The 72,089-nt window shown below is 37.3% G+C and overlaps 1 protein-coding gene across 3 annotated transcripts; it reads left to right on the top strand.

Moving 5' to 3' along the window:
• Positions 1-35,140: 35,140 nt before the first annotated feature.
• Positions 35,141-39,655, top strand: LOC110690133. 3 transcript variants are annotated; one of them, XM_021866961.1, is made up of 9 exons: positions 35,141-35,931; positions 36,092-36,356; positions 36,434-36,539; positions 36,631-37,776; positions 38,004-38,230; positions 38,334-38,539; positions 38,885-38,977; positions 39,065-39,173; positions 39,257-39,655. In XM_021866961.1, the coding sequence occupies exons 2-4, from the start codon at positions 36,148-36,150 to the stop codon at positions 37,321-37,323; spliced, it is 1,008 nt and encodes a 335-aa protein (XP_021722653.1). In that variant the 5' UTR covers positions 35,141-35,931; positions 36,092-36,147; the 3' UTR covers positions 37,324-37,776; positions 38,004-38,230; positions 38,334-38,539; positions 38,885-38,977; positions 39,065-39,173; positions 39,257-39,655. The 3 variants fall into 3 exon arrangements, with proteins under 3 accessions (XP_021722653.1, XP_021722652.1, XP_021722650.1); XM_021866960.1 differs by having other exon boundaries at positions 36,060-36,356; XM_021866958.1 differs by having other exon boundaries at positions 36,042-36,356.
• Positions 39,656-72,089: the final 32,434 nt, after the last annotated feature.

Below are 72,089 nucleotides of genomic sequence, written 5' to 3'. Positions count from 1 at the left end.
TAAGATATTTTAATAAAGCAAAAATTATATTTTCTTATTATTTTAAAGGGCTGAAAATCCAATTTAATTAGCTAGTAATTTCGGATTTTCTAAATGTAGAAAATCTGATTTTTTTTTTTGGGTAATTAAGTTATTTTAATTTGGTATTTTGTAATTAATTAATTTCTACAAAATATATTATTTACACAAACATTTTTATTCCTTAAAAACTTGCAAAATATTTTCCTTAATATCTAAAGGGAGGTCCGAAAATATGAGCTTAGGAAAGCTCAAATTTTCGGCCACCATATTATATATTGAGCAAAATTATTTTGGTAATTTTAGTATTTTAACTATCTTCCTTAAATCTATGATTTTCCTTAATTTTATTTCTCCATCCCCTAAATATTTTATCATGTTATTTACCTACCTTATATCTTACTTCCTTGATTACTTCCCAAGTAATCTCTTTTGTCATATTATTTTTCATGACAACAAACTTTCCTTAATTTTATTATTCTTAATCACCTTAATATCAAAACTTTCCATATTTCTTTATTCTCTTCTCCAAGTAATTCCTTAATTCTTCTTGCCATAATTCTTCTTACATTCTCCTACCATAATTTTTTCATTCATGAGCCTATAAATACCCCCTCATACCTCTCATATTCTTCACACCAAAACCCAATTCTCTTCTTCTCTACCTTTTCATACTTTTCTTTCTACTATTTTCATACATAATCAGCCCGTACACATTGGAAGCCAATTTTCGGGAGCTTCTGATCGGTTTGGGGGGTTTTTATGTTTCACAAAAAATTGTTCCTCTTAAAACATCCTTGAGGTTAGGATCAAAAATCACCCAATTTGGAGTTATATTGAAGGAGTTATGGCCTCATCATCAAGTTCTGCCTATTCTTTCCAACGAAAATTCAATTCTCTTTAATCCTACTCCTCTATTTTCTTCATGGTTAGTTTTCTAAAATATAAATTCCTATTCCAAAATTATAATTGTATATTAAAATTATTTTTAAAAAAGTTTTACAATTCATGGACATTAGATTTGAGTTTATGTCTAAAGATGTTATAACCTTATGGTTATGTTAATTGCAAGGTGTATTCGTGATTGAAATTTAAAAGTGCGAAGTGTTGATTGAGATTCAGAATCAAGGTACTTTTAGGTGGCTAGAACCCTTTGAAAATGATTGGTTTGAATAACATGTTTTGTATGATATTATTGGTGATTGAATAATATTGGTTTGAATTATGATTTATGAAATAAGTTATGTTTGGAGGTATTGATTTTAATACTTGGTTTGATAAATATATTTGAAGGATTGATTTTCATATCATGTTTTGAATTATGGTTTGAATTACTTATCATTTTTAAATAAAGAAATTGATTTGAAAAGTTTGATGAATTAAATAAAAGGATTTTCAAAGGAAGAGTTATTGATTTTGAAAAGTTATTTATATGAAATTTAATTCTCAAGTATTTATTAAAAGGTAGATTTTGTAAGCATATTGAATTGAATACAAAGGAGGTTTGAGTTAACTTATTATAAAGGTTGATTTATTCAAAGAAAAATTTTATTATATTAATCCCACTATGCGGATTCATTGAAAACTATGGACTTTGTACAGAATTTTCAAAGAGAAATTTTATTTAAAAAGCTTTACAAGCATGTTTATTATATTAATCCCACTATGCGGATTCATTGAAAACTATGGAGTTTGTATGACCTAGTCATTCTCCAAGAATAGCCTTGAAATAGTAGGAGACTAGCTTGGGGTGTGCACACTTAGAGAGGAGATTGAGTTTTTGAAAATAATTGATTTTATTAATCATTATTTTTGATTTATTGGAATTGTTTTGAAATTATTTGAGAATTAGTTTTGAGTCATGAGTTTGGAATTTATAAGATTAATTATTGGAATTCGTTTTAAAAGCATGTTCGCCCTATTTACTGTAATGGTAAGTGTTCAGGGTAAAAATACCCCAAATATGTGGTCTAATCATGTGATGACACATGGCCCAATCAAAGGGCGACACGTGTCACCATAGGAAGATGACACGTACAAAAGAGCAAGAGAGCACCTGAAATGAAGAGAATGAAACAAGGCCTTCTTACATCCAGAGGCCCAAACTCCTAGAAAGCCGCAAAACGGCGCCCCTATTCCTGATTGCACAACCAATCAGGATCCTAAATCTTAGGTCACTTACCCTAAGGAGCACAAATCCCCACCCCTATAAATACCCCAATCATTGATGATGGAAGGGGTGAATTGTGACATAACATTCAATAGATTAATAAATAGCTCCAACTTTTATCTACTTTCTCTCTCTAATTTACTCCATTTTCTGGTCACTAACTTGATCATTGGAGGCGGATCTCCGACCACTAGAGTTTTCATGTTTTTGCAGGTGTCCGAGTCTCACTGCTAGTAGTACGCGACCAATATCATTTCGAAGGAGATTTGAAACCCTTTCTTTTGAGGGAGAAAAATTCCTCATAAAAGGAGAAGCATTATTATAAACCTAAAATAAAACTTTAAAGAAACAAGAATTGGAGCTTCCATCGATTTTTTCCACAGATTAAAACCGATGGAATCCCCTTTAAAATTCAACAATGGAGGCTAGGATTTTGGAGAGAGGAAGGACGAGAGAGGAGAGAGAATTTTTTATAGCCTATTTATCACTATCCAAGGCTCCTCCACTAATATATGATTATAATATGTATCAATTAACCATATAACTAATATATAAAGCTAAACTTTTAGACAGGTCACGAAATAGTGACACTTAACATTCCGACTTTTCACCAAGTGTCGCACCACCTTGGATAGATTTAAATAGATTCATAAGATAAAAAAAATTAGTTAAAAATTATTTTTTCAATCAAATTAGATAGAATTTTAGAATAAGAGGATTAGTTTAGAGTTTTATTTTCAATAAAACGCCAAATAATAAACTTATAATTAGGCCACAAAACAACATCGTATATCATTTTCACTTTTCGCCATGTGTCGTACCACGTTGGATAAATATAGATACACTTTGTAGAAAAAAAAAGTTAATTTAACATTCTATTTTAAATCAATTAAATTGAATTATAATATAATTTTATCTTAAAATTCCATAAACAACCCGGGCATCGCATGGGGCACAAAACTAGTACTCCCTCCGTTTTTAAATACTTGCTCCATTTTCATTTTTTGCACTATTTATTTGTCATATTTTGACTAATGTTTGTGATTTATACATAAGAAAAAATATAGTCTTGTAGGTACTTGTTAAAATTATCTCAATGAATAGATTATTAATTTTTAATTGTTAGAATTTATACTTATTAATAATTAAAGATATTAGTGATCAAAGATTAGCATCGACATGCGTGTCCAATAAAAATGAAGCAAGTACTTAAAAACAAAGGGAGTAATATATAACTTTGCCCGAAAGAAGATGCTCTGTTGTGCAATATTGGGGCTGGTCGAAGGATGGTATTTATACTGTTGGATCGGGCTATTGGTTGGCGAAAATGGGGAATAACAATGCAGCAAATGACATGGTGGATGAGGGTATCTAGCAGTCGGTTTGGAAAATGAAGGAGCCCCCAAAATTGCAACATTTTATATGGAATGCAATTAAGGGAAATATGGCTGTGAAGACAAGGCTCATGCAGCGGCATATAGTGAGTGATAGCAACTTCCAGATATGTGGTATGGAGGAGGAGACTATTTTACATGCTTTACTACATTGTGAGGCTGCTCTGGTTATTTGGGAGCATAGTGATCTGAAATTGAACCACATTGATGCTCCTTTGGCTTCTTTTAGGGTGCTTTGGGAGTTAATGGTGCGTAAATTTGATGTTGCACTATGATTGCTCTCATGTGGGCTTATTGGAGGTGTCGAAATGTGTTAATGTATGATAACGAAAGGCCAAACTTCGTGATGGTTGATGCTGATTTCTGTAAGCTCGCAGAGGATTATAATGCTTATGCACGTATTGTCTTTCAGCAGGCCATTGTTAGTGGCGTGGTGAGTAGATGCTCGAACTGGCAACCCCCGAGTAATGGGTGCTTAAAGATTAACACAGATGCGTATGTTCCCTCGACTGGAATGGTTGGGGTGGGTGTGGTAATCCGTGACCATGAGGGTAACATCCTTTTGACAGCGACGAAGAAGGTAGTCTGTCGAAAGCCGGAGATTGCAGAAGCAATGGCAGTGAGATATGAGAAAATACAAGTTGATATCTGATATCATCTTGTATTGTTAATATCGTGGGTAATTCGATCTTTTCGTCAGTTTAATGAGGGGTACGGTGGTCCATGTGAATAATCCAACTCATTTCCCGTTATGTTAGCCCCGTTCTAAGGATTCAAAGGAAAAGTCATAGTTAACGGAGAAAAATTGGTTAACTCAAACTCGCCACCCACCATCTTCAAGCTTAACAGTCAACCACCACCTGCCGCTTCACCAACCGACCACTAACAATCTTTGGATTCACTAGTCGACCCTTGCCGACCACCGCCCGACCTCCGTTTACCTTCACTAGTCGACCACCACACATTCTCTAGCACCACCAGCGACCGAGCACCATTGTTCGACCCTCGCAACACCACAAGTACGAGCTAATCCCTTCCCTAAGGGGTTTGTATGGGCCCAATTTTCATAATTTACTACTAGGGTGTATATTGTTTGGCCGGCCGGCTACTTTTGATCCGCGAAGGTGGTCGATCTTGGGCATAACCATGAGAATGGCAGAGAGAGAAGGAAGTAGTAGCCATGTGAGGGGAAGAGAGAGAAGGAAAAATTGGCCATACTAATTATATAGTCGACCAAACTTTCCAGATCCACTAGACTCCTCTTCGCTTTCCCTCACTAAGTTTTGTTTTCTCTCTCCTCTTACCCTCTTACCCAGAATTGCAGACACATAGGAAGCAACGACATTAATTTTGCCGTTAACGTAGCCTCAAAATGGAATTGGTACAACAAACTCAAAAAACGGAATCCACATCCTCAATTGAAATATAAAATGAATACTTTTCATAAAGTAATGCTTTTATTTTCAACTTTGCCACGATATCAACAAAAAAAACGTTGATATCTGATATCAATGGGGACCGGCTCGTGAGATATGGCTTGAATATGGCAATGCGAATAGGGTATAGGAAGGTTTGGTTCGGGTCGAGTCGGATGCGGTCAATGTCATCAAAGCAAGTGAATTCGAAGGATAAAGGTCTCTCCCCGATCTTTTTTATTTTTGATGACATTAGCATAGATAGAGCATGGTTTGATTTTTGTACGTTTTCTCATGTTAAGCGATCTTGTAATACCGTAGCCCACTTAGTTGCTAGCTGGTGGGATACTAATGAACACATGGAATATGTACGGTTGGACTCCTTCCCTCAAAGTATAACTACTTTGGCCGGAATGGATGTTACTTGATTTGAATAAAATTTTCTCTATCGTTCCCCTAAAAAAAAAAATTATAACTCTATATAATTATAGATCATCGTATATGACACGGGATCTAACCTAATAATAACAATATACGAGACATCCTTATTATTAACACCGTTAACTTTTCTAGTGACAAAAGACAATAAAGCCCTAAGTTATTATATTTGATGTCATTGAAAACACAACACTAACACATAAGTAATTACGTACAGCAAAACATCACTAAAACCTATTTTGAAGGAGAAGGAAGTTGAAGCAATTTTCGAACGCAATTCAAGTGGAGTTATCGTGCAATTGCTTGATTAAAAGGTTAGTGTACTTCAATTTCTTTTGCCTGGAGTGAATTCATTGTTGCAAATCATGAAATTTGGGGAATAGGGTTCATGCTTGTTGAATTTGGGGTATTTTTATGTCGAAATTCTGGAATTTTTGGCCTTTTAATTAATGAAATTTTGTAGTTTTTTGGGGTTTAGCGGTCGAAATCTTGCAATTTATACTAGTTGTCGAAATTTAGCAGTGCAAAGTAAATGACTTTTGTAGACTATACGTAAAAATTATAGCTCAAGAAAAAATAAGTGTGAAAATTAGCTCTAATAAGGGTATTTCCTACATTTTATGAAATCTAAGGGTATCCAGTCTATATTGAAATTAGGGGTGACAATTCGGGTCAGCAGGTCGGGTTCGGGTCAGATTTCGGGTCGATTTCGGATTATGCTTAGAAACTATTAAAAAATAGTGTAAAACTTAATATTATTACAAAATATGAAATTTGGGTCAAATCGGGTCGAATTCGGGTTGTTCGGGTTCGGGTCTCTCTCAGTAACTTTGGGTCGGGTTCGGGTCGGTTTTCATGTCGGGTCAGGGTTTGCCAGCCCTAATTGAAATATAAAACTAATGGAAAGTTAACGTTGTTAGTAATAAGGGTGTTTAGTACATAATTATTTTTTGTCAAGGGTATCCAGTTCATTCAAAACTTTGCAAGGGTACACGGAACATGATGCATGTTTTTAAACCTTGGGGTTCACAGAACAATTTTTCAATTTTTTGTTTGGGAATGAAAAAAATAGTTTATACAAATCTATCTTATCTAATCTAATGTCATATCATATCATATAACTAATATATAAAGCTAAACTTTTAGCTGGACGATGAGGCAACGACACTTGGGGTTCTAACTTTTCGCCAAGTGTTGTGCCATGTAGGATAAAGTTATATAGAATTCAATTTGTATGATAAAAAAGTTGGTTTAGAATTTTATTTTCAATCAAATTTGGATAGAATTTTAGGATAAAATTGTTAATTTAGAGTTTTATTTTTGATAAAGTACCAATATTTCATATGTACAAATTGAATTATAATTTTATTCAAAAAATAATTAGATTATAACTCTCATAAATTATCATATAAATTTATTTTTTGTATCATAATATTTTTTTTTGGAGCGAAGGAATGAGTTCAAAATGTACCACATCCATTGTTTTTATAATATATTCTAATAAATTAAAATTATACTTCACAATCTAATATAATTTTATTACTGTGTGTAGACCTGTCAATCAGGCCGGGTCACGAGTCATTTCAGACAAGGTCATTATTTCAAGTTACGGGTCAAGAAATGTTTTTCACCAATATTATTATTATTATTAGTCATTACATGTGTACAAGTTTAAATCGTCACAAAAACACATCAATTCCTAAGTAATTTTGTATCAATGATATGTTTTAAAATTTGGCATATAGATTAAAAATATATCTTAAAATCTATTAAACAACTCGGGCATCGCTCGGGCACAAAACTAGTAACTAATATATAAAGTTAAACTTTTAGCCAGGTCACAAGACATCGACACTTGGCATTTCAACTTTTTGCCAAGTGTCGCGCCACGTTGGATGTACTTAAATAGACTTCATAAGATAAATTAATTAGTTTTAAGCAAATTTGGATAGAATTATAGAATAAAATTGTTAGTTGAGAGTTTTATTTTCGATAAAATACCAATATTTCATAGGTATAAATTGAATTATAATTTTACTCAAAAAAAATATTAGATTATAACTCTAAAATATTTCATATGCATAAATTGAAGGTTTTTTTAGATTTTAACACCTCCAAAAAAAAAATGGGTATTAACACCATACAAATGTCCAAAAAATTAGTATTACCACCACTTAACGGTTTCCGTTAAAAAATTCCGTTAAATGTGGTCCACAGTGACACGTGTCACTATTTTAATTGTTTTAAAAAAAATAAAAATAAATAAAAATTAAAAAATTAAAAACCTAAAACTACCCCAGCCACCCCAGCCCCATCCACCGCGCCACCACCGTCGTCCCCAAACCCATCCCCTTCCGGCGTCCGGCATCCCAGAGAATCGCCCGGCGCCGGCGACCCCACCCCCACCACCCTTTCCTCCACCTACGCACCCTACCCCTTCCCTTTCCCCATTTTCGTTTCCGACCCACAACCCCGAAACCACCCTAAACGGGTTTTAGGGTTTCGTTTGGGGGTGGTAGGGATTCGATTAAGGGAGGGGGGAAGGAGAGGGAGGGCGTTTCCGGGGGAGGAGGAAGGGGAGGAGGGGCGTTTTCCGGGGGAGGGGGCGTTTAGGGTGGTTTCGGGGTGGTGGTTCGGGAAACGAAAATGGGGAAAGGGAAGGGGTGGGGTGCGTAGGTGGAGGAAAGGGTGGGGGGTGGGGTCGCCGGCGTCGAGCGATTCTCTGGGACGCCGGACGGTGGAAGTGGGTGGGGCTGGGGTGGCTGGGGTAGTTTTAGGTTTTTTTTTAATTTTTTTAATTTTTTGGCCAATTACAAAGCAACACGTGTCTATATGGCCCTACGGGAGGAAAGCACTAACCACTTGAGCTATCCCTCACTCTCATAAAATACCAATATTATTATTAGTCATTTACATGCCTACTACATATTTAAATTGTTGCAAAAGCACATCAATTCCTAACTAATTGCGTATTAAACATATATTTTGAAATTTGATTAAAAATTTATTTCAAAATCTAAAAAACAACCTGGGCATCGTACGGGGCACAAAACTAGTAACTAATATATAAAACTAAACTTTTAGCCAGGTCATGAGACAGCGACACTTGACGTTTCAACTTTTTTCAAGTGTCGTACCATGTTGGATAGATTTAAATAGACTTCGCAAGATTTAAAAAAAAAAAAAATTAGTTTAGAAATCTATTTGGATAGAATTATAGAATAAAATTGTTAGTTGAGAGTTTTATTTTCGATAAAATACTAATATTTCATAGGTATAAATTGAATTATAATTTTATTCAAAAAAAATATTAGATTATAACTCTAAAATATTTCATATGCATAAATTGAATTATAATTTTATTTAAAAAAATATTAGATAATAACTCTACAAAAAATACCAATATTTTTTTGTTGTTGTTTAGAGAGCCAATAAGGACAGGGGTGAGAACTGATCCCAAGACTTGCTAGAATCGGGAGGAAAGCTCTATCCACTTGAGCTATCCCTCACTCTCATATAATACCAATATTATTATTAGTCATTTACATGCCTACTACATATTTAAATCGTTGCAAAAGCACATCAATTCCTAACTAATTGCGTATTAAACATATATTTTGAAATTTGATAAAAAATTTATTTCAAAATCTAAAAAACAACCCGGGCATCGTACGGGGCACAAAACTAGTAACTAATATATAAAACTAAACTTTTAGCTAGGTCACGAGACAGCGACACTTGGCGTTTCAAATTTTTTCAAGTGTTGTACCATGTTGGATAGATTTAAATAGACTGCACAAGATCTAAAAAAAAATTAGTTTAGAAATCTATTTGGATAGAATTTTAGGATAAAATTGTTGATGTAGAATTTTATTTTCGATAAAATACCAATATTTCAAATGTAAAAATTGAATTATAATTCTATTTAAAATAAAATATTAGATTATAATTCTAAAAAATTATCATACAATTTTTTTTTTATATCATAATATATTTTGGAGCTAAGGGAGTTGTTCAAAGTGTAAAAATCCATAATATAATAGAATTTTATTACTATGTAGACCTGTCAACTAGGGTCAGACTCATTTCGGATTGGGTCACTTCAAGTTACGAGTCAAGAAATATTCAACCCTTGCCCAAAATTTTAGGTTTGGTTCAATCCAACGGGTTTTGAATATTTATTTAATTTAATTTATTTTTGCTATTTTTTATTTTTTATTTTTTGATGTAATTAAATCGAATATTTTCACCAACATTATTATTAGTCATTATATGCCTACTAGATAACAAATTGTCACAAAAGCACGTCAATTACTAACTAATTCTATATCAATGATTTTTTTAAAAAAAAATTAGACATATAGATTAAAAAATTTATCTTAAAATTCAATAAAAAAACCCGGGCATCGCACGGGTACAAAACTAGTATATATATAAAGGCGAGTTTTTTCCTGAGCTTTTAGAGATCCACGTAAGATTTAATTTTCTTAACGCGCCACGTAGGATTATAAATTTTAATTGTAGCCAATAAAATAAATGATTATTAATTTCTTTTAGAATTAAATAATTAAATGATATGTAAGCAAAATTGACGAATGAGATTTTTAAGCTTAAATTAATTAAATGCAAAATAATATCTTTTGATATTATGAATTTTATCTAAATATATAACAAATTTTAGCACATCATATAATCATATAACTAATACATAAAGCTAAACTTTAGCCAGACCACGTGACAGCGACACTTGGTATTACTTTTCGCCAAGTATTGCGCCACGTTGGATATACTAAGATAGACTTCATAAGATAAATTAATTAGTTTAGATTTCTACTTTCAATCAAATTTAGATAAATTTTAGAATAAAATTATTAGTTGAGAGTTTTATTTTCGATAAAATACCAATATTTCATAGGTATAAATTAAATTATAATTTTATTAAAAAAAATTAGATTATAACTTTTAAAAAAATACCAATATTATTATTAGTCATTTACATGTCTACTACATAGTTTAAATCGTTACAAAAGCACATCAATTTATAACTAATTTTGTATTAGAGATATATTTTGAAATTTGACGTATAGATTAAAAATTTATCTCAAAATTTAATAAACAACTCGGGCATCGCACGGGGCACAAAACTAGTATATATATATATATATATATATATATATATATAATATTTTTAAAAATTCTCATCGCACGGGCTTCATCTAGTTATATATATAAAGGAGAGTTTTATTTTTATTTTTTTTTCCTCCTGAGATTTTAGAGCGTCACGTAGGATTATAATTTTATAAAATTATTAGAGCGTCACATAGGATTAGTATTTTTAAAACGCTTTATTAGGATTATGATTAATTTTTTTTAAAGCACTACGTAGGATTATTATTAAAAATAAGTGTCGCGTAGGATAGATATTTTTAAAACACTACAATAGCATTATTCCACATAAGATTAGTTTCTTTTGAGCGCTACATAGGATTATAATGAAAAATAAAAAATTATTAGAGCGACACATTATTATTTTTAAAAAATTATCATGAATAAAATTAAATAATTTATTTGCGTAATTAATGGAACTAACATTATGACAAGCTTTGACAAAAAATACATAAAGGAGAGTATTTTCAAGATATTTTATAGCGTCATATAGGAAAGTGTTATATTTTAGCCATTGAAAAAAAGAATTGCAATTTTTTTACATCCAAAATTTATATTAATTATAAAAATAAAATCAGCGCGTTTTCTGTATGGGCGAATGTGACTTACCAAAACACTAATCGGGTAACCACAATCAAGTAATCCCAACCACACTGCCACACATGAAATTTTGTAAAATAAAACATTATCTTTTTATATTAATAATTCATTTTATAATAATAAAAAGGTAAAATGGAAATAAATTATCTCACCTTTGCGTGGACGGACAATAACAATCCCACCTTTTGATCATTATGAGGAAATCCAACCTTTTGATTATTATGAAGCAATCCCACCATTGTATGTCATCTTCTTTTAACATACCTTTTTTACCTAAAATGTTTTTTTAAGGCCATATGTCGCTCAATAATTGGTCAAAATAATAAAATAAAAAAAAAACAGGTAAAAAAAAAAAGAAAGAAAAGAACCCACCCGCCACCGTAAAATCTTAACCCATACCTTAGTCCACCAAAAACTGGTTGGCCGTAAACCCCCTAATACCAAAAATCACCCCGCCGACCAAAATCCACCCTCGAAATCACCCCTGACCCAAACCCCACCCCCGGAAACCACCATAACCACCAAAGGCCAAACCGCCTAAGTCACCACCTTGAAAACCCCACCTAGCCACTGTAAAATCGCCGAAAACCCCACCTAGCCGCTTTTAACCTACCGAAAACCCCTCCCATTTGCGACAAACCTATCGTCCGCCGAAATCCCCACCCAGCCGCCGAAAACCGCCATCCATCCCAGCCCCGAAAATCCCACCTAACCTCCATAACCGCTCCGAAAAGTCCTCTTAAACATTCTAAAAACACATCCTTGGTGCCAGCTGGTCATCTTTGGAGGTTAAGGAGGGCGGCCGACCGGTTTGGTTTTTGGTGGTGGCTGGTTTTATTTTTTCTCTGTATTTTTTTTTTGTTGCACTTTCAATGAAAAAAAATTGAAATAAACCTATTAAAATTTGACACGTGATAACCTACAATAATCCGTCACTGACAATGACATGCGAAAGTGGGATTGTCTTGTAATAATCAAAAGGTGGGATTGTTATTGTCATTTCACGCAAAAATGGGATTATTTATTTCCATTTTTCGTAATAATTTTTTTTTCATATAATTAAAAGGTGGGCTTTATTTAGTATTATTTCTAAAATAGACAAAATAAAAGTATGATAAGATGACTAAAATATTCGGTTGTTATATTTGATAATTTCCGCATTGTGTAAAATTCTAGTCACTATCTTATAAAGTTTTATATTTTTTAAATCTTATTTACCACCTGGTACTTTTGAAAATTTCATAATACACCAGGTGTACCATGTGGTCAAAATACTAGAGTTATAAAACGCGGAAAGAACATTAAAGCCCCATTCTCTTCACCTTATTTTTTTCTGAACTGAAATTATTTTAATGAAACGAAATTACATTTGCTGAACTTAATTATTTTTTACTGAACTTAAATTAATTTTATTGAACTGAAATTATTTTTGCCGAACTGAAATTATTTTTACTGATTTTCTATTATAATTCTTCTTTGATAAAACAAAATTTTACTGAACTTAACTTATTTTTACTGAATAAAATTATTTTTACTGGACTGAACTTAATTTTACTGAAATGAACTTATTTTTACTAACTAAAATTATTTTTACTTAATATTATTTTTTGAAGGTGAAGAGTTAAGGGCTTAAGTACAAATACAAAGTACATGAGGAAAAAAAAAGTGAAACGCTAAACATCGCCCGCAATTTACCATATAAAGCCCACAAATATGATATGGTTTGACCATTATGCCCTTTTTCTAAAATTGAAATAATCTCGGTGTAAAAAATGTGGAGCCGTACTGGCTCGCCAGGGGAGACCGGAGGGCAGGCCGGAGATGCGGGGGACGCCGGAGGTACGTCGTCGTCGACGGAAAACGAGGTAAGTCACCGTTAAAATTCACGGTTTACCGTCGGAGTGGCTCCGGCGCCTAGGGTTGACGCCCAAACCGTAGCCTGGACGTCCAAGCCAGACGCCAGAACCACCAGAGTGGCGTCCAGCCCAGACGCCCAGACCACCAGACTGGCGTCCTAGGCAGGCGCCACTCCACTGGGTGAGGCGGCCCTGCCTGGCGCCAGTCTAGTGGCTGTGGCAGTCCAGTGATATAATGTTGTTACGGATTTGATTGTTATCGTTCAAATTAATCTTTTAATTGAAAGATGTAATTGACGAATTTGTTTAGAGAAAAAGTATCTTTGATTTTTTTTAATCTATTTTTTCAGTTTTGTTAAAAAAAAAATTACCTTTTATGAAAAATACCTTTTATAAATTTATTTAATTTTAAAATGTTAAGTGAGAGTTATGCCCTATTGAGTTCACCTTACAAAAATAATATTCATTAAAAATAAGTTCAATTAGTAAAAAAAATTTCTTGGGTAAAAAAAAATTTAGTCAGTAAAAATCAGTAACTTGTAAGAAGAAATATGATAGAAAATTAGTAAAAATAATTTATGTTTAGCAACATTAATTTCAGTTCAATAAAAAAAATTTTAATTCAGTAAAAATAATTTAAGTTCTGTAAAAATAATTTCAGTTCAGCAAAAATAAGGTGAAGTGGACGGGCCTTAGAGAGTAATTAGAAAAAATAAGGGAAATTAGAGGTTAATTAAGTGAACTAAAGGTCCTTAGTTATCGTCAACAAAAAAAATATCAACTGGTTTCATTTGCCCAAATTTTTAAAAAAGGTTTATTTGTACAAAAAGGTTACTTTAAAGGGTTTTTCTAACAAAATTTTCCACTAGTGTATTCTGTATTGAGTGTGGGCTGGGGGCCTACTAAATATGTGTTCTATTCACCTGATTAGTTTGAACGCACTAAAAATAATCTTTTCTTCAAAAAAAAAAAAAAAAAAAAACCGGCAAATAGTTTGAACGCACACCTTCGAAAAGTAAAAGATGAAATAACCATTTGCCTTCCCATATTCACGATTTCTCCCTTGAAAACTCTAATTTAGATTTCCAAGTAGAAATAAGGATTTTGAAGATGAGGAAATGAGGTCAAATTCTTTACTTCTTCCCTTGCAAATTAGTCCGAGGAGAATTTAAAGTTGTAACTGGTAACCATCCTTACAAAACTCTCGTTATTTGCTTCCAATTCATTTTTACTTCTTATTTGAATATCTCACAATTTCATTCTCATTGCTTTTCACCTGTTTTTCTATGAATTTTACATGCTAATTTGTAAGCTTTTGAACCCATTTTGGTGTATTTTTATTATCAGCTTTTCGTTAATGTTTATGGCTTTTAATTCCTTGAATTTATAGTTGTTCTTTTTTATATTTATTGTCTGAAAATCAGTGCTACCGAGTCAATATCCCAATGCCATGACAAAATTGAGTCTTTGATTGATTCCCATTTCATAAATAAATATGTTGCAACATTTGATGTATGGTGTATCTTTGGCTTATGAATTTTGAAGGGGTACATTGAACAGTGGTGTTTAAGGAGCATTGTAGACTATTATTATTATTATTGGACTCAATTAACTTCACCAAAATGAGTCGTAGGCGAGTCTTTTGGTCGGACTTGCCCCCGGAGTTGCTGTCAAAAATTGCTGAATGCCTTGAGAGTCGATCGGACATCCAGAACTTCCGGGCAGTTCGTAAGGCATGGAAGAGATCAATCACTTTACATGATCTCACCTCAAAGAATATATTATCCTCTATTTTCCCCTACTCTCTAGCAACATGTGCTGGAAGTTGGTTAGATGATAGGGGTCCTTCCTCACTGGTTCTAGTGGCGAGGTATGTTTTACTCTTTCGATCATACCTCGCCACTAGATGATAGGGGTCCTTCCTCACTGGTTCTAGTGGCGAGGTATGATAGGGGTCCTTCCTCACTGGTTCTAGTGGCGAGGTATGTTTTACTCTTTCGATCATATCAAATTTCTATACTCTGTATTTCTTCTATTTTAAGACTTTGAAGTGTGGCAATAGTTTGCCTAAAGCACCTTTTTGATGTGTATGACAGCGTGAGTAGGCCATGAAGAGAGAAGGTTTCATGAATGAATCAAATATGACTTCTGCTGGTTTATTGTTTGATATTTAAGTTAATTTAGTTAATTTTTTTTTTTTTTGAGGCAAAACGAGCAATTAGATTATATAGCATCAATTTCCACCAAAGTGATAAGACTTTGGGGAAAGGAGTTTAAACAAATACGCTCAGCAGAAATACTCGTGTCCCACCTAGCAACATAATGAGCCACGGTATTTCCTGCCCGTTTAACATGAGCACACGAAAAGTAATTAAAATTCTCACGCATATGCCTAATATCATCATATAAGAGAAAAATTGGAGCTGGTCCTTGCTGCTTGTTCTGAATGGCACGTACAACCGATAAAGCATCACTTTCCAGCATAACCTCCTCATATCCCAGCCTACGAGCCACTTCCACCCCATAGCGTGCTGCTCCAGCCTCTGCAAGGTCGGGAGGCCAATTTGCCTCAACTCTTTTTACAGCTGCTGCAATTAATCTCTTTGTGCTGTCACGCATAACCACTCCGAATTGCACTCCCCCACCACTGATTATATGGGAGAGTGCAATTTAGTTAATTTAGTTTAAATAGATGAATGTAAATTTTACAATTTAGCACAAGTCAATTTGAAAGAATTGTTTTCTTTAGGACCAAATCTTAGGGAGATTTTTTTTTTTTTTTTTGACTCAGAGAATGGGCTTGCTTCTCAAGTTAGTGAAGACAAAGTCCGTTTACTTCAGTCGCTTATTTTTGTAGGATGTTTACAACTATTAAAGGTGATAGCATCTGCTAAATCAGCATCCATCGTCGATCTATTGTGCTGATGCAGGTTCCACATGTTAAGATTGAAAGTTAAGTTCAGACTTCAGAGTGTTTATGTAGGGCTGATGAATGAATGGTGGAGGCTATTAGATTAATGTAGGGCTGAATTGAACTTGTATTCAAATGAGCAGATAATGATTTGCTGGATTAATGGATATGATTGATTAGGATCAATCAGCGTGTGCTACCAGAGTATCTGTAGTTCAGTATGTACTGGGATTTTAGTATACTAATATATGCCCTAAATTGGGTACCTGCTAGATTAGTAGATTGTGAGTTTGTGACTGCATAAATTGAATGTGGAATCGCAGTCCGTAGGAATATAATCCCTCAGGGTATTTCAGAAGTATAAATGCTTTTATTGATTAATTAGCTTAAATCCCGTGCAATACATGGTTGTTAAATACATTTAAAAATAATATTTTAAAAATTATATAAATAGAATGAGTCATGTATTAAAAATATGGTGTATATTATTAATAAAAACCTGCAAGAGAAAATATTTAAACTATATGTAACATTTACAATGGATAGTTTAATATTTTTAAAAGGAAATTATATTTTATATAAAACAAATATCATAATTTGGATACCATTTTTTATTTTTTTATTTTTCTTTTTATTTTTATTTTAGGAAGGTACTTGTTAAAATGGAAAAAAAGGGCTTTGCTTTGTATTAATATTCATCACAAATATATACACAATACAATAGAATACCTAACCTGCCTAAAACTCCTAAACAAGATAAACTTTATAAATATACAATATTAACACAAATAACCAACCAAACTCTAATACTCCCCCTCAAGTTGGAGAATGTAAATCACGAATGCCCAACTTGCGTAAGAGAAAACCAAACTGTTGACATCCAAGAGCCTTGGTAAGAATATCTGCCAACTGATGACCTGTCGAAACTTAGGAGGTAGAAATATTACTGTTTATCAACTCATCACGAACAAAATGACAATCCACCTCAATATGCTTCGTACATTCATGGAACACTAGATTTTAGCTATATGCACGACTGACTGATTATCACAAAACAATTGCATAGACTTTGAATGCTTAACACCAAGGAAAAACATCAACTGTTTCAACCATTTCAAATCACGAGTAGTGAGAGCCATAGAAGACGAGGATGTGGCTACAATAGGATGCTTCTTAGTCTTCCAAAACACAGGAGAACGACATAAGAATACAAAATAACTAGACAAGGAACGCCGAGTCAATGGACATGCCGCCCAATCACCATCACAAAACGGCATCAAGCGTAAATCTTTCATAGGTCGCAACAAAATACCTTGTCCGGACTACCCTTAAGGTAGCGCAAGACACGAATGACCGCATCCCAATGTGAAACCTGCGGGTCACTCAAAAACTGTGCCAAAACATGCACCGAATAACTCAACTCTGGTTGGGTGACCGACAAATAGACCAATCGTCAAACAATCTACGATATTATTCCGGTTGAGCAAACGGCTTACCAGAAGCATGTGCAAGACGATGATTTTGCTCCATCGGAGTGTCAATGGGTTTACAACCCAACATTCCTGCCTCAGTCAAAATATCTAAAGCATACTTTCGTTGAGAAAGAAAGATGCCCTCCGGACTCCGAGCAACTTCAATGCCTAAGAAATACTTAAGCAAACCCAAATCCTTCATGTAGAAGCATTTGCACAAATAGGCTTTAAATTGAACAATAGCATCATGCGAAGAGCCTGCACTAATCAATTCATCGACATAGACAAGAACTTGCAAAGAGACACTACCTTGTACATAACTGAAAAGAGAGTAATCAGCATATGAGTTCTTAAACCCAAAACCTCGCAGAGCATTAGACATCTTTGAAAACCACTATCTCGGGGCTTGTTTCAAGCCATATTACGCAACCTGCAAACTTTGCCAGGTGTTGGAGTGCCGTACCCTGAAGGAAGCTGCATATAGACTTCTTCATCCAAATCACCATGAAGAAATGCATTATGAACATCCATCTGATGTAACTCCCAATTCAAAGACACATCAACTACTAACTGAATACTTACCGTACCCATCTTTGCAACAAGAGCAAACGTCTCATTATAATCAACACCTTCAACTTGTCGGTTTCCATGAACTACCAAACGAGCTTTGAGACGTTCCACCTTCGCTTAGTCGGTGTACTTAATTTTATACAGCTAACCGCTACCAATCGCCCTCTTACCTGATGAAGATCCTCAACGGTCCATGTGCCATTATGCTCTGAAGCATCAACCTCATCTTGCATTGCCTTACGCCAACCGACGTCTTTAACCGTCTCTTTGAATGAAGACGATTCCTTTCCCTTAGTGATCGTCGCCAGAAAACACCTGTGTCTCATAGAAAAACGATTATACTCAACATGACAAGTTATAGGGAAAGGCTTACCTGAGGAATGTGATTGAGGAGGGTCGACAACTAATGTAGAGGGGTCTATATTTTCATTGATGATAGTTTGAGTAACATAATTCCGATGCCACGAAGGAGGAGGTTTTTCACGATGACCACGTCCCAAATTATCCGACGAATTTTCCGATGAACTCCCCCTCAAATACAACGGATTAATTTCAATATATTCGCCCAAAATTTCCCGCTCATGAACAACACCCAAGCGTGTATATAAATTTGCAAATTCAATGGAGGGGGCCGGAAACCGCTCCGGTGAGTCAGCCCCCTGCTCCGGTGAGGCAGCCACCGCCGACGGCTGGGCAGGTGGCTACACAGTTGGCTTCCGTAGCTGGCGGGGGGTGTTGGCAGATGGTACAGGACCTTCCCCATGCTTCTTCTGCTGCACGCCACAGCCAGCGCCCGTTGTAAATCCAACGAGGTGGGCAGGAGGCTGGCTGGGCTGCTGGTGGCCTCGCCCAGCGCCCGCTGGATTTCCAGTGCCCTGGGCAAGCTGGTGAGGCTGCTGCTGGGTGGCTCGGCTAGTCCCTGCTACTTGTTCAGCAAGCGGTAGTGGGCTCCACATCCGGAGTATGGAGTGCCTCGGACCGCCGCAACGGGGCTGTGGTCCGAAGTGGTTCCAAGTCGCGAACTTCACAATTTTCGCATCAAATACACGTAATCCCACCTCATCATCATCCCAAAGCGGTGGATTAGCAAAATATCGCTCCCATTGCAATCGACGCTCGTCAGGAAGCGATTCTAGATACAAAAATTTGTCTTCAAAAAATTGAACATCACGACTAATAAAAAAACTCATTACTCACCAAATCATAAAGATGCCACCCTTTTTTACCATGTGGATACCCAACAAAAATACATTTTTGACTCCTTGAATCAAGTTTGTCCTTGATACAAGGACGATTTGCAGCATAAACAAGATAACCAAAAACACGCAGACTGTTATATGAAAGCAATTGACCAAATAGAAGCTCATGAGGGGTTTTACCTTTCAAAACCGGAGTAGGAGTGCGATTAATGAGATGCACCGCAGTCATAACACACTCACCCCAAAAATACTTTGGCAACGTTGCCTGAAACCGAAGAGCAGGAGCCACATTTAAAATTTGACGATGTTTACACTCAACTCTATCATTCTGTTGAGCCGTGTCAACACACGATGTTTGATGCAGAATGCCCTTATGTGCAAAAAACGACCCCAAACTCAGAAATTCTTGGCCAATATCACTTCGAACCACCTTCATTTTCTTGCCAAATTGAGTCTTAGCCATAACATATAACTCACGAACCAACTGAGAAGCCTGATATTTACCAACCATTAAAAACACCTAAGTAGCACGAGAAAAATCATCAACAATGGTTTGGAAATAACGAGCATCACAACTAGAAACAATCATATTCGGACCCCAAATATCACAATGAACTAAATAAAAAATTCCAGATGCTTTATTCATACTTAACGGAAAAGAGTTTCGGGGTTGGTTCCCCATAAAACAAATGTCACAATCAAAAGAACAAACAGAGTTACTACTATGAGTACTACAACTACTAGAAACTCCCGGAAGATAACTCACAACTTGCATTGATGGATGCCCGAGATGCCTATGCCATAACAAACTTGCATCTGAAATAACCACTTTTCCTGCCTGCAGATTCCGAGGAAGAACCGAACGAAAAAAATATAGACCCCATCACATTGGACCCCCCGCTCCAATCAGGTTCCTCAAACTGCGGTCCTGAATAATGCATAGCTTGTCAGTGAACATAATAGAATAGAATGGTTTTTCTAATAATTGAGACACAAATAACAAGTTACATTTAAGAGAAGGAACATATAAAACATTATTAAGAGTTAAATTGTCAGACAAAATACTCTTCCTTCCTTTGTTGCCGTCGTGCTCTTCCCATTGGGTAAACCAACAGGCGAAGAGATGTCATGTAAATCAGGGAAAAGATCAATATTACTAGACATATGATTTGAAGCTCTAGTGTCAATGAGCCAAACAATGGAATTATATGTACCAAGTTTGTTGCCATCTGACGAAGAACTAGATTTGGCACCCTTTACCGCAGACATGAGTTCCTTCCATTGAGCATCAGAAATCGTAGGAACACTCCCACGACCATAATCAGAAACCGGCTCATTATTACCACGAGAACTGCTAGTAGCACCGGCAAACTCACCCTTGCCCTTACTAGACGACCGACCACCACTTCCTCCACAACCACCATGACCACTTCGACCTCCACGCCCCCCACCCAGGAAGCCATGAAGCTGATAACAGTGGTCCTTATCATGACCAGCCCTTTTATAATAAGTACACTTCATCCGTTCAAAAGTTCGACCGGAAGCCGTACCTGCTGCATTAAAACCAACAGTCGCAGAAGAAGAGGTCTCATTTGCCTCTGACACAGATTGCTTATGCTCATCAGCAATAACCTTAGCATAAGCAGCATTCATAGAATGCAAAGGATCACTCATCAATAAAGTAGACACCATTAAACCAAACTTCTTAGGTTCCAAACCAAGACAAAACTGATGCAACAACTTATTCTCATGCAACTTAGCATGTTCTTTCGCAGCGGAACAAGTACAAGCAGGAAATTTCACATAACTAGAAAATAGGTTCTGCAATTTATTCAATTCACCATAATAAACTACAACATAAAGACCTCTTTGTTTACAATAAGAAATATCATGTTTCAATTCAAAAATACGAGGACCGTTACCAAGAGAATAACGATCCCGCAAATCATCCCACAAAGTTTTTGCATCATTAGGAATAATAACAGTAGAACGAATACTAACATAAAGAGTATTATAAATCCAAGCAACAACAGTAGAATTAACAATACCTCACTGACAAAAATCCACATTCTTGGGATCGGGTTGAACAACGGAACCATCAACAAACCTGAGCTTGCTCTTGGACCAAAGATTGTTGCGGATTGACCTCGACCACTCTTCATAGTTGTCGACGGTAAGAAACACTAGACAAACCACCAATTGAGATCCCTCACTAGGATGAAGGTAGTAATCGGTGAACGGCTCGTACTTTGGAGGAGGAGGAGGAGGAGGAGGAGTGTTATTGTCACCAGCCATCACACCAATTCACGAGCAAACAAACCAACTAAACTAGAAACAAAACGAACAAACACATGCACTACACATAAGAGCAGCGCACAACAAGCAGATGGACTGCCTTCACCTTGCACGCACACACCACCTGTTTGGACATCACCATGCACACAACACAGCACTACACGCACACAACTACTCAAAAACAAAACAGAACAACACGTAATAATTAACGCACCACCCACACATACCGAGCACTACATATCGCAACACCCAAAACTCCCGCAACAAAGTCACGCAATACACACCTCACAGATGCGTATACCAAACAAAACCAAACCAAAATTAATTAGGGTTTGTGAGCCCTAATTACGAGAAAAGAAAACAGAATTTGCAAGAAAAAATAATTATTTTGAAGCCTAAATTACTCAAACAAAAATAAATTTTGCGGAATTAAACAAGAACTAACCAAGATCGATGGAAAAATCTCTAGAAATTAGATAGGCTCCGATACCATGTTAAATTGGAGAAAACGGCTTTGGTTTGTATTGATATTCATCACAAATATATACACAATACAATCTCGATTTGGTTGGGAAATTATTGACTAATAAAACCTTTAATTTTGAGGCCTTCAAACGAACACTGATCTCGATTTGGAGGGCAAAAAACGAGGTTGCGATTCGGATGGTAGAATCCAACTTGTTTGTTTTTCAATTTTTCAATGATGTAGCGAAGAATCGAGTTCTGGAAGGGAGCCCATGGTTCTTTGACAATAAACTGGTTGTTCTGAAGGAAATTTCTGGTAATGAACAGCCATCAAAGTTGTCTTTTACCCATTTTCCTTTTTGGACACATCTTGAGGATGTTCCATTCAATAGGAGGAAAGCTTCAGTTGCTTGTGACGTTGGAGATAGCCTTGGGGGTTTTCTTGACTACGATGACTCCGACTCCTTAGGATGGGAGAAAGTGATGAGAATTAAGGTGCTTCTTGAAATTGATAAACCTCTGAGGAGAGGGTTTAGGCTAGCTACTGGTCCTACTTCATCTAAATGGGTAGGAATAAAATATGAAAGACTAGCAGATTATTGCTTCTATTGTGGTCGACTTGATCATACTGAACGAGACTGCCAAGTTTTGAATGATGATGAGAATATTAAGGAAGAGGTTGTCTATCAATATGGTCCCTTTCTTCGTGGTTCACCTTTGAAAAGCCCTCGCACTTCTGATGCTTACCGAGCTAAAGAAGCAAAATTGTTGAAAAATCTAAAAGAAAAGAAAGGCACTCGACGTCCTAGCTACAACGAACCAGGTGCAATCAAGTTAGGCCCTCCGGGGGCAGCAAAGAAATTGTTGTTTGAAACTCTAGATAAAACTAGCAAAGGAGAATCGATTTTTGAAGGTGAGCAGGGGGGTGGGGAGCTTGCTGTGCTGGGGGTTAGTAGTATTCTTTCAATTACTAACCATGAGAAAAAATCAATCCATTGGTGCATAAGGAGGAAGGAATGAAGAGACAACAAACCTCCCCTTCTTTGCCTCATAGCTCTCAGATTGTGGCAGAGGAGTAGTGCCTTGTTGACATGGAATCTGATGTTGTTTGTGACGGGGAAAAATTAAACAAAAAATGGAGGAAGATACAGCGCGATGAGAAGAGATCTCAGTCAAGTATGATTCTGCCAGGGCAGGATACTAAGAAGAGATTTTATGAGAAAATCAGTGATTCAGAGGAGCAGTCAACATACATTGAGAAGAGGGCAAAGGTGATCAAGAATGGGCCTATCATCTCAGAGTCATTTCAAGTAGCGGGGTTTGGGCTTAACCAACCCCGTGAACAGCAATGAGTGCCTTATGTTGGAACTGCAGGGGCTTCGGCAACCCCAAAGCAGTTCGAGCACTACGAAAGTGGTGCATTTCTCTAGCCCCGGAAATTGTTTTTCTTTTTAAGACAAAAATATGTAAGTCTGCTCTTGAAAATAAAAAATCGAGACTTGGTTTCGATTGTGCGTTTGGTGTCAATAGTATTGGTTTGTCTAGTGGTTTGTATCTTTTTTGGAACAGTGAAAAATGTAAATTTTACGCTTGTTTCTTATTCAAATAATCATATATGTGGTGACCTAAGTTCCGTATTTTCTGAAAATTGGAGGTTCATTAGTCTTTATGGCTGGCCCGAATCTACGAATAAAAATAAGACTTGGACTTTGATTCGTGACTTGTGCGGGTATTACCATGATCCATTGCTTATAGGAGGTGATTTCAATGAAATACCGAGTTATGAGGAAAAGGAATGGGGAGCTGATAACTTGTAGACACCCATTTTTGTCTCCCCAAAATCAAACCCAGTGATGAGTGCCTTTCACGTCGAATCATAATCGAATGAAGTGAAAGTGTGGAAAGTCTAGTGTTGCGGATAGTTTTAATTTCTTTTCTCTTCTCTTTGTTTTTGAAAACCTATTTTAAGAAAGCAGCCAATCCAGTTTGGTTGGTCCATGATATGGATCCAATAATGGTGTAGTTGGATAGGGATTGAAAAGAGCTTTACAACGATATATTATAAGCCGAATTCCAATGAATATTGAGGAAGTTATGGCCAAATTACTAAACTGGGCCCGGTTTGAGCCTTATATGCGGCTCAATGATCTAGGGGAGGGCCTAATATGGATTTATTGTTCATAATGCAATTAGGAATGGTTTTAGTCTTCTAGATTATTCTAGGATTTTCTTTTCATTCCTAATTCAATTAGCATTGATAAATTGACCTTTGTCGACTTTTTAGAGTTTTAATCAGAATAAAAGAATGTTTTTGAGGAAAATACGATTTTATTCTCCTGTACGGTAAAATTCTATTTGATTTTAGAAAATGCGTCAAAAACGGGATTAGCGCCTAACGCCAGACATTAGCGCCTGGCGCTAATTGCCAGCGTCGGTGCTAATCAAGTTTTATTCACGTCAGAACTCTGATTTGTTTTTCTATCTTTTTGGATGATTTTCTTTATAAATAGCCTCCTGTAGACACCCATTTGTGTCTCCCCAAAACCAAACCCGATGATGAGTACCTTTCATGTCGAATCATAATCGAATGAAGCGAAAGTGTGGAAAGTTTAGTGTTGCGGATAGTTTTAATTTCTTTTCTCTTCTCTTTGTTTTTAAAAACTTATTTTTAAGAAAACAGCCAATCCAGTTTGGTTGGTCCATGATATGGGTCCAATAGTAGTGTAGTTAGATGGGGCTTGACAAGAGCGTTCCAACGATATATTATAAGCCCAATTCCGATGAAAATTGAGGAAGTTATGGCCAATTTACCAAACTGGGCCCGGTTTGAGCCTTATATGCAGCCCAATGATCTAGAGGAGAGCCTAACATGATTTATCATTCCTAATGCAATTAAAAATGATTTTAGTCTTCTAGATTCTTCTAGAAGGTTCTTTCCAGTCCTAATTCAATTAGCATTGATAAATTGACTTTTGTTGACTTTTCAGAGTTTTAATTAAAATCAAAGAGCATTTTTGAGGAAAAATACGATTTTATCCTCCTGTACGGTAATTTTTATCTGATTTTAAGAAAACGCGTGATTTTCTGAATCAGCGCCAAACGCCAGCTGTAGCGCCTGGCGCTACGCTTGGCGCCTGACGCTAACGTTGGCGCCTGGCGCCAACAACCAGCGTTGGCGCCAACTCAGTTTTACGTGCGCCAGACTCTGTTTTGATATTTTTATCTTTTTGGCCGATTTTCTCTATAAATAACGTCGTAGAAACTCCATTTTTCATTCACCAATTCTCATCAAATTTTCCTTGATTACTCTCTCTCTCTCTCTTTTCTAAACTAGCCTTTTACATACAAAATTCCGCATTCATTAGATCCAGAAACACCTAACCATATTCGAAGTTGCCTTTGCCCTAGACGTGAAAGGTTTAATTTCTGAGGGTTTTGTCCCAAATCTCTCTTTCAATTATTTAATTTAATTGTTTGTTTATTATTTTCCTTGAAGTTACTAACGTGTGTATTTTGTTATTAGAAAGAGGTACGACACATCAAAGTAAGTACTTTAATGGTTTTATTGATGTTATGATATAGAGTTCATGCTTAGGTTGTTATGATATTCCTAGTATCATGTCTAGGGTAATTTTAATATCAAGTATGATTAGTACGATGCCTTTCTATGTTCTTCCTAATATTTATGATTGTTAGTATCAAGTTAGGGCTAAAGATTTGATTTTTATTGCTTAGTGACATGCTAGGGTTTGTTATTAATCTTGTTAGTATGATGCCTAGGATCTTGCTATGCTTTAACATGATTATTATTATGATTAATATGATTGTTATTATTATGATTATTGTTTTGATTATTATTATGGTTATTTTAATTATAATTTATTTTTATTATGATGATTATAATTATTATTTTATGATTATGTTGCTTGATGATATTTATTGTTATTGCTTGATCACACCTTTTTATGCATGTTTAAAGGGAATTTGTACTTGTAATCACGCTTAATAAGATAATTAATAATCTTGTTTAGGGTTAATTTGATTATAATTCAAGTGATCGCCAATAATAGTTTATTTGTGCATTAATATTCAATTAACATAGATAAACAGTTTTAGGGATAATCCTATCGATTGCATGTTAGTAAGAAAACGCACATGAATACGATCAGAATAAAGTAGAGGCCTATTATTAGGGCAGGTTCAATCTCTTTTAGGTTGGATTTATACCTTCATCCCCGAACCCTTATTTGGTTCAAGACCTTATGGAGGTGACGTTCTCTTGGATCGTTAAGGGGTGTAACCTTCACCCTGTGAACGGTTTACAAGTTCTTAAAACTTGTTGGCGACTCTTTTGCTCTATCTTCTTCCCTTTTGGACGCCACCGTACTTTAGTGTATGATCATAGTGGGGTTCAAGCAAGGGGATTAACGCTTGAAATTATTCCCCACAGTTTTTGGCGACTCCACTGGGGAGGATTTTTATTTTAATTCCTGAATTTGTTTCGGCAATGATTTAGAATGAGTGGATGAGACTCGAAACGTTCTAAGTATTTCATGTGCGTAATTTTGATTAACATTATTGTCATATGCATAAAAAAGATCTCATTAGAAAGACCATCCGTAATGAGTTAAAAACATAGGATTTCACACGTAGGAAATTTGAGAATTATCTTTCACAACTAGGATCGAAACAACACTGCGCGAAACTGGAAAATTTTATCGAGCACAGAAAGCTGCTGAGGCATGTAGGAATTAGCATCAGCGAACAGAGGATTTGCGCCAGACGCCAGCATTGGCGCCAGGCGCTACAGCTAAAACTTGGCGCCAAGCTCTGTTTGCTGGCGCCAAATTCTTCCCATACCGAGCCAGAAATATGCGTTCTAATTTCGACCAGTTTTTCATATTGTTTTCTCGATCCTACTTCCTGTTTGAATTTTTTCTCACTTTTCTGAAACCCATATGTGTTCTACATATGGACATAACCCTCTGGGAATTCATGCTCCATCTACCTGATTGAACGCTCTGTGCAACAAAGGGTACATCCGAGAATGTTGAATTCACCAAACCATGGAAGCGAGTTTTTCTAAACTCGCAGTGTCCCATCCACTCGCGCCAACCCTTCACAGTAAGGCTTCCACGCGGTGCATCTGGACAATTAACCATGGACCCTCTATTGACTAAACCATATCCCGAACTTTAGAGAACTAGAGCCATGGTTAGGTTGCAAACTCATTGCATCATATTGTGCCTACTTGACTAATTGTGCATTATTTGTTGTGCATATATTTTATGTTTCTCTTAACCGTTTGTTTGACTTGTGTTGAGATTAAATAAATTAATGACTTAAAGAACTTTGCCTAATTAATTAATTAATTAATTAATTAATTTGAGTCAATAAAGTCTAATATTTTAATCAGAATTGACCTAGTACAACTTTAGGCATACCTCTGTTGATTAATAACACCGAAAACAGTCCCAGATTGAAGCTCCAGCATTGGCGCCAAAGTCTGGACTGTAGCACCACTCTGTGGAGCGTGGCGCCTGGCGACTGCTCTATCGTCTGGCGTTACACTACACAGTGCGACGCCAGTCTTGTCGTTTTGCCGACAGTTCGGATTATTGGCCGAGTCATCACCTAGTGTCTAATTAACCAGTTTGATAATTAATTCGGTTAATTTTCGCTGTCAATAGTACTTGGTCGAGTCATTAATCGAGTTTAGGCACTAAGTCCCATGGTCTTATACAAGAGTCCAAGCATGTCACTTACACTCAACGCACATACCAATACACATACTTTGACCATGTCTAAGAGAGTCTTGCATGCGCGTTTTTTCCGTCATTTTTTTTAGGGGGGTAAGTCGGATATTAATCCTCCAATTTAAAAACTATACTTAGTTCCCTAAAAATATGTTCATTATTTTTGCCAAAAATATGCACCCATTTTTTTTTTTTTTTCCTCCTTAAAATAAACCGTAAAGTCAAGTTGATTCGAGTCAAGTAATTAAAACGCAAAATGGTTTAAATTACAGTGCGTGGTCAAGAAAAGAAGGACGATTAATCAAAGACAACCTTTTCGTACAAGTCCAACTTTTTGACAAACCCATAGCTCGTAAGAGGAAAGCTAAGACCATAATGGCAACATAAGAAGAAGTCAATGAGCTTAGGAACCAACTGGTTACCGTGACTGAGACACTGAAGCTCCTCACACTCAAGATCGATGATCCCGTGAAGCAACAACAGATGGACCTCATGCAAGAGATTCTAAGCAAGCTATCTAGCGACTACAAGTTTCAAGGGCTTACTTCACAAGGGGTCTCGGTGGACAAAGATCTTCTTCCGCAGAAGTTCAATGCCAACGACATCCCGAAATTCAAAGAAACTGATAACCCTTATTTTCATTTAAGAACCTTCGAAACAATAATGAGTATTAAGGGTATCGATAAGAAGGTTTTCCCCTCTCTGTTCTCACTATCTATCAAGTCCGTTTGCCAACAATGGTTCTTTTCTCTCGAGAAAGAAAAGACCTCTACCTGGGAGTCCATAGCAAACGCTTTCGTTGATAGATACAAGTGCAACATTCAAGTTGAGACTGACCATAGGGAACTTCAAATCCTCAAACAAAAAGAGGACGAAGGCTTCACCTCTTTCTTTAACAAATGGAGAGAAAGCTCAGCTAAGATGATTGAGGTGCCTAGTGAAAAAGAGTCTGTAAGGTTGTTCATCAAAAACCTTCAAGAAAAATATTCCAAGCATCTCAAGTATCAAAATAATCTCCATACCTTCAAGGCCGTCTACGACATTGGGATCAATATTGAAGACGACTTGGCTAAGTTAAAAGCTGCCTCCAACAGTGGCTGGAAAGGAAAGAAGAACGACAATCCTTCTTCTTCCAAAAACACCCACTAAAACAACGTTAGCACTTTTAATTTAGGTGAAGTCCTTTCTATGAACAATCAAGGACAAAAGAAACCATTTAGGAGAAACTTTACTCCTATTGGCATGAGTTATGACACCGCATTTGATCGATTAAATGCAAAAGGTCTTATAACTCCTATTGGACCATTTGGGGACCCACCAGTCGAAAAGAGGTCGGCTAATTGGAACCCCAATGCACATTGAAGTATCACCAAGGTAGGGGCCATCTAACCGAAAACTGTTGGAAGCTTAAGGAAGTTATCCAAGACTTAATCGACAACAACAAGCTGCCATTTCCCCCTGCCAGTAAGAAGCCAAGCATTGATAATGCACCTCTCGCTCATGCCCTGGCTATCTGTGATGAGGAAAACGAGGTTGACCCCTCGTCTCTCATTAGACCTGTCAAAGAAATTCATGCCACAGAAGAAGAGGAAGAAACCTTTTTTGATGTCAGGGATAACCTTCCAGAACCGGCAAGTAAAGAAGTTATACAATTGCTCACACTGTCTATGATGGAAGTATCACATTTACTACGTGAAGCTCTCAAAGCTATAAGGGAACCCCAAAAGAAATATGACAAGGTTCCACTTCCGAAAGATGAACCTAAGAGAGAATTCACACCCATGAGAACGACTTATGAGGCAAAGTGTTTTCCTTTACAAGTCACCGAAAAACCCAAGAAGAGTAATAGAATCTAAACTCCAATTGGGATCCCAAATGCACAAATGTTCGAAATGCTCCCCGAGAGTGGCAAGTTCAAACCTCTCGAACCGAGACCATTCGAATCATTGAAAAGGACAGATAGATATTACTGTCAGTATCATCAATTAGGGGGTCACACTATCGAAAACTGTTTCAAATTAAAGGATTTAGTTCAGAAAATGATTGATGAAAAGAAACTAGTCCAAGTGCCACAAGAAGACGATGCAACCATTAATGGAGTTTGGGACAGTGATGAAGAAGATGTCTACTTAAAAGACATAATAGGATCTCCACCTTCTGTGTCATACACCACGGATGACTTTTAGGCTGAAGAAGACCCATCGATAGACGTCCTCACAAGATCTGGGAGAATGCAACCTCCCGTTTCAACACAATATATGCCAACCACACAACAAGTTCCCATACCTATCATTGAAGACAATGATATTGTTAAACAATTTAAGAAGACAAAAGTTGAGATGAACGTATGGAAACTTTTGGCAACATCTCGAGAACATAGGCTGGCTGTAATGAATGCCTTGGACAAAATAGGGATAGATTCTGACACTACTCCTGAGGGGTTAGCCAACTTCCTCACAAGCGATCTTCCTAGTCCAATTAATTTGGTCACCTTTTCTGACAAGGATTTACCTCCAGAAGGTGACAAACACTACAAGGCATTAAACCTCACAGTAGTTTGCAAGAGAATGAATGTCCCTATGACTCTTGTAGACAACGGATCGGCCATCAACGTCTGTCCACTTAGAACTGCGAGGATGCTAGGCATAAGGGATGAAGATTTAACTCCGTTTACACAAGGAATAACGGCCTATGACAACACTCGTCGTCAAGCGCTTGGTAAAATTACCCTGAATGTAATGGCGGGAGCAATAGAACATGCTACTACTTTCCAAGTTGTAGACATTAAAGCTTCGTTCAATTTGCTGTTGGGGCGCCCTTGGCTTCATGACCTAAAGGCCGTCCCCTCATCTCTCCACCAACAAGTAAAATCTATAGTTGGGGGAATTCCTATCACCATCGATGCTTCGCCTATGAGGATCAAGTCTATAGAAAATCCAATCATTAATGTGGAGCACGACGAGGATGATGAAGACTTATGGGGATTTAACGAAGAAGTCTCCTTAATCCAGGAGGATAAAAGGACCCCTCTTTGCCATGACCCCCATTCCAACATGATTGTAAATGCTATGTTGAAGAAACAAGGACATTTTCCTTGGATGACCCTAGTAAAGAAGAAAGGAATGGCAAAATCGCTGAAGTCACCTGGCCTCCCTAAGTTAGACACTTTCGGACTTGGTTTCGAACCGAATCGGAAAGATCTCAAGCGAGCCCAGGAAAAATCAAAGGCACGTAGAGACGCTCGCACTCAAAAGAAAGCAATCCCAATGGATCACTACCCTCTTACACTTAATGGTCAATTTATAAAAGAATGAGAGGACTATCCATGCCATGAATTTCCCGAGCGATTTGTTGTAAACGGCATAAGACAACCGGGATTTGAGATTTTCTTGGATTGCTACTTCACAGATGAAATCCCAACTCCTGTCCATAAGGAGAAAGCTCCTCCATGCTTTGACTTTAACGTCATGGGATTACTATTTGGGCGAGAAAAGAATGAGCCAACTTACAGAAAAGATAACTCCTCGCTCATTCAAACAGTCTTACAAAGCGAAAGCTTCGATCCCTCGAAGCTAATCACTCCAGCTGAAGGATCACTACAAGGGTGGCACAAGACTATCAAGGTGGCTACTCCAAGTGGAAGGAAGATATCCATCACCACAGGGCAAGGACCAATGTTTGAAGAGTCGTCTGAGTCAAAGACTGAGTCGGAGTCTCTCCCCCTAGAGTCTTCTATGTCTTTAGTAGTAACACCTTCTCCTCCTATTTCTTCTCCTAGAATAGTTAGTGATCAAGTCCCTTAGGACATATCACTCTTTGATGTAATGATCTCAGAGTATAATAATATTTCTCCTTCTCCTTATTTCTTGTGTTCTTCTGTAACCCAAGATGACGAGCATTGCTTAACTAACAATGAAAAAGACAAAGAAATTATTAAAGCAATGGAAACACTTCAAAAGAAAACACCGGTAATTGAAGAAACTGAAACGATTGATATCTCAAATGATTCAACCAATAAAAGAGAAGTTAAAATCGGATTAACACTTAATGAACAAGAAAGAACCGATTTAATTAACTTACTTAAAGAATTTATCGATGTACTTGCTTGGTCATACGAAGATATGCCAGACATTAATAGAGAAATAGCTCAACACACTATACCACTAATTCCAGGAATGAAACCCATAAAACAAAAGTTACGTCGAATGAAACCCGACGTAGCTCTTAAAATAAAAGAAGAAGACCAAAAACAAATAACTGCAGGTTTCATCAAGGTGTCAAAATACCCCGAATGGGTCGCCAACGTCGTCCTAGTTCCGAAGAAAGACGGAAGGGTAAGAATGTGTGTCGACTATTGAGATCTAAATAAGGCAAGTCCAAAGGACGACTTCCCTTTACCACACATCGATATTCTGGTAGATAACACGGAAAATCACGCGTTTCTCTCATTCATGGATGGGTACGCAGGTTATAATCAGATTCTCATGGCAGAAGAAGACATGGAAAAAACAACTTTTATAACACCATGGGGCACTTACTGCTACAAGGTAATGCCATTCGGGTTGAAAAACGCGGGTGCTATTAAAGTTTGATATTTTGATATTTTTACAGAATTAACCATAAAAGAAATACGCTAATCACACAAATTTGCAACTGGTCTTAAAATTGAAACTACTTACATTTGTCACATTGAAATTTAAGAACTTTGTATATTAAAGTTTATGATATTTCATGATTTTTTTTTATATTTGATTACAAATAGAAGTTTGTAGTGGTTGTTATTAAGTAGATTTATGCGGTTCATTCCACTAATGGACTATACATGTTCTTGATTTTCGATTGTCAGATTCTTTTGGCTTAATTGTTGGAAGCTCTAAAGTTTATCGTTGCGGCAAATTTTTTTTTTTGTAAGTTGCGCTTAACTCTAAAGTTCAATTAATTATATGTTGTTGTTTTGTATAAAGTTATTGAAAATTTTGTAAGTGTTGATTATATTTCATTACTTTGTTTGGTAGTGGTTGTTATTTGTTTAATTTGCTTTATGTTATATGGTTCATATTATAAAACTTAACAGCTTGCTAGTAGACAATGAAAATTTTTTAAACTGTAGAAGATTTAAGCTTTCAAATTATGTGAAAGAACATTCATATCAGTAGTTAACCTTCTCAAGGTGTATATGACTAATTCAATTATATAACTATAATCAAGACAAGAGCTAAAAAATAATAATAGTAGTTGATACGAAGTAAAAAAAAAAAAAAAAAAAAAGCTTTGCTCATTGTGTTAAACTTTTAGCGGCATATAATTTTTGGTAATTTGATTACTTAAAATAAATTAAGATGTAAGTGGGGTAGTTATAGTATTAAGATTTTGTAAAAGAAAAATAGTGAGGCTAATATTTTAATACAAAGTAATAAATATGGTAAGAAAGAAAAAATAAGAAAAGTAGTAGTGGGTTTGGGTGGGAACTATGAGAGGAGAGATTGAAATGTAACTTTTTGCCCAAAAAAATCAAAGTGTAATGCTTTAAAAATAAAACAGGCGCATCTTCTTAGTGTAGCACATTAAAAAACACGGAAGGAGTACATTTTTAGGATATAATTCTTCAATTCTAACGAGTGCAAGTACTACTTACAACTTAATATAACAAAGATATTAGAGGAAGCAACTTTTATCTTCTTTTTTTGTATTTGTTAGATTCTTAAATACCTTTTCTCTTATATGATTGACTCATATATGACTTTAAATAATAAAATGATCATGTTCTATGGAATAATTGGTTGTTTAAAGATATGCACATAAGGTGTTGGTTAGAATTTTATATATGCTGATTATGACTACATAATATACATATGAAATTTTAATTTTAATAATTCTCATAGAATCACATTATATTTTTCAATAACAGTGATTTATTATGGATAATCGCAAGCGTAAAAGCTGGGCTGATTATGACATTGGAAGTGTGGAATATAAAGATGGCTTAACTAAATTTGTATTACTAGCATTTGAAAGTGCTTGTGATGTTACAATTGCGTGTCCTTGTAGCAAATGCGTACGTTACCATAGGCATAGTGAAGAAGAAGTTTACGATCATTTAGTAATAAATGGACCCATGCGTGATTTTGAGAAATGGTACACTAATAATGAATTAGGTTCAACATCTACATTATTAGGGGATGGCCAAGTTTTACAGGAAAAAAATGTTGCTGATGATCTCACACATATGTTAGGAGATGCCTTTGGATTTCATGATGAAATTGTCAATGATGCTTCTAATTTAGATGGTCAAGTTGATTCAGATATAGATAATCAACAAACCAATGATGAGCATATGAATAGCAATGTTGATATGTTCAACAAGTTATTACAAGATGCTACTATGCAATTATACCCTGGGTGTAGTGAGTACTCTAGGTTGTCCTTTATTTTACATCTTTATCATATCAAAACTTCATTTGGATGGTCTGACAATTCATTTAATGAAATATTGAAACTTTTAAAAAGGGCTCTGCCAGAAGGGGAAAAATTGCCTGAATCTCTATATGAGACTAGGAAAATTGCTGATGAGATCAGTCTTAGTTGTGAGAAAATTGATGCATGCCCTAATGATTGTATGCTTTTTTGGAAAGATAAGGCTACGGATGATACATGTAGTGTATGTGGGGAATCACGATGGAAACCTTTTGTTGAAAGTTCTAGTAAGGCTTCATCTAGATCGAAAACAAAGAAAGTAAAAAAAATTTCCGATTAAGGTTTTAAGATATTTTCCTTTAACACCAAGGCTCCAAAGATTATACATGTCATCTAAAACTGCCGAAGAAATGATATGGCATGACAAAGATCGCAAAAAAGAAGAGGGTGTTTTAAGGCATCCTACTGATACTGAAGCTTGGAAGAAGTTTGATTCTATATATCCTGAGTACTCATCAGAACCTCGAAATGTCAGATTAGGATTGGCAACTGATGGTTTTAATCCATTTGGTGAAAAGAGAAGCACTCATAGTACATGGCCAGTAATTTTAATGGCATATAACTTGCCACCATGGTTGTGCATGAAGAAGCCATTTCTTATGCTTTCACTCCTAATACCTGGCCCTAAAGCTCCAGGGAATAATATTGACATTTACTTGCAGCCTCTTATAGATGAGTTAAAAATGCTATGGGAGGTAGGGGTGCCCACATATGATGCTTATAACAAGGAAACTTTTCAAATGCATGCTTCCCTTCTTTGGACGATTAATGATTTTCCTGCTTATGGCAACTTATCTGGTTGGTGTGTATATGGTAAAAATGCGTGTCCTTGTTGTAATGAGCATACGTGGTCTAAGAGATACAAAAATAGTGGAAAGTGTTGTTATTTAGGCACTCGAATGCATCTTGATTTAGATCATAAGTATCGAGATGATGAAAAATCTTTTGACAATACCAAAGAACATAGACAAGCTCCTAGTCCACCATCTGGATATGATGTGCTAGAACAATTAAAGAATGTTTCTTTTACCCTTGGAAAAACTCATGCAGGCCAAATTGATGGCGTGAAAGAAAAAACATGGAAAAAATTAAGCATTTTCTTTGAACTTCCTTATTGGAAGGATGTCCAATTGCGTCATAATCTTGATGTGATGCACATAGAGAAAAATGTGTGTGACAATATAATTAATACTCTTTTGAATGTTCCAAAAAAATCAAAGGACAACTTGAAAGCTCGTCGTACTTTAAAAGAGATTGGAGTAAGAAAACATTTGTGGCCTGTTGAACGTAGTAAGGGAAAATATTATTTGCCTCCTGCTCCTTATAACTTAAGTAATTCGGCAAAAGATCGTTTCTGTGAGGTTTTGGAGAATGTTAAATTTCCAGATGGTTATGCATCAAACATCTCCCGATGAGTAATGAAGCGAAAGTTAAGTGGCCTTAAAAGCCATGATTGCCATGTGATGCAATTATTTCTTCCTCTTGCTATGCGAGAAAGTGTAACTGAAAAAGTGGCCTCGGTGTTGATTGTGCTGTGTGACTTTTTCCGAGCATTATGCTAAAAAACACTCATTGTGCAAGAATTAACCGATCTTAAGTCAAAGGTCGTTATAACACTTTGTAATATGGAGAAAATATTCCCCCCAACATTCTTTACAATAATGGTGCATTTAGCTGATGAGGCTATAATTGCCGGTCCAGTCCATTATCGTTGGATGTATCCTATTGAGAGGTAACTAATGCATTTTATCCTTCTATTGTTATTAGTTTTCAATATATTTTTTTAATTTATGTTTTATTTTTACAATCTTTTATCTAAATTTTCTTTTAAATTATAAGTAGATACTTATCAACTCTTAGTTCATATGTGAGAAATAAAGCATGTCCTGAAGGTTCAATTGCAAGTGGGTATCTTCTACAAGAATGCTTAACATACTGCTCAAGATACATGGCTGATGTTGATGGAAGAGTAAACCGTTCAACTAGATCTAATGCTTTAGCTAGTGATGAACCTACTGAAGTTTCTGATCTTTTTGCTTCAACTGGGCAACCTTATGGAAAAATTGAAGGATTTATGATGGATGAAAGACAAGAGGTTCAGGCACATAGATATGTGCTTTTTAATTCTGATTGCAAGGAAATTGAAGCTTTAAGAGAGTATGAGCCCCTGTTACTCAACCATATTTTTAATTTTCATTCATTTTCAAATTTATTGACTTTTTAGAATTATTCAGTGAGCACATAGCCTTTTTGAAGAGAATTCATCGACGAAGTCGCCCAACACAACTTCAGTTAGATCGTATGCATAATGAACAATTTAGTGAATGGTTGAAAATTTTTGTAAGTGTTGATTATTTTTTTTAATAAATAGATTAGCTAGATCACCTAATAAGCATAGTATAATGATTTTATTTTTTAATTTATTTATTAGGTGAATGATCCTTGCAATAAAAGTGATGATAGAATCTCAGATGATGTTAAAGCACTTGCAACTGGTCCAATGCATGTTGCCAAAAGATTCCATGCCTTTGATACAAATAATGGTTACAGATTTCGTACTAAGGATTATGAAAGGAATAAGAAGACACAAAATAGCGGTGTCATGGTCGTAGCAAAAACACAAAGTTATGCTAGCACTAGAGACACACGTCCTATTGTGGGAGAAGTGACATACTATGGGGTTCTTGATGATATAATCGAGCTAAATTATTATAATAAGTTTAAGATTGTATTATTTAAGTGTGATTGGGCGGATATAAATCATGCAAGTGGGATAAAGATAGACAAGTTAAAATTTACTTTAGTTAATTTGAGTCGCTCGATGTATTCTGGAAATCGTTTGACTGATGAGCCTTTTGTGTTTTCTTCTCAAGTGCATCAAGTTATATATGTTCAAGATAGAACTGCACGGGATTGGTATATTCCTATACCAATAAAGCCAAGAGATACTTTTGATATGGGTGATGAAGACTCTGAGCCAAATCACTTAATGGAGTTTAATGAAACTCAAACATCAAGTTGTGTGCATGATCAGCAAAATGTTGAGATTGATATTGATGACTTAACTTGGATGTCAAGTGATGTACAAGGCATGAATGTTGTCGAGAAACTTAGTACAGTATAAGTATGATTTTTAAAAAAAATTTACTGGTTTTGTATACCTGGGAATAATATTCTAGTTAAGTGATGTTTTTTTTTTTTTAAATATGTTATTTATTTGTTTTATAGTGTCATTTTTATATCTTTTAAGTTTTTAACTCATATAATTACCATTGATTTTTACATATATTTTTTATTTAATACTTGGGTGTGATATCTTTAATCAATATGTTTTTATCTTAATATTTCAATTGTCTTTAAGAGCATTTTCAGATCTAGATGGCAAAAAGAAGACGTTTGAACAAGATCAGAGTATATGTGGAGAATCCTTCCACTTCAACAGAAATGGCTGAAACTCAATATACAGATATGGACGCATCGCATACTGTCCAACAAATAATGTCTAGAGAAGAAACAACCATAGAAAATGAGATGGATCCATTAATGCAAGATGATCAGGATAGTGAAGAAAATTCTGGTATGCATTTGATCTAGTAATTGCCTTTTACCACATTTCCAGTAAAAAACACGAAACAAAGAAAAGTATTAATTTGGTGGACGATAATGTGTGATTGTGAAGGAGTATTATAGACTTGTATCTAAGTAATTGACTTAAACTAGTTGTTCAATAAAAAATAAAATAAGCTTTTTTGCCATTTTTTATTTATTGTCTACTATTATGTACTTGTGAATTTTTTTATCCAGTGACTCGTAGAGGTCCAACTATTCTTGCTGACATCTGGAACCAATCCCCGGAAGAAAAGTGGGTTGTCAAATTCAATCGTTATGGACAACCTATTGGTGAAGAAAGTACTCTTTTATCTAGTTTTATAGGCACCATAGGGAGAAATCCAGAGCTAGCACCACAAGGACATCCTGATTGGAGACTGGTTCCAAAGGAATACAAAGATAAGTGCATGGATGAGATAAGGGTAATATTTAGAATTACCTTATTCATTTCTCTTATCTTCTTCTCTTTTTTTTTTTGGTGCAATATTAAATTTTGCTTAATATTGTTATTTTGTTAATTTACAGGCACGTTTTACGTTTCCACGTATTGGGGAACCTTTCATTCTAAAGACTATAGGAGAAAGAGTGAAAGATTTTAGAGGAGAATTAAAGGCTGAGTATTATGAGCCAAACAAGCATAATAGGACCTACTAGTAGAAAACAAGCCTGGTCGTGTACCTATCGAGCAATGGCTGAAATTAACTACATATTGGGAACAAGATAAGACTAAGGTATGCTTTTCCTATTTAACTTTATGTCCCTTTAGTGTTGGTTTGGAGTAATTTTTTTATTTTTATCTTATTATGTTGTGATATTGGGAAATATTGTACTGGTTGTTTGTTGGATATATAAAATACAGGACTGCTATCAGGTTTAATAAATTTAGTTTACCCATTTTATGTGGAGATGCTGTCAAAATTTTTGAAAAATCATTCTGCATGTTAATTAGTTTAAAACATAGTCCACTATGTTATATTATGCTATTTTTTTAAGGCTATATTATTGTTACTTGTGAGCTATATAGTAAACTTTACTAATATTCTTACTTGTGAATATGTGTTTTTGATATTCATTAGACGCGTGCAACTATGAATAAGAACAACCAATTGAAACAAAAAATGCCTCATTGTTCTGGAAGGAAGAGTTTTGCTCGCAGAAGAGCAGAAAAGGTTTTATAATGAGTTTTTTTAATTTCTTTTTACTTTTGCTTTTACTTAGAAAATTATCTCATTATAGAATTTTGTTACTGATTTCAGACTATTAATGGTGTGGAGCCTTCTCGAGCACAAATTTATATTGATACTCATAAGGATAGAAAGACAAAGGATAAAAAAAAAGATAGATGAAGAATCAGCTAAAGCTGTTGTAAGTGAACCATTCAAAACACTCCTACTTACAATATTTTATTTACATACTATTGCAAAACTGTAAAAGATTCAATAATGTAGGAGTTGATGAAAGAAAAACTAGCTGAAATTCCTGGTGGTGTTGAACAATCTGAAGGAAGAATTGCATGGTCGGGTGATATATATGATCAAGTTATTAATAAGCCAGAAAAGTATGGCAAACTGCGTGGAGTTGGTTTTGGAGTTAGTTCGTCTATTATAAGAGATAACTCATCAGCTAGCCAATTACGTTTGATTTCTTCAAATAATTGTGACAATGTGCAATTTGAGAATTTAATTGAGGCGAGAATTAAGGTGATACAAGAAAAACATCAAAAAGAATTGAAAGAAATGCATGAGAAGGCAAAGGAAGACATGAAACAGATGCATGAGAGACAAGAATATTTAGAGGATAATCTCTCTAAGTTAGTTGAATTTCTAACAAATACTCTGCCAAAAAAACCATCATCTCAAGAGGGAGCCAATGTAGATGAATTGGTAAGTTATTTAATCTATCTTACTAATCAAAGCTACTTTGTTGGATTGCTTGCCTTTGACCTTGATTAATAATTAGTGTTTACTTAATAAGTTAGAGTTGTACCTTTCATGTTTCAAGTTGTCTCTAAATATTGATAAAAGTAAGTTATATATTTTAAAGATGTTTGAAAATTTGACAAATCACAATGGCTTGATATAGGATGATGACGATTTTACTGGCTAGTCATGACAACTTGATCGGCAAATGCTTTTGTTGGCATCAGGTAACAAATATTTTATAATAAGTTAAAGTGCATATTCCATCTCTCTAAAGTTGTATCAATAAACTTATTTTTGCCTCTTTTATATGCAGATGATTATAAATTGGATATGATGAAGTTCGGCTCTCTTTAGGGTATTTTTACATTATCTACACTATTATATACTAAGTAGTTGTTACATTTTTCTTGTTAGTGTATTTGTTTTCATCTACTGACTGGAGTTATTTTTTTCTTTGCACTATTTGAAGTGATATTTGTTAATACTTTGGAATCATGATCTACAATATTTATTTTAATGTAATAATAATTTTGAGTGTGGAAACTTATAATATGAATTTTAATATGAATTTTATGACTTCTATAATATTGATTACAAATACTTGTTACAGATAGCAGTTCCGCTTTCTCAGTCCGAGAAGATTAATAATGTCAATCCTTCACACTATAATAAGTACTATTAATATCGATTCTAGTCGCTACAATAAAAACTAAATAGTGTCGATTGCTTTTGACACTATAATTAAGCACTAGTGTTGATTTTAAGTGCCACCAAAATTACCAAATGTATCGATTCATTCGCCACAATAGATACAAATAGTAACAATTGTATTCGCTACGATAAGTTTCAACGGTGGTGTTTGTATTCACTACGGTAACTAACAAATAATGTCGATTACAAACGCAACCATAAAGCAATAGCCTCGATTACAATTGCTATCATATGTGATCTCAGTTGAGGTATGATTAGGCTTTTACAACGATTATAATCACTACAGTATTCATCACGCTTGGATCTAGTTTTTCGTATCGAATATAAGGATCAACCCCAACGAATGCAAAAAGCGCTACCAAAGGCTAAGGCAACGGGGGATCTTGTATCGAATAGTCTTTTGTTGGGGAAAGTTTTTGTGGCATAAACAATTGATACTAAACGTTATTACAATCGCCACGGAAAGGTGTTTTTCTTGTAGTGCTTCTTTGATTATCAATCAGATATCTAAAAGGTGGAAAATAAGGAGCGAAAGTCTAGCCCCTTACCAAACCTATTTGGAAACACTTACCGATCAGTTAGAAAAGGTAGAATACACATATCTACCTAGGGAAGACTAGCCTCAATGGTTAGGATTCCCACGGAAATCAAGCAAATGCCTCTAACTATAGAAAAAAGGCACAAACCGGCATACATCCAGGCTATAGAAGACGACGAAGTAGTCCAAGACGAAGAAGAAGAAGAAGAAGAAGAAGAAGAAGAAGAAGAAGAAGAAGAAGAAGAAGAAGAAGAAGAAGAAGAACCGTGGTACACGGACATACTAAATTATGTCACCAAAGGAGAATACCCTCCCCAAGCTGACAAAAGAGCAAAACGAGCATTAAGGCTTTTGGCTTCCCAATATGTACTCATAGACAACGAGCTACATAAAAGGGTTCCTAAGGGTCGAGCTCTCTTATGTGTAGGAAAGAAGGATGCACAAAGAGCAATGAGGATAGTCTGCGAAGGAATCTGTGGCACTCATATAAATGGCAAAATGTTAGTCCAAAAAATAATGCGAGAAGGATATTATTGGACTACATTGAATAGGGATTGCCATCAATATGTAAAAGATGCCCTAAGTGCCAAATTTATGCCAATTTACAACATGTTCCTGCATCCTTGCTCTACACCTACACATCGCCATGGCCATTCTCTACATGGGGAATCGACATCATCGGCAAAATAACTCCCCCAGGAACAGGAGGCCACGAATATATCTTAGTAGCAATTGATTACTTCACAAAGTGGGTCGAAGCGCAATCATACGCTAAACTCACTACAAAACATGTAGCACTCTTTATCGAGAGAAATATCATTTGTCGATACGGAGTCCCACATGAAATGATAAGTGACAATGGAACTCACTTTCAAGCCGAATGTGAAGAATTTCTACAAAAATACGGCATTCAACATCATCATTCTTTCCCTTACAGACCTCAAGCAAATGGAGCAGTCGAGGCAGCTAATAAAAATCTAAAGACTATCATCGAGAAAATGACGAAAAATTATAAGGATTGGCTTGACAAATTCACTTCGCTTTGTGGGGTTACCGCACGTCAATTCGCACATCAACAGGAAATACGCCATTTTCCTTGGTATATGGTATGGATGCTGTACAACCTGTCAAACTAGAAATACCATCTCTACGCATTGCGTTAGAGAGTAAACTCGATGAAGTTGAATGGATTAGGGCAAGATATGAAGAATTAATTCTACTCGATGAGAAACGACTAGAAGCTCTACATCACACTCAGTGTTATCAAACTCGCATGGTTAGGCATTTTAATAAGAAGGTCAAGAAAAGAAACATCAAAGTAGGAGACTTGGTGTTAAAAGCATTAAGGAAAAATGTTTTAGATCCAAGGGGAAAATTTAGACCTAATTGGTCTGGACCCTACATTGTCAAAACAATCCTGTCAGGGGGTGCAACAAAACTAACTAATATGGATGGCAATGAGTTCTCGAACATGACAAATCTTGACCAACTTAATAAATACTACCCATAATTACTTGAGTAGGATACTTAAGAGAGCTACGTTTGGCCTGATTCCTTAAGAAAGGATACGTAGGCAACCCTTTACGGGTGCGGCCACTTTATTTTCCAAAAATCTCACATCCCAGAATTAATTAAAAATTCGATAGAAAATCGGCGAAATATCAGCGTCACGGAAAACAGTCCAGCGCCAGAAATTGAGCATCAGCGCCAGCCGACGACCATCAGCGCCCGCCGACGGCACTGTCGCCTGACGCTAGACTTCTCTGGCAGGCGCCAGTCGCAGATAAGCGGCGCCAATTCACAGTTAAATTCTGGGAATATTTCGGTGTTTTTTCGGAAAATTTTTGACTTTCGTACTCGAAAAATTTCGGAAAATTAATTTTTTCGGTTTTCATTGCATTAATAAATAAATTTAAAGTACATAATTTAATTAAAAGCTGAAATTTCATTAATAAATTAAAATTACATTATTGATGGAATTTCAATAAAGCTGAAATAAATTAACTTTAAATAAAAAATATAAATTAAGTCTAATAATTTGAAATTAAGCAATGATCCTAATCCTTCTTTTCTTTCCTAGCCCTTTTCCAATTTTTGTCTGCTTCCTCCTCTTCATCCATAACCTTAACTAGTAGGCATCCTTTAGAGGACCTACATTCAATCTTAGAATAGATAGTTTCCCCTTCAGCAAGGACTCCATGCTTCTTTTCTACCCAAGCTTTTTTCTCTGTGGTGTCAGCTTTCCTTTTTCCCTTATCTTTGGTAGTACTTTTCTTCCTAGGCATTGCAGGTGTTTTGAATTCAATTCTTTCACCTAAGCTTTCCTTGGCAGGAATCACCCTGTCACCTAGACGACTCTTCGCATCAATTTTACCCTGATTTTTCTTTGAGTCCTTCGAAGGTTTCTTCAGCAACCACTTCTTCACATCATTGGGCATGGAAAGAGGAACCTTTTGGGTAATTACTTCCCATAGAGGTCTGGCAATCCAATAAGCATCGAATCTGTCCACTTCCTGGGAAACAGGGTACTCATAGGGAGGACGAAAATCCCCGGAAGGAATATCCTGAAGAAGGCCGTATTGTCTTTTTACCCTGCAGGGATAGTAATAAGTCATACGGGACAAACTTGGAAGACAACAGAATGGTTGCTTGTTGACACCAACCATCCTTTCTATTTTCCACCACGGGATGACCCACTTGATAGCAAAATTGCGAGATTCGAAGACCCTTCTCCACTCGTGGCGCCCCATCTTAGAGAAGCGTTTCTTCCTCCTCACAAAGAAATTCGGAGTGTACTTCTCAATGTTGTCCGGAGGGCTAATTAATTCTAGCCTTTCCATTAGCCACATCTGTAAAAAATCGCAATGCAAATAAATTATTATTACTATACAAAAATATATTTTTTGATTTCTGTAATTAAAAATATTATTTTTCTACCTGTAATAAAATTGGAGAACCCCGAAAAGGTGCTTTTGGGTTCATTTTCAGTTCATCAAGACTAATCATAGTCTCTCCAACTATCAATGGCATTGGATTTCTCCCTGATTCAATTTGTTCTAGTACGGTGGTTATAATTGATTGACCCTCATTATTTTTACCACTACTAAGAAAAAATTAATTAAGCATACAAAATAAGAAAGCCTTTCTTCTATAAATATGAAAAGATTCGGAGTGAGGTTTATCAAAATAATGGCGAGCAAATTCTTTCAAATTAACTATGTTGCCATCTACTATTTTTGATAAATCCCTTTCTTTTAAATTAAAGAAGCGCTCAAAATCCTTATAATAATATGCATCTATTCTAGGGATTACTATGAGGTCTATTGCAGGGAAACCTAAAATAGCACCAAACTCCTCCAGCAAAGGGCTAATTTCATCATACCCTATTCTAAAGCAATGAGTATCAACATTCCAATATTCTAGAGCGGTATGAATAAAATCTAAGTCAAGATCTACCCCTTTGATACCATAAATTCCACCCAAGTGGAACAAATCTAATTCTTTTCTTTCTCTGGCATTTAGAGACCGACACCATTCATGGGTGTATTGGGTAAAAGTTTTGGTGACTAGAGACATGATATTATTTTTCTAAGGCCAAGAATTATTTTATTTGCTGAAATTATGAAAAGAATCGGCTGGGCAGGGGGCTATTTATGCACGAAATCGGAGCAGTTTTAATCGGGGTAAAATACGGAGTCAACGCTACTTGGCGCTAGACGCCGCGATTGGCGCCAGACGCCAAGTCTTGGCGCCAAGCTCTAAGTGTAACGCCAAGCGCTACACCCAATTGCGCGGCGCCAGCTGGCGCCAATTTGCCACGTCATACGCGCTTTTCTAAAACCGCGGTTTTACCTTAATCGGAGTCTGCTAATGACTTTACGACTTCTTTATCTTTTTCTAAACAACTCTTTATTCTTTTTTTAATTAATATAACTATTATATTAATTATATTATTCCTTTTTTGGATTTTATTTAGGTTAATTTCCAAGTTTTTATAAACCCAACATGTTATTTGCCTTTTCCTTTTTTTCATTTTTCTTTTTGGGGGAGAAAGTCGGATACCCTCCATCAATAATAAAAATGATGGAATTTTTGCGCAAAATTGTTTGTCACACTTTTCTTGCACACACAAACATGCACATAATAATAATAATAATAATAATAATAATAATAATAATAATAATAATAATAATAATAATAATAATAATAATAATAATAATAAATGAAAAAACATGATAAACTCATAATAGTATGTACATACAAAATATGTCTAAAAAATGAGTTTAACTAAAAGACAAAGTTCTATACAAAGTCAAATAAATAATAAAAAGCACAAATACAAACTACGGCGCTGGGGGAGGAAAATCCATCATCGCATAAAACTCCGCCGTACGAGAAGTAACCCCTTCACCTGCTCCAGTCTTCGCAGGAGGAGGAAAACTCAACGTGAGTCCACTCCACCCAAGATCAACCTGAGGCTGAGGCTGCGGAGGCTACTGCGATGAAGAGCCAACCTCGTACATCCCACCACCTCTAAGAGCTGAGGTAGCCTCTCCCTGGCCTACCGGCGCAGCATGAGCACCCTCAGAGGAAGAACCCAAGCCCTCCGCCACATCGGCACGGGCAGCCTCAGAGCGACCGCCTCTACCCCTAACGTAGTACGACGAAGTCTCGAGCTAGACCTCGCCGGATCCCTCCGCACCTCAGGTCTCGCACGAGTATGAGAAGGAATAGGCTGACCCTGCAAAAGGAATTAAAATAAAAAACAAGGCAAAATCGAAGCGGTAATGCAAAACATATGAAAGAAAGACTACCACCTGAACGGCGTCGCCTCGACGGCAAGTAGCCACGTTCCTCATCCGGACAAGCTGGCTCCGGAAGACATCTATACATCATGCCATCGCCGAAACCACCTCGCGCGAGAACTGTCAAAGAAATGAGTCAGTAAACATGCATAATATATATGGGCAAAAATTGCAAATAAATAAGCTTACCCGAGTCTGGTGGCGAGGAATCGATCGCTCTACGAAGCGCTCGTCCTCAGGAGCCGGAAGAATCATCTCCTCGATCGGCCCGTATGTCCCCTAGTAATAAATAGACATACGGGGTGGCACGAACTCAGCATCATCGTCCTGATAAAGCAAAACCAATTTAGTGAAGCATTACTTAACGAAAGATAAGAGCTGAAAAATCGTACCGCCACATCCTCAGCCGGTACAAGAACTGGAGCTAACAACGGCAGTAGCTCCTCTACATAGCATCGCCCAGAGATCGTGCAAGATCGCCAAGGGGTACCAGCTCCGTCTGACATGCTCAACAACATCCCAGCGTCAAACATGTGACGTGGTGGAGGAGCATGAACGACAAAAATATCGGAGGAATGCTGTCTAGCAACCCTCTCTCCAAGGTATGCGACCGCTCCATAAGTCCCCAGGAAATAGCGACGCTCGGCAGAATACTGTGCGGCTAACCCATGGAGTGCTAGGCCGACCCACGGCCGGTACACCACCTCAGACTCCTGCAAAAAGCATCAATCAGGCGAGAGTCTACCTAAAGCATTACAAAATGGCAAATAAGAAAGAGTCATACCGCGATGATCCAGTCTCGGACATATGCAGTGGACATCCCCACACGGCGGATGCCTCAAGAAGCACTCATTGGAAACCTGCGCGGCGACGGTCTCACCGGCGCAGCAGAAGGGAAGTACTCGTAGAACCAGATCTACAAGGAGTCAAAATTATCAGCAAGTGCTAGCTAAAATGTAGAGCTAAACTTTATGAAGAATAATGTTTACCTCTACGACCCTCCAAAAGTCGGACAAAGCGACATTCGTCCCAAAGGACCTGTGTCGACATAAGTCCCTCAGCGCACGAATGAAGTCAGCATATGCCAAGCTGGCCCAGTCATAGGTCCCAATCCGGTGTAGATCACGGACAACAGGAAGGTAGTAAAGCAGTGCCCTACTACCCTTGTTAGGGGAGAACGTCCCTAACAACAAAATAAGCGCAAAGATGCGCACCAGCTGCTCTCGGGTGGTTGCACCATCGTCAAAAGCCACTGCTAGAGTCAAGCGGCGAATACCCCTAGCACTGAACTGGGACAACTCGACCTCAGCTCGGGCCCGAATGGAAATCGGCCCCAACAGCTCCTCGACCTTGGGAGAAAAGACGTCGATCCCATTGTTGAACAACAGTGGCACAGAGCTAAACTCCAGTCATGTGATGAGACTGAAGTCGGTAGGAGTGACCATCATCTCACCCCAGGGAAAGTGGAAAGTGTTGGTGGTGTCCTAGAAAAACTCTACCAGAGCACGTACTACATGGTGACCCCCGCTGGAGGCAACCATCGCCTCGGAGGTCTCATACAACGGTGCGAGACCGCAGGACTCCCATAGGATTCTCGTCTCGACATCTCTAGCGATGTACATCTTGTACAGATCGTCCAAACCATCACAACCACAACCATGATAGCGCATCCTCCCAACAGTGATACCCCGTCTCACCCTCTCAGAAATGTGGTGGACGGGGGAAAAGAACAAGGTCCGCTCATCCCACTCGGGGAGTCGACCAAGTGATGTGGAAGGTGCGGCATCATCCTCCACGGGCTCATGCTCCCGTCGAGTGTCTTAGGACCGTGAACTATAACCTCGCTATTTAGACATGCTATGTTGTGCAGAATTATCATAGATTAAGGTTCTATAGTATCTAAGGTTTGCCTAGCCGCATGATACTATGTTCGCAAAAGAAAAAAAAACAGAGTACGTAGTACTAAAACAGAGCACAAATTCAAATTGAGCATAACGACATTTTTCAAGCAATCAATCAATTTCTTGCAATGCTATGGTAATTATTGTGACAAATTGGAGAAGAATTTCTAGCAAAAACATCAAGAACGGGCCACATTGCATTCCCGACCTCAAGAAGTTCAACAATGGCAATTCGCTCATTTCTTCACCAAATTGAGTCAAACAAGTCTCAAATTACTCCAAAGGAAATATATAAATATAATAAAGAAATTTCATGGCATAAAATTTGACAAACAAAATGAATTAAGCAATTCAAGTTTCGAATTTTCAAGGAATTCAAAAATAAACACATGCAAATTCATAAAAACCGGTGTGAGTTCGAAGAAAACTTACATAGATCGGGAAAGTGGATGAAATAAGCTTTGATTTGCAACAAATTTGAGAAAATTTGGTTGAGAAACGAGCAAGAACGAAGCAAAGGAAATTCTGGAGATTTTCGAGCAAAACGCGACGAGCAAACAACAAAAATGAAGACGAAAGGGGTATTTAAGGAAATTCCCGTTCTGGCGCCAAGCGCTAGACCTTGGCGTCAAAATATAGGCTTGGCGTTTGGCGCCAATCCCAGCGCCTGGCGCTACGACCAGTTTTGTGGCGCTGATGCTTTTTCAGCGGCGCCAGGACACTCAGCCACTCGGTGAGGTTGTTCTACCTTTTTGCAATATATTTTGGGTTCTTGGTACGCCAGTTAGTCCATCTAAGCAATTTGACATGATTTTTAGTAATCGGCCTGATTGCATAAAGTGATCGACCTGATAAAAGATCGTCTCACTTAGCTTAAAGCGCCTAAGCATTGGCTCATCGCAAAAGGCACCGACATAGTGGTTCATTCGCAAAAGGCACCGACGTACAGGTTCAAAAGCAGAAGAAGCGCCGATGTACAGGCATAGCGGAAGAAAAGTTCAAGCGGGCTTTTAAAGATCGACAAGCGGAGGTCTTCGGTAATTTTCTTTGGAAAATTATCGCAACAAAGGAGGATAGCTTCAAGCGAGGAAATCTTCGGTAGCATTCCCTGGCTTGCGGAGAGTTGTCACAAACAACTGAAGGTTGTTTCAAGAGAAATAATCTTCGATAGTATTCCCTTAGACGTGGAATACTATCAATGCGGATGAGGATTGTTTCAAGAGAAATAATCTTCGATAGTATTCCCTTGGACGTGGAATATTATCAATGCGGATGGGGATTGTTTCAAGAGAAGAAATCTTCGATGGTATTCCCTTGGACGTGGAATATTATCAAAGAGGAGGAGGATTGTTTCAAGCGAAGCATTCTTCTATATTGGATGCAGTTACAGGTGTAGCAGTTTTCAAGCGGGATGGCATTCTCTAGCTTGCAGGATGTCATCAAAACAATTGGTTACTTTCAGAGACGTGTGCTCGACGGTGCAAGATACGCGTTTCTTGATTCTTTTATGTGTTTAACTAACGCTAGTTTGCAGGTATCGGCGTTGCAAGAGTGGTTTAGGATCGGAGAACGTTCTGAATCATTCTCCGTCCCTATCGATACTTTGACTTTTGTTTTCGAAACTCGCGTTTCTCCAAACTCAGTCAAAGTGGGGGCTTGTGTAGACACCCATTTGTGTCTCCCCAAAACCAAACCCAGTGATGAGTACCTTTTGTGTCGAATCATAATCGAATGAAGCGAAAGTGTGGAAAGTTTAGTGTTGCGGATAGTTTTAATTTCTTTTCTCTTCTCTCTGTTTTTGAAAACTTATTTTAAGAAATAGCCAATACAGTTTGGTTGGTCCATGATATGGGTCCAATAATGGTGTAGTTGGATGGGGCTTGCAAAGACCTTTACAACGATATATTATAAGCCCAATTACGATGAATATTGAGGAAGTTATGGCCAATTTTCCAAACTGGGTCCGGTTTGAGCCTTATATGTGGCCCAATGATCTAGAGGAGGGCCTAACATGATTTATCATTCCAAATGAAATTAGGAATGGTTTTAGTCTTCTAGATTCTTCTAGAAGTTGGATAGGGATTGAAAAGAGCTTTACAACGATATATTATAAGCCCAATTCCAATGAATATTGAGGAAGTTATGGCCAAATTACTAAACTGGGCCCGGTTTGAGCCTTATATGCGGCTCAATGATCTAGGGGAGGGCCTAATATGGATTTATTGTTCCTAATGCAATTAGGAATGGTTTTAGTCTTCTAGATTATTCTAGGATTTTCTTTTTATTCCTAATTCAATTAGCATTGATAAATTGACTTTTGTTGACTTTTTAGAGTTTTAATTAAAATCAAAGAGCATTTTTGAGGAAAAATACGATTTTATCCTCCTGTACGGTAATTTTTATCTGATTTTAAGAAAACGCGTGATTTTCTGAATCAGCGCCTAACGCCAGCAGTAGCTCCTGGCGCTACGCTTAGCGCCTGGCGCCAACAGCCAGCGTTGGCGCCAACTCAGTTTTACGTGCGCCAGACTCTGTTTTGATATTTTTATCTTTTTGGCCGATTTTCTCTATAAATAACGTCGTAAAAACTTCTCTTTCATTCACCAATTCTCATCTAGTTTTCCTTGATTACTCTCTCTCTCTCTTTTCTAAACTAGCCTTTTACATACAAAATTCCGCATTCATTAGATCCAGAAACACCTAGCCATATTCGAAGTTGCCTTCGCCCTAGACGTGAAAGGTTTAATTTCTGAGGGTTTGGTCCCAAATCTCTCTTTCAATTATTTAATTTAATTGTTTGTTTATTATTTTCCTTGAAGTTACTAACGTGAGTATTTTGTTATTAGAAAGAGGTACGAGGCATCAAAGTAAGTACTTTAATGGTTTTATTGATGTTATGATATAGAGTTCAAACTTAGGTTGTTATGATATTCCTAGTATCATGTCTAGGGTAATTTTAATATCAAGTATGATTAGTACGATGCCTTTCTATGTTCTTCCTAACATTTATGATTGTTAGTATCATTTTAGGGCTAAAGATTTGATTTTTATTGCTTAGTGACATGCTAGGGTTTGTTATTAATCTTGTTAGTATGATGCCTAGGATCTTGCTATGCTTTAACATGATTATTATTATGATTAATATGATTGTTATTATTATGATTATTGTTTGGATTATTATTATGGTTATTTTAATTATAATTTATTTTTATTATGATGATTATAATTATTATTTTATGATTATGTTGCTTGATGATATTTATTGTTATTGCTTGATCACACCTTTTTATGCATGTTTAAAGGGAATTTGTACTTGTAATCACGCTTAATAAGATAATTAATAATCTTGTTTAGGGTTAATTTGATTATAATTCAAGTGATCGCCAATAACAGTTTATTTGTGCATTAATATTCAATTAACATAGATAAATAGGTTTACGGTTAATCCTATCGATTGCATGTTAGTAAGAAAGCGCACATGAATACGATCTGAATAGAGTAGAGGCCTATTATTAGGGCAGGTTCAATCTCTTTTAGGTTGGATTTATACCTTCATCCCTGAACCCTTATTTGGTTCAAGACCTTATGGAGTTGACGTTCTCTTGGATCGTTAAGGGGTGTAACCTTCACCCTGAGAACGGTTTACGAGTTCCTAAAACTTGTTGGCGACTCTTTTGCTCTATCTTCTTCCCTTTTGGACGCCACCGTACTTTAGTGTATGATCATAGTGGGGTTCAAGCAAGGGGATTAACGCTTGAAATTATTCCCCACCTCCTAAAAACTCCGTTTTGATTCTTCTACAATCTACAATCATCAAATCTATAATCACCAACTCTCATCAAGAATTTCTTGATTCTCTCCTTCTTTCTAGCCTAGCCTTTTACAAACACAATTCCTCATACATTAGCATTAGACACACCTATCCAAGTTCGAAGTTGTCTTCGCCCTAGACGTGAAAGATTTTAATTTCTGAGGGTTTGGTCCCAAATCTCTATTTCAATTATTTCATTTAATTGTTTGATTTATTATTTTCCTTGAAGTTACTAACGTGTGTATTTTGTTATTAGAAAGAGGTATGAGGCATCCAAGTAAGTGCTTTACTTGTTTAATTGATATTATGATATAGAAATCATGCTTAGGTTATTAAGTTTATTCCTAGTGTCATGTTAGGATGTTTTTCTTAATTTGATGTTTAGGGTGACAACAATAAGTTCCTAGTATCATGTTTAGGGTAACTCTAATATCAAATATGATTAAAAGTATGATGCCTTTTGTATTCTTTCCTAATATTAATATTCATGTTAGTATCATGTTAGGGCTAAAATTTTGATCTTTATTGTTTAGTGACATGCTAGGGTTTGTTATTAATCTTGTTAGTATCATGCCTAGGATCTTGCTATTGTTATTATGCTTTAACATGAACATGTTTATTTCTATGATTATTTTTATAATTGTTATAATAGTTGTTATTATTATGATTATGATTATTTTCATGGTTATTGTTATGTTGCTTGATGCTATATTTATTGTTATTGCTTGATCACGTCTTTTATGCATGTTTAAAGGGAATTTGGTACTTGTAATCACACTTAATAAGATAATTAATGATCTTATTTAAGGTTAATTTGATTATAATTCAAGTGATCGCCAATAATAGTTTTGTTTGTGCATTAATATTCAACCAACATAGATAAACAGTTTTAGGGTTAATCCTATTGCTTGCATGTTAGTCAGAAAGCGAACATGAATACGATCAGAATAAAGTAGAGGCCTATTATTAGGGCATGTGTAGACACCTAAAAATGTCTCCCCAAAACCAAACCAGATGATGAACAACCTTTCACCGCCACTATTGGTTGGGTTAAGTATTTATTCCCGAGAGTGCTTAAAAAATCGTATTTGATTAAATTCGTATTAGTCTTGATGTTTGGTAAAAGCATAGTTTTAATTTAAGCCCAAACTTATTATTTAATTTTATCCCAAACCCTTTTTAGTTTATTGTTTTATTATTTATTTTGGCCCAAACCTTTTATTTATTTTATTTACTTATTTTCTTTTTTTAGCCCAAATAATAATAATAAATCAGAAATGGTCCGAAATTATCAATCGACACTTAAAATGCTGAACGAAATTAGGGTTAAAAATGAATTTAGATGGAAAAACGGACCACAAACTCCCGCGTCCCGGGAGCTGTCCACCGTGTCACGAGAACCTGTCCCGTCAGACAGTGGGAATCCCCGTGATACGGGACACCTGCCGTGACACGGGGGTTTCCGTGTCCTTTCCGCGTAAACCCTTAACGCGTTTTCTTTCCCGTTCAGCATATATTTCCCGCGTCACACAAAAGTACACCGTGTCACGGGAATGTTTCCCGTCTGACGGTGGGATTTCCCGTGTCACGGTACACTTTGCCGTGTCACTGTATACATTTTTAGGGTTTTTATCATTTTAGGGTTCCGTGTGTTCCCTCACCACATTTTTTCTATAAATACCCCCTCATTTCTAATGTAAGGGGCACCAATAATCATTCTCTCTCACCTTACACCAAAAATATTCTCTTCTCCCTCTTTAACCTAATTTCTAGCCTCCTTATTCTTCCATAATAATTCCCCTAAGCACTCCAAGGAGTCTATACTTAACCCGAGGTTTCGTCCTTAAACCAAGGCGTGAAAGGTACAAATAACTGAGGGTTTGGACCAAATCAACTCTACTTTTTATTTAATTTAATTTTCATTTACTTTATATTTTTTTTGTTGAAGTTACTAACAATTTATTCATGATGTAGAAATTTAAAGGAACGTGTTGAATGTAAGTAATTAATTAAATTAATTACTCTTATTTTATTTTATATTGCTAGTATCATGATTAGGTTATTTTATATTTGATTTGACTAACACTATTATTGTTAAATTGCTTCCAGTATTGTTGTTATTCTATTATTATTTTGATCACCATATTGCATGTTTAAAGGGAATATGTAATTGAAAATAACGCCTAATAAGATAACTTGGACAACCGGTTTAGGTTCCTTTTTAATCTTATTGTTTAATCAAGTGATCACGATATTTAAGAATTATGTGTTCCATTAGTATTCAACAAATTTAGCTTAATAATAGTTTGGAACAAATTGAATCTTTGTTTGTATGCCTTTGAGATCGCAGGAATCACTTTTCACTATAAGAATCGAGTAGAGGCCAATACAGGCGAATGTGACTCCATGACTCACTTCGTACCATCATCCCCGATCCTGCTTTCATGGTTCCGAACCATATGGAGTTAGTAATCTCATGGATTATGAATGGGGTGTAACCTTCATGGGTCAATCGTTGTTGCCTTTGTTGTCCCTTATTTGTGGTTGCCTTTTTATGATCCGTGAACGGTTTACAAGTTCCTTAAAAACTTGTTGGCGGCTCCCTATTTTCCTTGTCCCTAATCGTATATGTCAATTCCCACTTCCTATGAGTGCCAAGCATATTCACAACATGCTTTTACGTAGGCGCACTTCGAGCGACGCCTACAATTTGGCGACTCCACTGGGGAGGATTCTTGGTTATTTATCGATTTGAGTGATTGGTATTTAATTAAGATGAGTGGATGAGACTTGAAAGATTCTTGAAAAAATATTCCTGTGATTAATTTGGCATTTTTGCATATGCATAGATGTTTTAACGTCGCATTTAGGTCTGTCTCGTAGGAAAAATTGAATAACTTGATTGCGTACGAAGGAAAACAGGGCACCAGTCAGATGTTTTTGCTGTGTCACGGCAGTCCTAAAATCAGTCTGGTGGCTTATTTTCTCTTCTTACAGTCAACTTCCTTCGATTTTTCTGAAAAAACGTATGTGTTCTACATACGTCTTAGCCCCGGGGGATTTAAGCTCTATCAACCCAAAAACACTCATGGCAATAAGGGTTCATCCGAGTTATTAAATCCACCCAAACCATGGAGTCGAGTCCGATTTCATCACGAACTCGCGGAGTCGCCCGTTGGCATACACCCTCAAGGGAGGCTGCCTTGCTAACGCGTCCAAACTCTTAACCATGGTACCCTATTGACACCAAATAAACTTGACCATAGTCGAACATAGAACTTGACCTTAGGTTGCAAACTATTCTTTGCATCAATGTGCCTACCAGTTTTATGTTTGGTCGTTTTGATCCTAACCTTAACGATCTTTCTTTGTCTATGGTGGATTATTTTATGACTAACGATTGCCAATGGACCATACTCACTTAGTAATTAGCCAAAAAAAAAAGGGAAGGGTTGCCGCGACACGGGACTGTCCACCGTGTCACGGTGGACCTGCAGCAAAAAAAAAAAAAAAAAAGTCCGCCGCGCCACGGGAAACTCTACTATGTCACGGCAAATTTTCACCGTGACACGGTGGATTTCCAAAAAAAAAAAAAAAAAAAATCCGTGCCACGTCAGCATCCACCGTGGCACGGGAATGTTTACCGCGCAACGGGAAACTCCACCGTGTCACGGCACAGTCCACCGTGGCGCGGTGGACCTGCAGCAAAAAAAAAAAACAAAAAGCTTGCCGCGACACGGTGGATTTCCAAAAAAAAAAAAAATCTCACGTGGCACGAGAAAGTTCACCGTGTCACGGCAATTTCCAGCGTGGCACGGTGGATTTCCAAAAAAAAAAACCACCACGTCACGGCAGCTTGTCACGTGACACGGTACAGTTTTCCGTGTCACGGTGCCCTTGAAATAAGTCCAGTCAGGTTTTTTAAAGTCTTCCGTGTTAATTTGGTCCTCGCGTCAGTCATTTTGGTTATTGTTCACATGTCTAGCCATACGATCATACCACGAGTCTTATAACATCACTTAGTCATCACGAGTCAAGTATAGTCCACACACTTTCTTTATGTTCCGACTCGAGTCGTGCACCAGGTCGTTTATGATCATATATTAGGTTCATGCACCCTTTTTTTGTCATAATAAAAAAATGAGTGGAGTTTTCTCACCTGTTTTCAAATGTCTATTTTTTTTTCCTTCCTTTCCTATCTTGAGCAATGAGTCAAACAATTAAGTGAATTATTTTATTTCACAGTACTTGGTCAAGGAACAAGGATAGATTAATACGGTTCAAGTCATTACCGCAACAATCTCTCAGATCTAATAGGCGTTCAAAGAGAACTTTGCCATCTCCATTACTCATCACCTTTCAATGGCCACTAAAGAAGATATTGAGAACATCAAAAAATCCATCGAGGCACTGTCTGCCATGATGCAAACACTTACCACTAGGGTCACTACAATTGAACAAAACAAGGTCACTGTTTCCACCCTAGACAAACTGAAGGAACAAATGAGTAAGATTTCTAAGGATTTCACTTATGTGGAACGACCTCCCACTCCTTTGGATGTGAAGGACAGAATCCCTGAAAAGTTTTCCACTGCTGATATTCCAAAGTTCAAGCCTACTGACAATCCAATATTCCATTTGAAGGCGTTCTCTGCAACCATGGCTCTTAAGGGATTGGACGTAACACTCTTCCCTACGGTGTTCCCTCTCTCCTTAGAACATGCTTGCCAACAATGGTTTATTCCTTAGATGCCAAGCATACTGCGACTTGGCAAGATGTCACCGACAGTTTCATGAATCGTTACAAGTGTAACATTCAAACTGAAACTTCTGAACGTGAACTCTCCATTCTCAAACAGAAAGAGAATAAAGGCTTCACCGCTTACCTGAACAGGTGGAGGGAAACAGCTTCACTCTTGGTAGATCCCCCCAAAGAAAGAGAGATGGTTCGCCTCTTTATTCAAAATCTGACTCATAAATATAGGGAACATCTCAAATTTCTTCCACTGAACACTTTCGAAGCTGTATACGACATCGGCATCAATATCGAGGATGAGCTGATAAAGACTGCTGGTAGTAACAATAATAACACTTGGAAAAACAAAAAGAACGACCATCCTTCTTCTTCGTCTTCTAAGCACGAAAATACTACCAACAATATAAGCCAAGTTGATCTCATTGAAGTGTTAGCTCTTGATACTCCATTGCCTAAGAAGAAAAGAACTTACACTCCTTTAGGAATGACTTATGATGCGGCCTTTGATCGCCTTTACAGTCAAGGCTTGATCACACCTATTGGGCCATTTCCAGAGCCAAAACCTGAAGAAAGGAGCGCCAAATGGAATCCCAATGCCCATTGCAAGTACCATCAAGGAAGGGGCCACACTACGGAGCAATGTTGGAATTTGAAGGATGTCATTCAAGACTTGGTGAATGCAAACAAACTTCCTGTCCCTCCAGGCGGCAAGAAGTAATGAACACAAGGCGCACAGCAGATCCTTCGTGCAAGATTTCATGATTTATTTCTTTATCATTCATCTCCATTCCCCCATTCATGTCTAGCATAGGTTTTCCATTCTGAATTTTTATATGTTTCATGTGTTTCGTTCACCTTTTCCATTAATAAAATGAGCAAATTTCTTATGCATCTCAATCATAGAATTTTTCATTCATTCATTCATTCTCAAAAAAAAAATAATAATAAAAAAAAATCAATTACCGAACTAAACCCAAGGTACACCAATGACTTGAGGCACCTTTGCAACCCTGTCATTCCTTGTTAACCGTTCAATCACATTCCATTTCTTCATCAACCATTTTGAGCCTCGTCTAACGTTTGGCCTTCATTTCTTCAACTTACATTCACTTAACCCTGGGATTGGAAGATGTGTAATTGTATAACATTAAAAAAGCAAGTAAAAAAAAAAGCAGCAAAGAAACAATAAAACAATGTCTAAAGGCAAGTGGTCCAATGTCTTTGATATGAACATGTCTCAAATTGCATCTCTCATAGAGTGCTTGGTACCGTGCCTGAGAAACATGAATTGTAAGTGAGTGATGGACCGCATGATCTGAGATTGCCTACATTGATTCAAAAGAATGAAAAAAAAAGAAATTTTTTTTTTGAAAATAAACTTGCAAAATTCAAAATTTTCAAATTCAAAATTACACATCTTGGGGATTCTCTCGGGTCTTGAGCCTTTTATCCCTTTCTTCCTTAAACCATCAACTTAACCACATTACAACCCTTGAAAGACCTCTTTGAGGTGTACATACACTTGTGCAAAGTTCGGTTAGAGCTACGTTCGGCCTGATTCCTAACGGATACGTAGGCAACCTCACATTGAGGTGCAGCCACATTCATATTCATATCTATGCATGATCGAGTCAAAAAATATCCAATGCTTATCTCTATATCCCTACCCATTTAGAGCTAGACTTGGGGGCTTGAACCCACATCACATTAGCTTACCTAACCTAAAGAGTCATCATCTTTGACTCTTCTCACATCTCTTTCCCTTGCAGCCAGCCTTAGTATCACATTCACACACTTCACTCACACATCCATATCCATATCAATCATCCTTCCCTTTAAGAGCCCTTTATCATGAAATCTTGTTTCAACACTGTGCATGATTCATCATATTTAAAGACAACATTCATTAGAGGAAACATTGTATACTTGCTTAGCTTCCTGACCTGAGCAATATTCATTGTTTCATGCATCGCATAATGTGATGAGAAACATTTATATCATACAAAACATATCGTTCTTAGCTCCTTGACCTAAGCAACGTTCATAATCACTTCATCTATATACGTGCTTAGCTTCCAGACCTAAGACGTTCAAGGTCGCTTCTTTACACCATATATGATGCTTAGCTCCATGACTTAAGTTCATTCATCTATCGTGTCACATGATGTAATTGTCCTTAGCCTCCTGGCTTAAGAACATGCATCATGTATACATTATTTTTAGGACAAGCAATTCAATCCATACAATTCATTTCGTCTTGCTCAAGGAGGAAGTTCAAAACTTCTTCCCTTTTTCATTATTTTATTTTGGGGAAGTTCAAAAACTTTTTCAAATTTTTTATCGAGGGAAGTTCGAAAATAAAATTTCATTTTTCATGTCTTTCTTTTTCGGGAGAAAGTCGGTACCCTCCACTCCTGACAAAAATTGACGGAAAATTTTTGCTTTTACATCTTCGTTTGCTTATGTCTGCACACACACACTCAAACTATATACACACAATCACAAGTCATACTCATGTCATGTCATGTCATGTCATGTCGTGTCAAGTCAAACTTGGTCAAGTTAGTTGGTCAAGTAAATCATAGTCTATACGAGTCCCCTGGCAAATTTTATTTTGCAGGTCTCAATTACAGCCCACGTCCGGGGACAAGCGGACCATCTACAGCCCACGTCCGGGGACAAGCGAACTATTTACAGCCCACGTCCGGGGACAAGCGGACCATCTACAACCCACGTTCGCGCCAAGCAAACCAACTACAGCCCACGTCCGGGGACAAGTAGACCGTTTACAGCCCACGTCCGGGGAAAAGCGGACCATTTACAGCCCACGTTCGGGGACAAGAGGACCATCTACATCCCACGTCCGGGGACAAGCGGACCATCTACAACCCACGTCCGGGGACAAGCGGACCATTAACAGCCCACGTTCGGGGACAAGCAAACCAACTACAGCCCATGTTCGGGGATAATCGAACCACCATCATTTCACGGCGCAAAGTTCTCGATACACAGAGACTTGCAATCTCATCATCTGTCGACTTTCCTCAAGCATGGAAAGCGTTATCGGTGGATTTTTCTTCAAGCATAGAAAACCGCCAAATTCCTTTGTCGGCTTTCCTCAAGCATGGAAAGCGTTATCGGTGGATTTTTCTTCAAGCATAGAAAACCGCCAAATTCCTTTGTCGGCTTTCCTCAAGCATGGAAAGCGTTATCGGTGGATTTTTCTTCAAGCATTGGAAACCGCCAAATTCCTTTGTCGGCTTTCCTCAAGCATGGAAAGCATCATCGGTGGATTTCTTCAAGCATAGAATGACACCAAATTTAGAATTATGTGTTCCATTAGTATTCAACCAATTTAGCTTAATAATAGTTTGGAACAAATTGAATCTTTGTTTGTATGCCTTTGAGATCGCAGGAATCACTTTTCACTATAAGAATCGAGTAGAGGCCACTACGGGCAAATGTGACTCCATGACTCACTTCGTACCATCATCCCCGATCCTCCTTTCGTAGTTCCGAACCATATGGAGTTAGTAATCTCATGGATTATGAATGGGGTGTAACCTTCACGGGTCAATCAGTGTTGCCTTTATTGTCCTTTATTCGTGGTTGCCTTTTTATGATCCATGAACGGTTTACAAGTTCCTCAAAAACTTGTTGGCGGCTCCCTACTTTCCTTGTCCCTAATCGTATAATGTCAATTCCCACTTCCTATGAGTACCAGGCATATTCACCATATGCTTTTTACGTAGGCGCACTTCGAGCGACGCCTTCAGCAGGTTCAATCTCTTTTAGGTTGGATTTGTACCCTCATCCTCGAACTACCAGTCATGGTTCCAAACCTTTTGGATTTAATGATCTCTTGGATCGTTAAGGGGTGTAACCTTCACCTTGTGAACGGTTTACAAGTTCCTAAAACTTGTTGGCGACTCTTTTGCTCTATCTTCTTTCCCTTTGGATGCCACTGTACTTTAGTGTATGATCACAGTGGGGTCAAGCTAGAGATATCGCTTAGTAGAAGAACGCTCCTAAGACGTTCTATAAAGCCTATTTTAACCGTTCTATAAGCCCTTTTTTGTAGTAGTGTACATAACTATAGAAGAGAGATTCTTGAGTTTCGCAACACCCTTGAGGCCTGCAATTTGCATGATTTGGGTTTTAGAGGGGCTTAGTACACTTGGGAGAGGGGTCGGGATGCAGGGAAGGTGGTTAGAGAGAGGCTTGATCGTTTTTACGGCAATGACCAGTGGTATTCTTTATTTCCCGAAGCATATGTTGAGCATTTAGTCAGATTTAAATCGGACCACACACCGATTTTTGTCAAACCAAAACGTCTGAAGAGAAAGCGGGAGAGGGGAAAAAAGTCATTCAAGTTTGAGACCGGGTGGCTTCTTGATAGCTCATGTGAAGAAACAGTGAAGAAGTCATGGAATGAGTCCTCTGGTCTGTACATAGGACAACAGATGGAGATATTGCTGAGATCTCTAAGACGATGGAGTAAAAAGAAATTTGATAATATTGGTGTGCAGATTGATGATACTGAAAATCTCCTAAAAGAAGTTCAAGGCCGAGAACTTTCAGCTCATAATATGGAGGTATGCGCTACTTTTGCAGGAAAGCTCGAAGATCTCTTTGATAAACAAGATGCTTACTGGTATCTTCGTTCACGTGTTTATGAAATTAAATTAAAGATGGGGATCGCAATACGAAGTATTTTCACCATAAAGCTTCCCAAAGGCGTAAAAAGAACAAAATTACAGGGCTTTATGACAGTGACGGTCGATGGTGTGATGATGAGGATGAGTTTGAGCCTATTGTATAGAACTTCTACGAAGGATTATTTACATCATCGCTGCCCTCATAGGAGAATTGTGCTAAAGTTCTTGACTCTGTTAATGAAGTCATATCGCAGGAGGATAATGCTGCTCTTCTCAGGCCCTTTACTAAAGGTGAAATTTATGCCGCTATATGTGAATTGCATCCTTGTAAGGCTCCGGGTCCCGTTGGTCTTCATGCCATATTTTATAAAAAGTTTTGGCACATTGTGGGAGATGATGTGACGAGACAGGTGTGTAACATCCTTCACGGAAATTGTTCTCCGGAGTCGATAAATAGGACCAATATTGCTCTAATTCCGAAAACGACGTCTCCTACCTCTGTGTCAGAATTTCGGCCGATAGCTTTGTGCAATGTTCTTTACAAGATTGTGTTAAACGCGATATTACTTCGCCTAAAGCACATTATCCCTGAGGTTATTTCAGAAAATCAGAGTGCTTTTGTTCCAGGACGATTAATAACAGACAACGATCTCATAGCTCTGGAAGCCTTTCACACAATCAAGAAGCGTTGTATAAGTTGAAAAGGGACGATCTCTCTTAAACTTGATATGAGCAAGGCGTATGGCAGAGTAGAGTGACTCTTTCTAAAACAGTTACTACTGAAGATGGGGTTCTCGGAAGTCTGGGTTAGAGTGGTGATGAGTTGTGTCACAGCCGTATCATACTCTTTCATAGTTAGTGGTCTTGTTTGCGGCGTTTTAGTTCCCTCTCGAGGCTTAAGTCAGGGAGATTCGCTCTCTTCGTATTTATTTATTATGATTGCTGATGCACTTTCAGGGATGATTCGGAGAGCGGTGGAATGTAGAGCTTTACATGGCATTCGAGCAAGTAGGAATGGCCCAGAAATTTCCCATCTCTTTTTTGCTGATGACAGTTAAATTTTTGCTAGAGCTAACCGAGTTGAATGCTCAAAGATAGTTGATATACTCAACATGTATGAAGCAGCTTCCGGTCAGAAAATTAATTATGAGAAGTCGGAGGTCTCTTTTAGCAAAGATGTGTGTTTGTCGAAGAAAAAGGAGTTGATTGATTTATTGGGAATGAGTTTAGTTGATGCTCATGGGAAATATTTGGGAGTTCCTACTATCATTAGGAGATCCAAAAAATCAGTTTTTGCAGCACTTAAAGATCGAATTTGGAAAAAACTTCAAGGATGGAAGGAGAAATTGCTATCGAGAGCAGGGAAAGAGGTTCTCATCAAGTCGGTAATCCAAGCTGTTCCAACATATCTCATGGGGGTCTATAGAATTCCTTCTAGTGTGATCAATGAGATCCATTCACTCACGGCGAAATTTTGGTGGGGGAGTTTGGATGGCAAGAATCATGTACATTGGAAGAGCTGGGACTCAATGTGCAACCCGAAATGTTTAGGCGGCCTTGGTTTTTGTGATATGGAGGTCTTTAATCACGCTCTTCTAGGGAGGCAAGCTTGGAGGTTATCACTAATAGGCAGCCCCCATATGGCACCGGTTCAGGCCAAACCGGTGGCCAAAACCGGTCTAGAAATGGGCGGGTTTTTAGAATAAGAGATATGGCGCCGGTTTGGCCTGAACCGGTGCCAAAAATAAAAATGGCACCGGTTTGAACCGGTGCCAAATTCAAAAAAAAAAGTGGCCTTTTCATTCTTCTTCCTCTCTTTCTCTTTCATTCCCTTCATTCCATCCCTTAGCTTCACTGTTTCATTAGAGCGAACTGAACACCCTCCCCCTTTTCCCTCCACCACAGCCGCCTTCTTCACCGGCCACCAGAGGTGTCGAAAACCACCGCCTCTCTCTTTCAATCCTCCCCTGCCCTTCCGTTTTCCCTTTCTTTCTCTTTCAATGCCTTAGCATTGTTCGAAAACAACATCCATCGCTGTTACCTCCACCACCGCGCACCGCCTCCACCACTCCACCGCAGCGCTGCCTCCACCATTGCGCACCACCGCTGCTTCCTGCACCACCGAGGGTCTTCCTCAATCTCTCCTCCCCTTATCTTCTTCCACCTCCAACTAGTTTAGGGTAAGTTTTTATTTTTTTGTTAAAAAATTGAACAATTATTTTGAAATATGTAATTCTATTATTTTCAATAGCATTTTGAACAATTATTGTTAAGCAAATTAAATTCAAGGAATGTATATAATTTTACCCTAATTTTTTTAATTTTTGAATTTTTGTTTATTTAGAAATTTTGAATACATATTGTAGATTAGAGTAATTTTGCATTACATTGTTCCTTAGTTGAAAATTTTGTATGTTTTAATGGGTTATTTTAAGGTTGATTTAATGAGTACTTTTGAATATAGTAGATATTAGTAAAAATGTTACTTAATTAGTTGAATTTTGGTATGTTATTATGTGTAATTTTAGGTTGTGTTAATGGGTAATTGTGAATATATTAGAGAATTAGTGACCTTGTTAATAATTAGTTGTGAATAAATTAGAAAATTGTGAATAAATTAGAGAATTGTGATTACATTAGAGAATTGTGAATAATTTAGAGAATTGTGATTAAATTAGAGAATTATTGTGCATAAATTAGAGAAATAGCGATATTTCCACTTAATTAGTTGTGAATAAATTAGAGAATTGTGAATACTTTAGAGAATTGTGAATATATTAGAGAATTAGTGACGTTGCTAATTTTTGTTTTTTAATAGATTTGTGAATTAAAGCAAGAGTTTAGCTTGAGGACTACATATTGAGCTCAAGTGGGTAGTTGCTATATTGGTATGACTTATAAACTTTACTTAGCTTTATTTCTTTCTATTTATCCATTTAACTTGTGTATTGTTTAATTGCAAATAAATACAACAATATATAGAATACTTGCATCATCATATGCTTAGATACCCGTTCAAGGCTTTCTCATTAGGAGAAAGTCTTGAATAGTCCCTGGTTAGGACTGTTCTTGAATGTGTACTCTCACTTAGGTGGTGAATGTATGTTTTCTTTTCAATTTTAAGGAACATCTTGGCTTACCATTTCCTCACTATGTTCTCTAGGTACATATGTGGGTAATTAATTATCTACATCGTGTACTTGGAGAACTAGGGGGAAATGCTGCCGGATTTTCCTTAAAATTAGAAAGTTGACATACATTCACTAGTGAGAGTAGACATTCAAGGATGGTTTAGGTTGGAATGATAAGGACCCTTTGGAAACATGCATTTTTTCACTATATGAATGGTATATTCACGTTTTGTACTTGAATTTGATTTACATAAAATATGTAGCAATTACACATTATTCATTATATGTTGCTATATATGTTTAGAGACAATTTACTAAATGGAGAAGGATTGTGGTTGGATGTATGGTGGACGCGATACATTGGAATTTTGGAACGGGGTTCAAGAGTTTTGCGAGAGGGCTTTAGCTTATCAACGCAAACTGGGTGGCAAAGGCCTTTATTGTCCTTGTGTTGATTGTAATAATGTAAATGTGGTCAATAGTGTTGAAATCATTAGAGATAATGTATTATGTCGTGGGTTTAGGCATTTATACCATGTGTAGATTTGGCACGGAGAAAGTGGAGAGTACAGTGGGGATCTTGATCGGAATGATGTGCGTAATAGAAGCAATGAGATTCATGTGGACGAGGAATACGAGAATTATGACTATATTGTTGATAATGGTGAGGATGGAGCCGATGATGATCAGGCGGATGAGGTCGAGGATGAACAAGTGGATGAGATGTTGCATGGTGTTGAAGGTGGAGTGTTTGAGTTATTATCGGAGGCTTCCAAAAATCCTTTGTATCCCAGGTGCAAAAAGTACTCCAAACTATCGGCCGTGCTAACACTTTTCAACATTAAGTCGAAGCATGGGTGGAAGGACATTAGTTTTACTTCTTTGTTGACCGCATTAAGTGATATGTTGCCTGATGGGAATGAAATTCCTAAGTCTTACTATTACGCAAAGAAGCTCATGTGTCCCTTTGGTTTGGAGTATAAGAAGATACAAGCATGTCCTAATGATTGTATTCTGTATCGAAATGAGTATGAACAACTGCAGGAGTGTCCACGATGCAAGCGGTCGCGCTACAAGCGCATGAGTTGCAATCCTGGCACGGAGGGACCTGCTGCTACGGTGTTGTGGTATCTTCCCATTATTCCAAGGTTTAAGCGTCTGTTCTCAATACCAAAAGACGCTAAAAACTTGAGGTGGCATGCAGAGGGAAGAAAGAAAAACAGAATGCTGAAGCATCCAGCTGACTCTCCACAGTGGAAGAACATTGATTTGAAGTTTGAGGAATTTGGTGATGAAGTCAGAAATTTAAGGCTTGGGTTGTGCATGGACGGGATGAATCCATTTGGCACTCTTAGTACCCAACACAGCACATGGCCGGTACATTTAGTGATTTATGATTTGCCTCCTTGGCTGTGCATGAAACTTAAGTATGTAATGCTTTCATTGATAATAACTGGTCCTAAGCAACCTGGAAATGACATAGATGTTTACCTTGCGCCGCTTATTGATGACTTGAGAAAGATGTGGGACGAAGGGGTTTCCGTTTTCGATGCTCATCAGAACGAGATGTTCACATTGCGTGCAGCCCTTATGTGGACCATGAATGACTTCCCTGCATATGGAAACTTGTGTGGGTACAAGGTCAAAGGGAAAAAAGCATGCCCCATATGTATTGATGACACATCAAGCGTATACCTTACTCATTCCCACAAAGATGTCTACCTACGGACTCGAAGGTTCCTTAGGCGTGATTACCTGTACCATAGGCAGAAAAAGGCTTTCGATGGAACCTGGAAGAGGATACTGCGCCTAGACCATTGACTGGTGCTGAGATTTGTGCTCGGGTGAAAGGGATATGAACGGTGTTTGGAAAATCAGAAAAAACTGTGGTCTCAGCTGCTCTGTTTAAGAAAGAATCAATCTTTTGGAAGCTTCCATACTGGAGAGAACATTACGTTAAGCATTGTCTTGATGTGATGAATATAGAGAAGAATGTGTGTGATGCTCTTTTGGGAACGCTTATGAATATCCAAGGCAAAACAAAGGACAGAAAGGTTGCACGGTTAGATTTGAAAAAGAAGGGGATTTGTCCAGAATTGTGGCCTCAAGAAAAGGTTAGAAAGGGAAAGGAACTGAGAAAAGAAGATGAAAATGTTTCGAGAAAAGGGAAGGAGAAGAGCAAGGAAGAGGGAAAGGCCAAAGATACATCAAAGAAGAAAGTTGAGGGTAAAGGGAAGGATGAAAAGAATTATTTACCCCCGTCTTGCTATACATTGTCAAGGGTAGAGAAACGTATGTTTTGTGCATGTCTGTATGGCATTAAGGTTCCATCAGTGTACTCATCTAACATGAAAAGATTTGTAACCTTAAATGGAGAATTGAAGCTGAAAAGTATGAAATCCTATGATTGTCACATTATGATGCAAGTATTCCTACCGATTGGAATCCGTGGTATTCTACCGAAACACGTGAGGGAAGCGATTACAAGCCTTTGTTCTTTTTTCAATATAATTTGTAGCAAAGTTCTTGATCCTTGTACACTATATGCTTTGCAAGCAAATGTGGTTGTGACTTTGTGCAAATTTGAGATGTATTTCCCACCCTCATTTTTTGACATAATGGTTCATCTGGTTCTTCATTTGGTGCGTGAGATTAAGTTGTTCGGTCCAGTGTCATGAGGTGGTGCTACCCTTTTTAAAGACACATGGGTACATTACAAGATAACGTACGGAACCGGGCTCACCCTGAAGGAAGTATGATGCAAGGGACCGTGAGTGAGGAGATAGGTAACTTTGTGGCGGACTACATAGCCCTTGCTCAACCTATTGGTCTTCCTACTTCTCGACATGAAGGTAGACTTGATGTTCATGGAACAATTGGGTCAAAACGAATGTCACCAGACCGAGATCAGTTCTTACAAGCACACCTTTATGTGTTGCACCATGTTTTAGATGTGCACCCATATTTAGACGAATTTCCATCGAAAGGTCAGTTCTTACAAGCACATGGCAGTTTTGTGTGACGAATTTCCATCGAAAGGTGAAAGGGCACTTATGCAGTTGCATAATAAGAGGATTTTTAATTGGTTTCTTGATCAATTAATGAGTGGATTGGATGATACTAATGTGACCAATACAGTACGGTGGCTTGCGTACGGTCCTAGGGATGATGTCCGTTCATTTGAGGGATATGAAATCAATGGGTACACTTTTTGGACCGAGGGTCGTGATTTGAAATCTTCCTCCACCCAAAACAGTAGTGTAACGCTTGTGGAATCGTCAAGGTAATTTGCAAGTTCTAAGGATAAATCACCTGTCGATGCAGAGTTGTCATACTATGGTCGAATTCAAGAAATATGGGAGCTTGATTATTGTGACTTCACGGTTGCTCTTTTAAAGTGTAAGTGGGTTGATAATATTAGGCGTAATGTCAAATATGAGGACTTTACTCTTTTAGATCTTGGCCACTTGAATGATAGTACGAAACCATTTATCCTTGCTTCTCAAGCTAAGCAAGTGTTCTACGTAACTGACCCAGTGGATTGAAAATGGTCTATAGTGCTAGCTGGCAAAAGAAGAATCCTAGGCATTGAAGATGTTGAGGATGAGGAAGAATATGATGCGTTTGATGATTCAGCACCTTTCACTGTTCCTAGACCTGTTGTACTAAATGACATAGACAACGAAGCAGGTTATATGCGATCAGACCACAACGAAGGAATTTCAGATTGAGGTAGTTTGATTAAAAGTTAGTAATGGTTTCATTGCAAATATAGTTTAGTTATCATGTATATAGGAGCATAAATAGGCGAAAATGACCATAAACTAACATGTTTGTAGTTTGAAATTGCCTAAGTGTACTCATTATCATGCATATACAAGGTTATAGGACCATAAGTAGGTGAAAATGGCTTATATAGCTTCTACTTAACCCAATTCCTTTGTTTTGTGTATGAACTAACATTTATTCATTCTAACAACCTATATTCATTAAATTTAACATGTTTTTACTTTGAAATTTCCTAGTGTACTCATTATCATGCATATACAAGGTTATAGGACCATAAGTAGGTGAAAATGGCTTAAATAGCTTCTACTTAACCCAACTCCTTTGTTTTGTGTATGAACTAACATTTATTCATTCTAACAACCTATATTCATTATATTTAACATGTTTGTAGTTTGAAATTGCCTAAGTGTACTCATTATCATGCATATATAAGGTTATAGGACCATAAGTAGGTGAAAATGGCTTAAATAGCTTCTACTTAACCCAACTCCTTTGTTTTATGTATGAACTATCATGCATATACTTTACTATACACTAATATTGTTTTATGATTTCTTTGACAGGTGCTTATATCTCATGGCGGACGATCATGACCCTTATTGTGTAGAGGATATTGACGATGATGAGTATGAGGACGAGTACGAGGATGAGGACGATGATGAGCCTTATGATGCGAATAAGGAGGATGACTTGGGTGAGCCAGAGGATCAGGCTCAAGGTGAGTTCGAGCGTAGGCTTGAAGAATTTGTAATTTCAGCTGAACGTGCAGCGCCTATTGAAAATACAGCACGTGAGATTGTTGGTGAGAACCCGACTCCTGAAACTCATGGCCAAGGACAAGATGAAAACAACACAGGTGGTGGAGGGGGGGTAAAGGCACCGGCACAAAGAAAAAGAAGGGGTCCGACGAGAAGTTTTAAGAAACCGAACGGTCCTATGGTCTTGGAGTATGACAACAACGGCCAACCCGGGCCCAAATGGTGTCGACAATATGCTAATCAGGTTGGCATGTGTGCGCGGAAAATCCCCATTACACTTGTAATGTGGCAAGTACCTCCGGGTTTGATTCAAACATTTTGGGATGATACAAGGGTAAGTGTGTTTTTGGCACATTTAGACAATTTATGAAACCTTAACCTTATGGTTGTTACTAAATAGAAACTAATAATCGGTTTTAATTTGTGCTTGTAGAGGCTGTTTTCTATTCCTAATGATCCCGAGAGGAGAAGGGTGTTTGAATCATTATTAGCGGAAAGATTCAGAGGCTTTAAGACCAACTTGACTAATGGGTGGATCTAAAAGAAGAAGAAGAAATCAAATAAGAAGAAAGCTAATGAGGATGACCTTCTCCCGTGGTAAATATGGCCGACCGTGTCAAAAGATGACTGGGAAGAGTTCGTTAGAATCAAGACTCAAAAGAAAGCCATTGTAATTTGTGTAAATCTGATCTCAATTGAATAATAGCTTGACTCTTTTTGTAGCAATGATACTAACATTTTCAGTTTTGTAGGAACTTCGAGAGCAAAATAAAAAGAATGCAGAGATGAAGGAATACGTCCATCGTATGTGAGCTAAGACATTTGGTGAAAAGAGACCTGAGTGGGTCGATAAGGGTTTATACCCTAAATCGCTTCTAGTGGAATCGAAGGAACCCTCTAGTTCCACGATCACTACTTTGGTGAGTCGTGCTGGTGATTTCTTTTGTTCTCTCCATACGTTTGATAAGGAAACCGGAAAATGGGTTATCAAGGGTTCGGAAACCAAAAAAATGGCAGATAAGCTTGTAAGTTACCTATGAACTGTTGAATTTTAAGTCACTTTTGCATCTAAATCACTATACAAACCATTAACTGTCTTACTGACCTCATTTTTCCTTTTGCTATAGCTTGAGCACACTCAAAAGCTGGTGGAGGGAAAATTTGAACCAAGTGTGGAGAATGACCCTTTAACCATGGCTTTAGGAAGGCCATACCATCCAGGACGAGTAGTAGGTCCGGGAGGGTCATTGCTTGGATGGCAAAAGGTGATGGGTCTAGAATACACGAAATCGGGTAGATCTTAAGCCAGTGTTAACTCACCGGGGGAGTTGGATGCCAAGGTGGCATCAATTAAGGAACAAGTACTCAACGAGTTAGTAGGTGAATTCAATGCTTGGGCGAAGCAGATGAACTTACCAACTTTGTCGTTCCTCGCGAGTACCCCAGTCGATTCATGTTCTCAACCAAAAGGACAAGGAGAAGGTGATAGACATGGAGGAGATGAGATACTTGGTGAAGATGTGCCACCTAAGGTAAAATCAGTTGGGTTATTAAAAGTTTTAAAATACCGAGTTAATTGAGATATGAGGTGGCATGATTGATGTACTGTTGCAGGTTCCTACTCCTACACATGCGGACTGGAGGGAGCTTGATAATCCAACACCGCATGAATATCCAGAGTTACAGGTGATTTGTAACCCTCTACCTTAATGAATTTTATTATATTATCTATGCTGTAGTAAAAGTCCTATTGAACTATCTTCTTTTTATATATACTTGTGTAGGAAGACACCCGGTGTGCGCTTCTAGCCTCGGGGAATGCAAATAGTATGGCGTTGAGTTGGGTGACGTATGGTAGTGCCCAAGCGACGACCACTGCTACGGTTGGGCCACATCATTACTCGGTTGGGATGAATTCGGTGGTTGAGGGGTTCGAAGACATCCCACTACCCGTACCGATAGAGGAGGTTGAGATAACAAAGCTTTGGCAAGCTATAGGTAGCTTCGTTGATTGGCCACGTGCGTAGGTCAAGTTGATTAATGAGGAGGTAAATTATTTATTTCTCAATTTTTTTAGTGTTAAATAACCGTTAGGCACTCTGAAAATAAAACCGCCGAAATAGCACGACTCCCCGGCCCCCATCTCCGATGCCGAGGCAACGACGGCCTCCGGAGCGGGTGCCCGGGCAGCTCAGACCTCGGGAGCCGCTGCAGTGGCTGAAGCAGCCCCAGCAGCCGGATGCCTTGGCTGCAGCAGCCCCGACAGCGGCTGCTTGGGCTGCTGCACCCCAGGCAGCCGCTGCCGGGGCTGCTGCAGCCTCGGCAGCAGCCTTGGCAGGCGGCTGCCGAGGCTGCTGTGGCCTCGGTGCGGGCTGCCTTCGCTGTTCCGGCAGCAGTGGCGGCTCCCTCGGGTGTTCCGGTTTGGCGGAAGTTGCGTATTGTTTTTTTTAAAAAAACTCGGCGGAATGGCTTTTCGCATGCCTATTTTCTACATTTCTCAACTTATGAACTTATTCTTTCTCAAACCATATCATAATTATATATTTATAAGTGGTTGTGAGTTGAAATTACATAAAAGAAGCAAAGTTCTAAGTTTTTGGACCCATTTCATCAAAATAAAGCCATTTTTAGCCGAAATGGCTACTCACTTGCCTACTCACGTGCGGGAGACAAGTTCATATTCGCCCCATGTTATAAAGAGTAAGTCTAACCATGTCGAATTCAATCGATTTGGCCTCATTATATGTTGATTCCTAAATATTAATTTAATTGTTTATTGTGAACTTATGTAGGGAGCATTGGAGTTTCATGGTGATTTGTAATTCCAATAACACAATTTATCACCTTGATTAAGCTCGATCATCGGAGAAGTGGCTCGTGAAGTCTATATTGCAAAAGTAAATATATATAGCTACCTAGTGATGATTATTGCTAATCTATAATATAATTGTAGAGCAGATCAATGAGGAGCCTGCAAAACCCCAACCAAGCCTCCTCATTCACTCCCGCCTAATTACCCTAATCCCCCCAATTTCCCATTAACCAATCTAATTTCAATTTAAATTTCAAAATAAAAGAAAAAACAAAATAAAATAACTAATTGCGTGTAGCATACTATCACAATCACCATAAAATGAGAACAGCTGCAAAACTATTCTATTTTAATCCCCCCAATTTCCCATTAACCAATCTAATTTAAATTTAAATTCCAAAAAAAAAAAAATACAAACATCTAACTAATTGCGTGTAGCATACTATCACAATCACCATAAAATAAGAAGAACTGAAAAACTACTCTATTTTCCATGTACATCTTCAATTTTTAATTTGGGATTTTATACGTTGACCAAATTAAAATACAAGAGGTCAGTTTCCTCTTTCACTATTCTTTTCAATATTCTTTACTACTACTATTTCTTAGATTTTCCACCTTTGCATTTGATGTCAATTGGGTGATTACCAAAAAAATATTTTTTTTGTTTCATTAAGGAGGCTTTTAGT

Source organism: Chenopodium quinoa, unplaced genomic scaffold (assembly GCF_001683475.1).
Source record: "Chenopodium quinoa cultivar QQ74 unplaced genomic scaffold, ASM168347v1, whole genome shotgun sequence".
Taxonomy (NCBI): Eukaryota; Viridiplantae; Streptophyta; class Magnoliopsida; order Caryophyllales; family Amaranthaceae; genus Chenopodium; species Chenopodium quinoa.
This window is presented reverse-complemented; position numbering and strand designations above follow the sequence as displayed.

What these genes read in the sequence shown, in the direction of transcription:
- LOC110690133 (XM_021866958.1), top strand. Translation starts at nt 35,825, where the DNA reads ATGGAGAAAATATTCCCCCCAACATTCTTTACAATAATGGTGCATTTA. An exon ending in TGGATGTATCCTATTGAGAG is followed by an intron (nt 35,932 to 36,041) that starts GTAACTAATGCA and finishes AATTATAAGTAG; the next exon opens with ATACTTATCAACTCTTAGTT. An exon ending in GAAATTGAAGCTTTAAGAGA is followed by an intron (nt 36,357 to 36,433) that starts GTATGAGCCCCT and finishes AGAATTATTCAG; the next exon opens with TGAGCACATAGCCTTTTTGA.